The 72,089-nt window shown below is 36.7% G+C and overlaps 1 pseudogene; it reads right to left on the bottom strand.

Moving 5' to 3' along the window:
- Window positions 1–20,947: 20,947 nt before the first annotated feature.
- LOC118535988 (ATP synthase F(0) complex subunit C1, mitochondrial pseudogene) lies at window positions 20,948–51,181 on the bottom strand (annotated as a pseudogene).
- Window positions 51,182–72,089: the final 20,908 nt, after the last annotated feature.

The raw sequence follows: 72,089 nt of genomic DNA, 5'->3' as shown, positions 1-72,089 counted from the left end.
ATATGCCTAAGATATCCCTCCATGCTCCATGGTCTCCAGGCCACGTTCTTTGACCTGATAGAGACTCAGGGTGCCTATCTCACTGTGCACTTGCATGCTAAGTGAGGTGTGCATGGATGGAAAGCTTTGCCAGAGGAGAAATTATATGACCACATTTCCTATCAGATTTTTACGTGAAAATTGGAGACAGTGTTAGAAAAAAAATGATCATAAATGTTAGGTATGTGGTTCAAAAAGGAGAGATCACCCATCCATCTATCTCCTAGGCAATAACAGCGTCATGGAGAGAAGATAAAATTCAACAGTGGCTAAGCAATTGCATAATAGATCCCATACACCCACTGGACTCTTTTATACAACTACCTCAAAGCTATTCTATCAGATCTGATCCATTTGTCTTTTTAGAATAGAGATAGATAGGAGACAGAAGAAGGAAACTCTTAGATGAGTAGATAGATAATAGATGGGTATTTCCACGTTTAGAGAAAGGAGACTCAAAAGTCAAAGAATTGAATTATAGATGCCCTTGATTCACTAAGAATGTGATATGCTAAGAATATTCTTAATACCCAGGCTAAACAAAGCACTGATTAAAGCATTTAGACTAAAGTTTCGTTACTATACAAAATGGTTCTCAACCTTTAATTGGGAGAATGTGCTCAGTAATCTTTTTTTTCTTTCTTTCTTTAAGTAGGCTCCACACCCAGCATGGAACTTAATACAAGGCTTGAACTCAAGCCCCTGAGATCATGACCTGAGCTGAGATCAAGACCTGAGCTGAGATCAAGAGTAAGATACTTAACCAACTAGGCCACCCAGGTGCCCCTTGCTGAGTGATCTTTTAAAGTAGCTAGTGTTTGGAATGTTCTTACTGAATGCCTATAGTGTTGCCCTAAGACCCCCAAATAGTAATGCTACTTCACATGATGCCAAAGCCAGGGGGTTTTCATGGGTCACAGCCTACTTTTGCCACTTAGTCATAGACTGGGAAATTTTCAAGTCATTCCATAAGTTCTTGGGAATATGTGCAATCATCCTTGATGTGGATATATTTGAAAAGCCAGCTATCAAAAGGAAAGAATATTTAGGGACATAATGTTATTATGGATAGATAAGGAATAACTTCATTTACCAAGAGGAGTCATTATTTAAGAGAACCAGCCTATAAATGGAATTGATGGAGAATAATTTCCAATGGAGAGTGAACTTGTGAGTTAGGGAAAGTAAAAATGAAATTTTGGCCAATCAAGGTGACCATGCATATGTCTTGCAAACCTGGTGTTATGCTTTTAGGGTAAATGTTAACATCACTTTGATAAAAAATAATGATTAATAAGCATTATGTGCTTATGATATGCCAAGTCACTTTGCTAAATACTCCTGAGGATGATTCCATTTAATTCTTACCATGACCTTAGTATAGATTATTTCTATTATTTTTATTTTATAGATGAGAATACTGAGATGAGATAACTAGGTAAATTGCCCACAACACATGGGAAGGGATGGAGCTAGGACTTAAAATCAGATAGGCAGACTCTCAGTACCTATACTCTTAGCTACCATGCTATAGTTTGTACCCTGAGAGCATCAATTTAATAATCCAATTTTTATCAAGTTTAAATAATATACAAAAGCTTATTAGAGAAAAAAATTGTGTGAAACTCCTCATTTTGAAAAACAATGACTTCCAAACCTAAAGTCACATTCTATGAAGAAGATGTTAGGGACTGAATGTTTGTGTCATCCACCAAATTCATATACTGAAGCTCCAACCCCCAGTGTATTTGGAGATGGGGCCTCTAAGGAAATGAATAAGGCTAAATGTGGTCATAAGGGTGGGGCCCTCATCTGATAGGATTAATATCCTTTTTTTTTAAAGATTTTATTTATTTATTTGAGAGAGAGAACGAGAGAGAGAGAGAGCATGAGAGGGGGAGAGTCAAAGGGAGAAGCAGACTCCCCTCTGATCAGGGAGCCTGATGCGGGACTTAATCCCAGGACTCCAGGATCATGACCTGAGCCAAAGGCAGTCGCTTAACCAACTGAGCCACCCAGGCACCCTAGGATTAGTATCCTTAGAAGAAGAAACCAGAGAGCTCTCTCTCTGTGTATATGCGCCGAGAGAAGGCCATGGGAAGATGGGGAGAACGTGGTCATGTGCAAGTGAAGAAATCCAATAGGCCAGCATCTTACTCTTGGACCTCTAGCTTCCAGAACTGAGAAAATCAGTTTCTGTTGTTTAAGACACCAGGTTTATGGTATTTTGTTATGGCAGCTGAGCTGACTAAAACAGAAGCTTTAAATTGTAAACTCTTCCTTCAAAGGAGTTACATGTGTTTATAACCTATAAAATGATTTTGAAAGATAACTGTTGAGGGGCGCCTGGGTGGCTCAGTTGGTTAAGTGTCTGCCTTCAGCTCAGGTCATGATGTCTGGGTCCTGGGATTGAACCCCGTGTCTGGCTCGCTGCTCAGCAGAGAGTCTGCTTCTACCTCTCCCTTTGCCCCTCCCCCTGCTCGTGCTCTCTCTCTCTCTCAAATAGATAGATAAAATCTTAAAAAAGCCTTTGAAATGAAAATCTGAAATTAAAAACTTCATAATTTGGCTATTGTTGATAATGCTGCTATAAACATCAAGGCGCATGTGTCCCTTTGAATCAGTATTTTTGTATCCTTGGGTAAATACCTAGTAGTGCAATTGCTGGATCATAGGGTTAGTCCTATTTTTAACTTTTTGATGAAACTCCATACTGTTTTCCAGAATGAAAAGAGCTCAAATGTCCATTGACTGATGAATGGATAAAAAAGATGTGGTATATATGGTATAGATAGATGGATAGATAGATATAAAATGGGATATTACTCAGCCATAAAAAAAGAGTGAAATCTTGCCATTTGCAACGATGTGGATGGAGCTAGACAATATTATGCTAAGCAAAGTAAGTCTATCAAAGACAAATACCATATGATTTCACTCATCTGTGGAATTTAAGAAACCAAACAAATGAACATAGCGCGGGAAAAAGAGAGGCAAACCAAGAAACAGGCTCTTAACTATAGGGAACAAAGTGGGGGTTGCTGGAGTGGAGGTGGGCAGGGGGATGGGTTAAATGGGTGATGGGGATTAAGGAGGGCACTTGTGATGAGCACCGGGTGTTGTATGTTAAGTGATGAAGCACTAAATTCGACACCTGAAACTAATATTACACTGTATGTTAACTGAAATTTAAATAAAAATTTGGAAAACAAACAAACAAACACAGAACTCTACCCATCCCCTCCTCCCTTAGAAAATATGTCTTTGATTCCCAGTGTTTGTGATCTTCCATAGGAGAAAGCATGGGCTAACCATTACCAGAAATCTTATGAATAAGAGTTTCGTATTATTCTACCTGCATTCAAAAATTAATTTAGCCAATTATTTGCAAGTAATGAAGAAAAAAGTACACACATAGACTAACCCCACCATTTCTGAATGTTTGAGGTAGAGACCTCCTCTCTTAAAACAAAACATAGCAAACATATAGTTCTTGTGAAGAATGGAGTGTCACATTTAGTTAAAATAGAGGTGAATTCAGATAATAATTTTTAAAGTGTAAATTTCCCTTTCATTTTGCACAGATAAATTAGTGTATAGTTATGGCATAGTCCACTAGAATATTTGATTTCCTCTTTAAATGGAGATGATGTTGTATATATTATAAGTGGCCATTAGGAGCATCAGAGAAGGTAATCCACGTGAAGCCTTGAGAACGTTCAAGTTCTATTGAAATTCTAAGTTGATTATTATTATTGAGTTGTTTACCCTAAGTGGCCAACACCACATTTTGAATTTAAATCATGTGTACTTTATTGAAAGGAAGTAATAGCCATGTAAATTCAGGAAACAAATGCAACATTTCCTGAATAGTCACACCTGTATTTTTGACAAAGGAGAATACCATTAAGTATCCTTTAGTGACAAAAACATCCATAATAAATACAAGTTTTGTTAAGGGTCTAATAGAATGTTATAAACTAGGCTGACAAAGGATCTGTTCTACGGGTAGAGTGGATTGTAGATATTTTAATCATTTAATGTGGCAGATTTCTGCAGAAAGGAGATACTTAATTTCCCTTTAACCTGCATATGGCAAGCACCTGCCAATATGGAAGGCACTGTACTGGCTTTTGAGACATTAACAAAAAATGGTTGTATATCTGCTGTTGGGATGGTGACATTGGGTGGTAGTGGGGAGGGGCCTGTAGATAAAAGGTCCCAAGTGATCCACCTGAACTTTGGGATAAAGGGAATAAATTCAGAGAATGAGATGGAGAGCTTTAGTAAAAATAATAATGGACTATTATCCTTATATGATGACTTCAGGGCCATGTTGCCAGTTACAGGCCCACTCTGCAAATATATAGTTCATGCCGCAAGCAGTGATTTTTGCTTTTTGAGTCTCGATACCCAAAGTACCTGGTATCAACAGTGATGAACTAGTAACCTCACAGAAAACTCACATGACATAACTTTTCCGTTTCTTCCTTAATGCTGAGTCTTGGAGGTGCATTAAATCTGGCTCTTGTGAAATTAAAACTATTCCCGTTTTTATGCAAAAGAGGAAGGAAATTCCTTTCAATAGGAAGAAAAATAAAAGAAGAACAAATTCAAGCATGGTTTTTGCTTAGGTTGTATGAATTCTATATTGTCATCTTTAATTTGCATCCGGATGACATTCTTTGTTTTTAGGATCTCATTGTCAGCAGGTTTGTTTTTCAAGTCTCTTAAGCCTTCGAAGTTTTGACCACTGGCTTTTGTACATTTTTGCTTTTCAGCTTTGCAGGGAGCGAGCCTGGATGGGCTGTTCCTTTCACCCATGCCATGGTTTTCAACATCAGAGTTCAGTTTTCAGTCAAAATGCATTACTTTGCATCAATCCGATCTAAGTGGGAAAATTCACTCTCCAAATGTGGGTAAAATGGGGCACCTGGGTGGCTCAGTGGGTTAAGCCTCCAACTCTTGATTTCGGCTCAGGTCATGTCTCAGGGGTGTGAGATCGAGCCCCACGTGGGCTCTGTGCCCGGTGCAGAGTCTGCTCGAGATTTCTCCCTCTTCCTCTCCCTCTGCCTTTCCCCCCAGCTCACTCACTCTCTCCTCTAAAATAGATAAGTAAATCATCACATGTGGGTTAAAATAAGATGATAAACTCATGTAATATGTTGATTCCAAGATACAGAGTGCCCTAAATCCATATTTGTAATGGGAAAAATCAGTGTCGTTAAATGAAAGAGTTAATTACGTAGGGTTCCTATGCCAGAAAAGGGAGAAAAAAAGTTGTGTTTTTTTTTTTCATAGCTGTCAATTGAAAATGTGTGGTGTTGTAGCTGAAACATGAATATTTTAAAGTAACAGCAAATGCCTGTAATTCTTCTTGGCCAGAGGTTCCAGGCATGTCCTTTACTGGCAATGAACCACATGCAGGGAGAGTCTATCTCATGGTGCCAAGGAGTTAATTATGCTTCTCTTAGATTCTCAGGACGTGACTGCCTTTATTATATGTTCTCTTCCTTCCTTTCGCATAAAGTGGAAGAAACCTCTTTGCCTGCCTTATCAAATTGTTTTGTTTTCCCAGGTGCAATTTTTATTTTTTTCTTTGTATTCATGAGTAATGTTTGCAAAATCAAATCAAAGAATAACGATGCTCTAACTTATGCTTCCCTTGCACTTTCGTATTTTTTCCTAGGGTTCATAGTGTGAACATAGCCCTAAGCCCAGGGGGCACTATTCCTAGCAGTGCATTGGAGGAGGGCAGCAGGCTTTCCTTATCAACTATCTTTAGTTGATACAGCCTATACATTAAGGAAAATAAATGCCATTGAGGATGCCTAATGGAACTGTCTGGCACATGCTACTTAAATATAGTCTGATAAAAAATTAAAACCTATTTATCAAAATGGCAAAACATTTGGTAATTTGGAACACTCTTAATGTCCATTTAAAGTGCAATAGTCAGTAATTTATTCCATTTTGGAGATTTCAAGTTATCAGCATTTAGTACAATTTATAGCTCGTTCTTAATTTTGCTATTATTTACTTTAGCAAACAGGGGGAGTCTTACTCGGCAAAAAAAAAAGTGCTGATTCTCATCTTGTAAAGTACCTCAGTGTAAAGATTCAGTGTGGAAAACAAAGTGACAGCTTGCTCCCGTCAAAGCAGAGTTTTAAACTTGTTTTATGTAAGCTTTTAGATGAGTGGTTCTCATACTTTAGTATCTTGAAGAACCAACCAGGGAGCTTATTAAAAATGAAAATTCCTGGCTTCTAGCCCTAGGGATTCTGATTACAACGTCTGGAATGGGGCCAAGTAATCTGCACTGATTTTTAACCATCACCCCTAAATGATTCTCTTCCCAGGATATATTTTGAAAAGTACTCGTTGAGATAGAAGAATCTGTGCTTTTTGTACATGATGTTATTTTATGTATGAACTACTGATTAGTAGGGATAGTAATCTGAGAATTAATGAAGTTGATTATATCCAACTTTCGGGATATACATGATCTTCCAAAAATTCGGTTTGGGAAACTGTTCCATTTTGTATTAACATTCCAAGTTGTGTCACTAAGACCAAACCAAATTCATCAAATCAATAATTCATTTAAAAGGCCGTGGTATACACTCAAAGCTATAAATATTTAAATGTGTAAGGTGTATTTCCTTCCCTTAGATAACATAATTCATAGGGAAATACAGATAGTGAAACATATCATCAGAAAAATAAATATAAATATAACAAGCAGCTAATATTAATATACCTGGAAAGAATAGGCTGATTTATTGAAAGTAATATTCTGTTGTATTCCAAAGACTTTCTAAAGAATATGGCTTTAGGGAGTACACACAATGCTGAGGTTTTATTCTGGCCATGTATTGCAATAATGTTCATTATTATGGAACAGAAACCAAACCTCACTGTGAATATTTTTTTTTACTGGAAGTATAGTCAGCATGTAATATTATATTAGTTTCAGGTGTACAACATAGTGATTTGACAATTTTATTACAAAATGCTCATCACGGTAAGTGTGGTTACCATCTGCTTACTGTGAATATTTTGACTTCGGAACTGAACATATTCTGAATAACATCATTTTATTTTATTTATTTTAAAGATTTTATTTATTTATTTATTTGAGAGAGAGAAAGAGCACGAGCAAGGAGGAGGGACAGAAGGAGAAGCAGACTCTCCGCTGATCAGGGAACATGACATGGGGCTCGATCCCAGGACCCTAGGACCATGACCTGAGCCGAAGGAAGATGCTTAGCCAACTGAGCCACCCAAGCACCCCTTAATAATATCATTTTAAATAATCCCAGTATTTTCCATCAAGGAACTATAGCTATAACTATGAAAGAATAATTTGCACAGTGAAGGAGATAAGCCATGTTCTTCTCATGGGTAAGAGTGGAGGACCAATGAGCTTCCTAAAGACCCTTATTCAAGCTTCAATTGATCATAAAGGAATGCAAGGTGTAAACCAGTGGATATTATCATAGATTTGAAATGATGGTCTAAGTAGAAATTACAAGAAGACTTCTCTGTAGTCTAGTATATTCCAGAGGGCATAGGGGAGAATCAACATTGTTACAAGCAAAAACGAAATGTCACGTGTGGTCACACACAAATGACAATGGAAAAAGATTATCTACGTGGGAGCAAACAAAGGTTCTAGGAAAGGAAAAGCTAAAGAGGAAATAAATTCATGCACCATCAAGTTTTAATCATCTCCAGCTCTTGGCAGATTTTGGCAGAGAAAGGTAGTTCTGAGTGATGAGTGAGAAGTTGGAGGAAAGAAGTGACAGGCAGGGGCGCCTGGGTGGCTCAGTCATTAAGCGTATGCCTTTGGCTCAGGTCATGATCCCAGGGTCCTGGGATCTACCCCACATCGGGCTCCCTGCTCTGCGGGGAGCCTGCTTCTCCTTCTCCCCCGCCCCCCCCAACTTGTGTTCCCTCTCTCGCTGGTCTCTCTCTGTCAAATAAATAAAATCTTTAAAAAAAAAAAAAAAAAGAAGAAGTGACAGGCAGTTTCTAAGGAATTTTCAGCCCAAGGCATTCGTGGTCCTGAAAGATGATAAGACTATCATAGGGACCTTCCAAGTTTCATGTTTTCTGATGTGCTACCTGAATTTTAAGAACCTAGAGCAGAAGAACAAAGAAAATCAGTTAGGACCTAGTTCTCCATCCATTTTCCAGGTAACAAAACACAGAATCTACCTATTGGTGCTGTTTATGTTTGCCAGTGAACCATTTCAAATATTAAAATGACATCAATACAGGTTTCTGGAGAAGCTCACTGACATTAATCGCACTTCCAAAAGTGTAACACAAACTTCTGAACGTATGTCCTATTTGGGAAGTTCTATTTTTCAGTTCGTTTCCACAGAGCTGGAGAAAGGAAACGTAAATTACTGTGGTAGTAGGGGAAGGAAACCAAAATTTAACAAAGACTTATCATGGGCTTCACATTGTGCTACGGACTGTATCTATTATCTCATTTGGTAGGTTAATGATAATTGTGAAGTGTGCTAAAGACACAAGAGATAGTAATGCACGGTTTCCAGACGTTTCCAGGTGTCATAATGAGCGTGCCCTTTCAAGTTACTTTAACAGTTCAACTTACTAATTGTTGAAATTAAAAGTCATTTTCGTACCAACCGACCCCGAGACAAGTCTACAAATACATGCACGTATGCACCCTTGTCCCTTTTTATCTGCACACCTTTCTGGAGAACTATATGACTTTTGTTAAAAGCCTTGGAAAACACAGAAATGATTACTTGGAGTTTTTCTGTAACCATCCATGTGGCAAAGATGTGAGGAAGGTAAGGGCAAATGATACAACCACACACAATATGGGTTTACTTGGGAAACTTACAAGCCAAAGATTGACAAGGAGTGGTGTACATCTTCTCTCCCCATTCCACAGAGAAGCATGTGGTGACTCCCAGTAGCTCATGTCCTGTTACACCACTTCTCACAGTGTAAGCAGAGAATGGCCCCATCAGCCTGGGTTCCCCTGAAAGCATCAAATACTTATGTTTATTTTATTTTTTAACTTAAATTCAATTAATTATCATATAATGTACTATTGGTTTCAGAGGTACAGGCCTGTGATTCATCAGTTGCATGTAACACCCAGTGCTCATTACATCACGTGCCCTCCTTAATGTCCATCACCCAGTTACTTCATCCCTCCACCCCCCTCCCTTCCAGCAACCCTCAGTTTGTTTCCTGTGAGTAAGACTCTCTTATGGTTTGTCTCCCTCTCTGATTTCATCTTGTTTTATTTTTTCCTCTCTTCCCCTATGATCCTGTTTTGTTTCTTCAATTCCACGTATGAGTGAGATCCTATGATAATTGTCTTTCTCTGATTGACTTATTTCTCTCAGCATAATACCTTCTAGTTCCAACCACCAAATATTTATGTTTAAATAGCATATTTGAGAGTCTGAATCCATGGGGGCAGGAACAAGGGACAGGCAGAGAAATATATGGCAGGAAAAATGACCCAAGATGAGTTATCCCGTTAGCCAGGGCTATGACTGCTGAGTTGCTCAATACTATGGAATGGCCTGAGAATCCACATGACACATGTCTTGGGATCATCTGCTCAAAGGGGAAAAAAGGGAAATACTAACCCATCAGCTTCTGTCTCCCAGTGGCCAAGGACTGTCATGTACTCTGCAATTCTTGTCACTCAGCTTCTCTTTGTGACCGAGGAGCTCTAGAATAGGATCAAAGGACACCTATCCCGGCCTGATGGGAGGTATTGTGGGTTGTCTCTGTAGGAAATTCATCAAAGCCCATGGCTGGAATAATCAGTGATGTTTTGGCAAGTTTCTGATATATGCAGATTTCCCTTCAGGTGGAGGACTAAGCATTTCGGACTCAGCCACTAGCAGGGTAATTGCCGGCTGTTACAGCTTAGCTCCCGGAGACCTAAAAACTGATGGAAAGTTGTGACATCTGCTCAGTGGGGGGGATCCACTCACGGAAATTGGGGTTTAAAGTGCAGCCTTTCCTGCTGGAGTGAATGTGGAATCCCAAGGCAGTATATCCATTGTCAAGTAATGAAGAAAGGGTGCCCAGGAGTACCTTTGGAATTCCTGCTTGGCACTTCATGGTCAGATCTGGATATTTAGTATGTAAACGCATTCTAAAAATATATTTTTTTAAATGATGAGCATTTGTTAAAACATGTTTAGGCAAAAATTAGGAATAAAAGGCTGATCTGGTTTACCTGATAATATTTACATCGAACCTAATTCTACATTTTACGTTCATGAATGTAAAGGAAAGTTTAAATCAAGGGAAGATTCTCCATATCCTTCTTTGCAGATGGGCCAAAGGGGGCTGTTGGAAGTCTCCCTTCCTCTTAGACATTATGAAGGGTATAGCTGCTTTGAGTTTTTGATATCTCAAATGAGAAGATAATGTCAATTGTGAGCATTTTCTATTTTAGGAATTTTGTTTTGTAAAGAAGATTATCTGTTCCTAATTAATAACACCTTCGATGATTTCTAGGTTTTCCCTGGACTGTGACCATGTACCTGACTTATCTTAACACTGAGCAGTGTTTTGATGGCTTTGGTTTTGTTTTGCCTTTTTCAAAAGACCCCTATCATCCTTTCCCATTCTTGTACTTCGAATCACTTGGCTTATAGCCCTTTTTGGTATATTCTTGTGGTGTAAAGTCAGTCCAATTTTTCTTTGTTCAATATATCTTTGTTTAGAATACCTTGTTTCCCACTTATTTTGTTTCCCTTTATCCAATTCTTATGGATAACCAGACTTAATCTAGTCCCTTTTAAACCCCCTTCTGTTAAGCAGCAAATATATAAGGTGATGGAGTCCAAACATTTTATTTAATAGAGGCAGAGTCACTTCTGTTGAATGTCACGTATGGGAGTTACAAAAAGGAGGCATCCATCCTTCCATGTCTTCTTTCAACAAATTGTTGAATCATAATATGCATAGAATGCCATTATTCTGGGGCACCTGGGTGGCTCAGTTGGTTAAGCTTCTCGCTCCTGATTTGGGCTCCGGTCATGATCTCAGGGGCGTGAAGTGGAGCTCCGTAGCAGGCTCCACTCTCAGCAGGGAGTCTGCTTGAGATTCTCTCTCCCTCAACCCCTCCCCGCCTCAAAAATTAAATCAATCTTAAAAAAAGAGAATGCTATTATTCTCTGTGCTGTGGGATATTACTAAATGTAAAAGACGGGGGTCCAGGGAAGTATGCAAACTAACGTTGCTAACACCATTTTGTCGAGGATTTTGGTGTGGGAAATAACCAGTGGGAAAGCAAGTGAGGAAAGAAAAATAAGTAGGAAGACTCTGAACAGATGTTCAACACAGCAGGAGATAACATTTCAGACCTGGGATCCAACTTGTAAAAAGAAAGTGTGTAGTGGCTTGCATTTTGAAAAGACAGGAAAAGATTATACTTTGTGGCAAAGACACAACAGGGAGACCTAAATGAGATCATGACTATGTTCCTTGTGGAAGCACAGAGAAGAATTTGGGGTTCGGAAGCCCATTAGTGGACGACATGCCTGGGAGCGGTACTTAGCCCCTGCCTGAGCGTTTGTAGCGGGCTGTGTTTGCGTCAGGAGCTTATAAAGTTCTGAACTGCCTTTTTCATTTAGCATCTTTTATGTCGAAAATTATTTACACTGCGCTCTCATTTTCTCACATTTTAGAAACCAGCTACTTCTTAGGTTATAGTATTTGTATAAAAACATAAAATTAACTGGCACAACTCATTTTTTAGGATTTCTTCGCTTTTAATTAAACCTAGCATAACTATGTGAAAACCCACAAGAATAAAATAAAATTCATTTTGCTAGTAAAATGGATTTTCAAATGCTTTCAAGTCCCTTGAGGATTGGAAGTCCAAGAAGACTTGAAGTCCTATCACGCTGTATGCTAGAAAGGGCCGAATACCACATGGGAAGTTTGAGAGTATTCAGAGCCAGCAAAGGAAAGCAGTCAAAAACAAAACAAACAAACAACAACAACAACAACAACAACAAAGAAAAACCCTCCCATCCACTCTGCAGTGAGAAAACTATCAGCCCCCCATTCAGAGTGCAGTTGTTCGTAGCCATACAGAGATAGAATTCCAGCCCAAAAGGAACTGAGTTCCAAAAGGGATTTTGCAAGAATCCTATCTCTTGTGAGCTGGGTCAAGAATCAGGAGGTTGCCGTCTCGGTAAAGAATATGGAAAAATAAGGTCTAGATGAAAGCAAATGGAGAGTCAGCTGTTCACATTCTCAGAGGAGAAAGTCCAGAGAACAGGCCAAGAAATGCTTTGGATGTTGGACCATGGGAATAAGATGATAATTCGTCAAACTGCTTAGTAGGTGATTAGAAAAAAAAAAAAGGAAATTCTCTGGCCAAGGGCAAGGAACCTGTCGGACATGTTACCAGGCCAAGGGATGCTATGGGTTATCCACTGCTCCGAGTATATTCTTGACCCACTCCATTTAAATTAGCACCTTCATTCTCTGTGTTGTATTTTATTTATAGCAGTTATCTCTGTTTGAAGATTTTGAGGATATTCACTTACTAATTTGTGGATTCTTTATTTCTTCATCTTTGAATGTGAGTTTTGTACTGGTTACCATGTATCTCCAGCCTATGAACAGTGCCTGATACATTGTGGTAGTCCATAAGTGTTCAATAAATGAATAAAAAGTGAAATGAAAATTTTGCAGTAACAGTTTTGCCATACCATCATGGTTGCATTGTGTACACAAGTGAAAGGTAATGTAAGATGCTATTGTTGATTAAAGCTCAGATGCTTTCAGCAGATAGAGAACTTGGGAACAGAAGTACTCTGTTCATGGGTGTGCACAGTGAATTTCAATTCATTTTGTTAATATAATAGGATGCGGTATTAAATATAACTTTGGCATGGGTTTTGAAAAATAACAGCCTTCCTCAGTTGACACATTAGGACTTTTGGTGGTTCTCTCTTTTCTCCCAAAAGAGAATTCAATTACGGTTAGGGCTAAGGTTGAGGAAAAGTTGTCCCACAGTGTTTGACACAAAAGTGTTTGAACTTCACGTCCAATTTTTCAGAAACAGCATGCGTTCTTTCCTTCCCCAGTGCAGTTACCATGGAATTGATATGGTATATTTAAAAACATACAACTTTTCTCCAAAAACTTGGATATTTCTATATGACTCATTTTTAAAACATGTTCAACATGAAGGGATTATTTGGAACTTGAAAGTGTTTTGCATCCAAGCTCATTTGTTCCATCAGTCCCTTGGATTCCTTCAAGAACTCTCTCTCCCTTTCCCTCCTTGAATTAGAACTGATGTTTTATATCTAATCTCTTCTAGACGAGATATACACTGCATGAGGGCAAGGACATTTTCTAGTTCATTCCCTACCTCGCCTTCAGTGACATGGTGAATGCATAACAACAACGACAAATTCCAGATAAATGAAGGAGGCGCTAATGGGCTGTTTCAAGCTACACTTCTGTATTTTGGTGGGGCTCAGAGTCTGTGTCTTGACTGTGTGTTTCGAAATCAGTTTTTATTAGTTGGTTTTGCTGGGGCCATAACCTTTTTTTAAAAATGTAATTTTAATTTGATTCTATGTTTTCAAAGTAAACTATTGCTAAAAAGCTTATAGCAGCGCCTGTCCTTTCCCCTAACCGCGAGCTTATTCACCACAGAGATCTTCCTTTGGAGATAAGAAATGCCACCTTTCTTAGCTCTTTTGGTACTCAAATCTTTCTTTCTAAATAGTATACAATATTGCTTGATTTTGATTATTAACTTTATTTATTTTTTTTTAAAGATTTTATTTATTTATTTGACAGAGAGAGAGAGAGAGAGAGAGCAAGTGAGCAGAAGCAGGAGCAGCAGCAGAGGGAGAGGGAGAAGCAGAGGCAGGGGGAGAAGCAGGCTCCCAGCAGAGCAGGGAGCCCAACTCGGGCTTGATCCCAGGACCCTGGGATCATGACTGGAGTCGAAGGCAGATGCTTAACCAACCGAGCCACCTAGGTGCCCCTGATTATTAACTTTAAACATTATCCAACTCTCTCACAGTTTGGTGGTAAAGCCACATCATTAGCGTGACTAATGCAAACACTATTCATTGTTGAGCCAAGTGGCATGCTGTATTTATACTGCATTCCTATAGAATTTTTCCCCGGAATTAATAACTTTTTTTCTCCTGTTTTCTTAGTTTATCTTGAAATTATAGCTAAGTCATCATATACCTTCTAGTAGCTATGTAAAATATTGCCTCATTCAAATCCCCATGTAGCCAAATCTGTTAATCTATCAATTTCTTTTTCATCTTTATTTCCACTGGAAACTTCTCTCCTGGGTTCTTCTGTCCAGTCTGGAATGGCTCTACTCTGTGAGCAGGCTTCTGCCCAGCTGTCATCTTGGATACTCTGCTGTCTTTGGAGAATTCCTTTCACTCCTCTCCATTTTTGATCTCTCCATTCTGGACTGGTTTCCTGATTATGGGTCTTCCACCTTCTTTGTTTATCCCTGGTTATAGATGGACTCTACCATTAGCCTCTGGAGAAACAGAGTATGAAAGATGAATTTTTTTGAGACACAGTGTTTCTTAAAATCCTTATGTCATTTTTAATATTATATATGGGTGATAGTGTGTTTGGATGGAGACTACTACATTAGATATCATACACACTAAAAATTTGAGGGACGCCTGGGTGGCTCAGTGGGTTAAGCATCTGACTCTTGGTTTTGGCTCAGGTCATGATCTCAGGGTCATGAGATCAAGTCCCAAGTGGGGCTCTGTGCTCAGCAGGGAGTCTGCTTGAAAATTCTCACCCTCTGTCCCTCTCCCCACTTGAGTGTGTGATCTCTCTCTCTCTAAAATAAATAAATTAATCTTTAAAAAAATTTGAAATTCATCATGCTGCTATCCTCTAGCATTCTATGTTGCTTTTAGAAAGAAAAAGCAATTTTTATCTCTGGTATTTTGTGTGTACCCTCCTTTTACTCTAGAGGGTCTCTTCGTTATTCCTCCCCTTTTTCATGTATAGCTTCGGGCACTTGATGGTAGATCTTTTCAAAATGGAGACTTACATCCTTCAGAGGTGGGAATTTTCTGGTTTTCTCTATGGAGCTCCTGTTAGTCAGATGTTGGGCCTCTTCGCTTAATTATTTTTCTTTCATCTTTTCACTCCTACTGGTTATCTCTTTGTATTTTTGATCTTCCATTTTTTTGTTGTTGTTGAATTTTTATTCAGGCGATTATCTTTTTATGCTGTAATGTCTATTCCTTTTTCCATGAATGTTTCTTTTTATGCATGTTGGTTTTGTTCCACGGGTTCAATACTCCTCTTATCTCTCCAAGGATATTAACTACAGTGTTTTTTTGCTCCCTGAATTTGTTTTGATTCTTTTCTCATTTTAATTTTAGAAGCTTTCAGTTCTTTGGTTTTGTTTCTAATTAAGATCAAGGCCCTAAAAATTGAATAGGAAGTTCCATGGGTGTGGTCTGTTTCTGCACTGCTGAACCTTCTGTGTTTACCATGACTGACTGGCCAGCTTCTACGTTGTAAAACCCCCAATGCCTGTATTCCTACTGGGGTTTTCTGGGAAGCTGTACAGTACAGTATATTTTCTGTTACACCTACCAGCAGGAATTAACATGGCTACCAGCTTTCTGGAATTTGGTGAAAAGGGAAGCCTCAGATCCACAGTTTAGTAACCAAACTTTAGCTTAATTCCACTTTTCCCCCAGTATGGTACCTTGCTGTACCTTATTGTGCCCCAAGCTGCGGGTGTGTTGGAAGTGGGGTTAGTCATCTGAAGGTACTCAGAGGGAGTGGGGACCAGAGATGTGGGGCTAATTGCTCCCTAGGTGTTTTTTCAAATACTCTCCTCGATCGCTTCAAATTATTCTTGGTAATTCCAACTCCTAAGGCTTTCTGGGGTTGTTAGGGCCAAATGTGTTTGTAAATCCACATGCAAGATTTTACTCCTTCCACTCCTCTAAGATATTCCTCTATTTACTTCAGTCTTCAAGCATGATGGCTTGGGGTTACAGATATCTACTGATTTTTAAAAAAGATATTCAATTTGCTTGTTTAAATCTATTTAGTTTTTGTTTTGTTTTCATGGATTTTAGGGGGTTGGATTTTGAGAGGAGAGGGGATGAAAATGTCTTGATTCCGCCAACTCAAAATCACAAATTTTGAGGGATCCATTCTCTTTATTATAAAACTTATCAAAATCTATTTTTAAACAGACACAAGACAGAACCAGAGAGGGAGACAAACCATAAGAGACTCTTAATCATAGGAAATAAACTGAGGGCTGCTGGAGGGGAGGGGCGGTGGGGGGATGTGGTAACTGGGTGGTGGACACTGGGGAAGGTTTGTGTTGTAATGAGCACTGGGCATTATGTAACACTGATGAATCACAGACTGGTACCCCTGAAACAAATAATTCATTATATGTTAATTAAAAAAATGAACAGAATAACTATTATTTGGTACTTGGCAAAATTATCGTAAAGTAAATTAGAATATTTCTATTGTTTGCCAAAAGCAAACTTGTCCCTACTAGGAAAGTCAAGAAAAAACTAATGTCTAAACATTTCTGGTGGGTATTGAGTCAGTGTAGAGAAAGTTAAATAATCTTTCTGGTTAATGTTATCACATTATCCTGCACTAATGCCAGGTTCCCCTATAAGTAAGTGCCTGCCAAGATAAACAGTATGCTTACATAGGGCAGATAGGCAACTCTCACCATTGGATAGTTCTGGAAAGACACAGAAAGATTTCCTTTTTCTCTATTCTTCATGCAGACTACTGATATCTATCATCAAAACAATACATTTTATAATTATGTGGGTGAGAAAGGAACAAACATTCAGTGCCTACTCTGTATCATGTATAGTACTATGGCTTATTTATTATTATTATTATTATCTCATTATTCTTTGTCAGATATTTGTTACATTTTATTTTTAATTTTTAAAAATTTTTTTTAAAGATTTTATTTATTTATTTGACAGAGAGAGAGAGAGACAGCTAGAGAGGGAACACAAGCAGCGGGAGTGGGAGAGGGAGTAGCAGGCTTCCCGCCGAGTGGGGAGCCCGCCGTGGGGCTTGATCCCAGGACCCTGGGATCATGACCTGAGCCGAAGGCAGACGCTTAACCGACTGAGCCATCCAGGTGCCCCATATTTGTTACATTTTAAATTTATGTACTTTTAATGAGCTCTCAAGGAAGTACCTGGTTTCTGGATGAAATGAAAGAGATTCCCATTATTTATTTGACTTCTTTCTGGAAAGAGCTTCACCTGTGGCTGGCTACATTCATTTTATGATTTCTATAGTTTTTATTTTTATCGTTGATTTTTTCTGGATTTGTTCATAATTCTGCGCATGAGTCTTTTGTTTGCCCATATCATACAATAACTACATACTCAGCATTGTGCAAAATCCCCATTGCTTAAAAGAAAAGAAAAGAAAAGAAAACAAAACAAAAACAAGGAATCTTTGTATTTGAAGGGGTCTTATAAGAGGTGGTCAGAGTTCAAAACTAAGCACAAGCCCTCACTCAACTTTGATGAAAAGCCAAAAAACCCATTTTTTTTCTAAATTGCAACATGAAAACACACACATACAAATATACGACAACAAAGATACATGTTTCTAATCACTTCCCATTCTCCTACTTCCTGAACAGAGCTGCAGGGACAATGATGAGTTCTTCTGAGGCTGGATGCTGCTCTGTATTTTGCACCTGCTCCTGAGGTGAGCCAGCCTGGCAAGAAGAGAAAGTAGGACCGATTCCGAAGTGTTAGTCCTTAGCCAATCACTAAAGTCGCAGACCCTCAGGGTGAGCTGGAGCCCCAGATGCACGTTAGATGTTCATCTCTGCGTTAAAAAAAGATTTTGTGAAAATAGCGGCTGGTCCTGAGCCCAGCAAACATGGAGAGCAAGAATGATAAGTTATCCATTTCTAGCGACTTTATAAATATAGGACTTGCTTACCACAGACTGCTGACCTTGAATTCCCTTCTTATGAGTATGTTTGCAATTCTGAAAGTGGCCTCACAAGGCTGGAGGACTACTCACAGGGTGGCTATTAATAAACAGTGCTCTAAAAGTTACAGTAGTCCAAAGCGTGCAGACAGGTGTTTCATTTCAATACAGTCATGAACAGCCGAAGAGGTCAGGTGCTTAACATCCATGGCTTTGTCTGAACGTGGTGGGGTATGTGTGCATGTCCCTGTGAGCGCACATACTCGTGTCCACATGCACAACCCATGCACACATACTTTGAAAGTACTCATTTCGATGTGCATTTTGTAGTAAGCAACGCTCATTTAAGAGTATGGTACAACCGAAACCAAGACTTGGTTTCCAAAGTCATTCTCATTTTCCTATGTTTTCAGCAATGTCAATGATGATGCCGAATAAAATAATGTTAGACCAATGTATTTTTGTTTATGATGTTAAGGAGATCAAGACTGGTTGTCTTGTGGGAAACAACATTCAGATTGCCTATTTAGACTGAGTTTATCTCAAAATGTAGGAAAAATAATACAAACTCAGTTTACCTCCTAAAGAAAGTTGGTCAATAGCATCTTCATACATAGAGAGTGGTTTTTCAATATTTATAAAGCAGTTGCCTGAATCGTACATGTCTCATAATCAAATAGAGACAGAGGACCAAACACTTTGACATAATGCAAACAATAGCAGTAAGGATAAATTGATGAGTTTTGTTTTTCATCCCGAGTTCATGTCTGGATTTATAACATTGCCTTCCATTTTATTTTTCATTTCTTTTGTCTCTGTTTTTTCCTCTTCTTTCTCCTGCCCACCATTGCCTCTCAGTCCTATTATGTAATTAAATTATAACGTGAAGAGCATCTTCAAGAAATTATATCCTATGGCCTTTCTTAAGGTAATTCAAACTTTTCCTTGGCCAAAAAAGAATTATATGCTAAATTTATGTATGTTCCCAGAGACAGGGAGAAACTATTTTTTCTCTGTCCCCTTCATGAGACATTTAAACGAGTGGGTAACAGGTGCTACATGCCAGGAACACACTGTACCCTGAATATTTTTGTAAGAAGCTGTTCACTCTGGGGAAAGCATTTCATTTCTAAGTCCTAGCGAACACCACCTGTGCTTGGTCAGTCACTGGCGGGATGGATACACCCTTGGTGATGAATAGGGATTTTATTGGACTGTGGATAGAATTGTTTTTTCAAATACTTGGTGGAGGGGGGGCTGATAAATTACACCTACCACGTTGGATAACCACTGCATGTCCTTTGGGACACGATATCACACATGCACTTTGAACAGCAGGAACAATGCAAGATTGAACAGTGTGCTAAACTAGTGTCTTATTCTCATCTGAAAAAAACAGTCTTCTTTTACTCTTATGAAATATAAAAGTGGGCTGTGCCGAAATGATGATACTCATGTAGGAAAAGAAAATAAAATTTGAGATAGAAAGAAGGAAATATTGTTTAACAGGATCAAGGGGGCAAACCTACATGTTTCTTGCATTAACCTCAGAATTAGAAGATAACATCTCATGGACTTGGCTTAATAAAGGCAATTTACACAGCACTATGGATAAGAAAAGAGCCCCAGAGACAATATTTGTAAGCCATAAATTACTAATACATATGTACTTATGATGAATAAGTTATTTTGCAATATGATGAGCATGATCTTGCTTTAAAAAGAAAAATAAAATCCAGGTTTCTGAAGGAGGATTAACTCCATCAGCCCCTTCGGATATATACTTTTTCTTAAGTCATTTTCATTGTCTTAGGTTTTAAGTATGCTAATGGTTAAAACTAATATGCTCATCCATAGACAGAATTATCGTAACTCCCCCAGGCCGAGGTGGACTGTGATTTATGCTGGTACTTGATGAATTTCCTAAGCCTGGCAAGGCCCTGTTCTCCTGCTCCACACTCTCATCCTCCCACCACCCTAGGTATGTGAATCGCTCTCCAGCTCCAAAAAGCATGATTCTGGGTTTATCAATTTTGAGATCAAATTATTTTGCAAGAATAACTCTACTGAACTCCACCTGTGATTTAGTGCTCTCTGTATCTACATGCTAGCTTTAAAAAAAAATTATTCCAGATGAGCACCGCACAAATTTTGACTTGGAAATTATTGGGGAAAACTTGATGGTATGGGGGAGTTTCTTTTAGTGACAGCGGGTTCATACGTAATACCAGTGGTTGCTGAGATCTAAAACCAGAACACCCCAGGCCTGACCGCAATATTATTTCAGCTTATATTTTAAGATGTGTATTTCCAGTAGCCTAGAGTATATTTCTACTTAAATGTTTCATCGTATCTAACATTACATCCTTCTCCCTCTTTACTTAGACCTGTTTTCTTGCTTACGTATTCCACTTTGTCAAGGATGTTTTTATCCTTCTAGTTTTCAGGGCAAGAGGCCAGGAATATGGATATCATCTTTGCTGCTTCTCGCCAACATTCTCTATGTCTCACCTTCTATTAAGCCTCACATTCTCATCTTTTTCAAAGATTAACTTGGATGTACTCCCCGTGTGCGTGCAGTTAGCTTCTAAGCTCCACTGGGCTTTCAAAGTCCACCAGCTGTCCACCTCCAATCCCCAGCACACATTCTCTGCTTTCAAGGGGCCTCTCTTCACTCTCATTACACTTTATGAAGGCTTATCCTGCTTCTGGAGCTTTCTTTATTCTTTTCTTCTTGCCTGAAATGTCCTCCTGGTTCCCAGATCTGACCATTTCGTTTTTTCTTCTTTTTTCTTCTTTTTAAGAGAAAGCTTGTGTTTAATGGGAAGTCTTAGTACACTCTAACACCAGGCACAGCCTGAAGTCGAGGCAGCGGGGATGGGTAAGTGACTACCCTGGAGCCTTACATGGCGAAGAGGATGAGGAAGGCCCCCATCAAACAGAAGGGCCCCATGGCCTCAGACAGGGCAAAGCCCAGGATGGCGTAGAAGAGCTGCTGCTTGAGAGATGGGTTCCAGGCAGAGCCAACGATCAAGCTGCCAAACACTGTTCCAATGCCAGGCCCTGAACCAGCCACACCAACTGTGGGAGCCCCAGCACCAATAAACTTGGCTGCTGTGTCAATGTCCCAGGAGACAACACTGGTCTGGGTTTTGGGCCCCCTGGAGTGGGGAGCACCTGTAGGGTGGCTGTTTAGGTGGGATCTCTGGTCTACTCAAGAGGGCGGCAGACACAGGCCTCATTAGATCCCTGGTACGATGGCGGATCAGAGCTGGAGGCGTGAGTGGAGCCCTGGTGACCTGCACCTTCTGGGTCTGCACTCCCACCACCCCACTGCCCCTGCTCCCACCCTGGAGCTTGCCTGGCTCAAGGTGACTCTGACAACTTCCTTTTGTTATCAATTCCTTTTCGACTCAACCTAAACACTGTGGTTTAATCACTTAAATGCCCTTTTACCAGCACCCTCAATTTCTTTCTTATTTTGTCTTTTTTTTAGGCATAATCCACCCCAACCACCCCCATGGCAATATGCAACCAAAGATTAATTTACCCATTCTTTTTCTTTATAATCATTCTTTCTCTTTACTAGTTGTCCTTGGTGCTGAACATTGACATTCATGGAAATGGGGCTGAAGAGTACAACCACACCTTTACTCTAAGCCGGCGGGCCCTCCAGACCACTGGGTAATTATTTCTCTTGTATCTGGTTACAGTTCTTTTATATTTCTTGTTGTTATTGTGCAGATTTTTTACATCCCTCTTCATACTGCTCATTCCATTTGCATCTCTCTGACCCCTAGCAGTTGACTCTGCTTGATTCTTCAAACAAAAGAGTGACTGTTACAAACAGCTCCCCTTTCTCCCTGGCACCCTGGCCTGACCATGGAATCCATCCTTATCCATCTTCCCTCCTGTCTCAGAGCAAGGTACCCCTTTGCCCTCTCTCTCTGACGTTCTTCCCCATACTCTAGGATCTTGGTCATCTTTTTGTAGACATTCTACATTTCTTTTTCTTTTTCTTTTTTTCCCTGAGTCCTTCCTCCAGAGTATATTGATGTGTTCAAGTCTCCCTCACCCTCAAAAATGTTTTATCTTATTTCTACAATCTGGCTTCCTCTCTCATTACCCTACTGAGATTGTTCTCTCTCTAGCCACAAATGACCTTCTAATGGCCAAATCACATTTTGTTCTCACATTACTGGATTTTTTTTCTGTAGAAGCTGATGCTTGATATTATGTCTCCCATGGATTCTAGGTACTATTGTCTCTTGGTTTCTATTGAGGTACTGGCCTTCTTCCTTTCCCTTTGCCCCACCCATTGCATTGTAGGGTTTGTTTCCTCAATGTAAGGGGTACTCTCCTTGACACCCATTTATTTTCTTTAGAATCCCATCTTTATCCCAAATTGTATCTTATATTCCAAACGGTGTTTCCATATGCAGCTGATTTCCCAATCTGTATATCCAGGCCTCTCCCCATGTCATTCCCTTCAGTCCATTAGAACTTTGTCTTAAAAAAAAATTTTTTTTTTGCCTCATATCATTACCCCATTTAAATATCCCTGGTGTCTACAGGATTAAGGTCAAACTCAAGTGGGGTGTAAAGCCCATCAGTATCTGGGCTCTCATCTTCTACTGTATACTATTCTCCAGCCATACGGAAATTCTTACCATAATCTTTCCTTCTGCTGTATTTGTGTAATTAGCTTCTTCCCTTCACCTTAGCTCAAACTCTGAAACAAGTTTCACGACCATGTATAAGACTGTATATCCCAGATCTTGAGAAATACTAAGAGCTGACTTTTTTGAGATTATTTTGTTGGTGTCCTGGGGCAAGGCCATGCCCTAACACTAGGCATCCTAGTGTGAGAGGATTTGGGTGAATGTGGTTTATTGGGGAGAAACTGGAAAGGACACAGGAAAAGCAGGATTTGTGAACAGGAAAAGCTGAGCAAAGAAAGGTATGATTTCAAGTGAAGTGCAAGCCTGGACTTGATCCTGTGGGTAAATGCACCTCAGACACTGTCCTTCCTGGAGGCAAGGGATCTGGAATTATGTCTACTTACAGCAGCAACCAGTCATTGGCTGCATGCTGGATGAAAGTGGTAGCACTGAGGACTTGTAAATTCCAGATACTTCCAGTTCTGCTGCCATAACCAAAGAACAGTTGTCTGAGAAAGCTGCAGGTGCAGGTGGTTAGGAGTAGAAAGCAGAGCTGTGGATGTACATATAGAACTGGCAACAGAAACATGGAGGAACACAAATAATCTCCAGTATACCTGGTTATAGAGAAGCAGAAAAGGAGCTAATAATCACAGAGCTCGTCCTTTCTGCTGTCGGCAGCAGGAGTAGCAGAAAGAGAAATGGCAGCTTTTGGAACAAGTATCTTTTAAGGTTCCTGGACTCCAGTATGTGTAAGGAGGTATGTGTGTGTTGGGGAGGGGGTGCTTCCCACACACAAGATACCAAGCAATTCTTGGACGCTAGAAATGATGTCCAAGAATTTAAGTCAATTCTGACACTATCTACTCAGACATAGCATCAGATTTCACAGGTTAAAAGTTCAGTCCTACAAGACCACCCTCTCTCCCCACATCAAATGCCAGTCACAAGCCCCAGGCTGTTACTTGTGCTTCTGACCAACTGGCTACAGATTGGATGTTCCAGTGACTTCCTCCTTAGGTTCCATTAATTTGCCAGAGTCGTTCACAGAACTCAGGGAAACAAGTTTACCAGTTTATTAAAAGATAGGATACAGAATACAAATCAACAGCCAGGTGAAAAAATACACAAGATGAGGTCCTGAACAAAGGGTCTTCTATCTTCTGGAGCTTGGGAACCCCAAGAGTGGAAGCTCTCCGAAAAAGAAAATGAAAAAAAAAAAAAGACCAAAAAACTGAACTCTTGGGTATTTATGGAGGCTTCATTATATAGTCAGGATTGACTAAGTCATTAGTCATTGACTGATTCAACTTCTAACTCTTCTTTCCTCCCGGGGGGTTGGGGGGTTGGGGATGATGGAAAGTTCCAACCCTCTAATCATATAGTTAGTACTCCTCACAACGAGCCCCCCACCTTGGGTGGGGTCTGAAAGTCACCTTCATTTGTAACAAGACCCCCATTTCACCTTTATGACTCTGAAATGTTTTCAGTAACTGTGGCTGAAGACCAAATATACCTGAGAAATATATTTTTTGGTCACCAGATTACCATTATAAATATAATGGTCATAAATCATTATATTGCAAACCATCTTCTGGAAGGTAGCAAAGTCTCCTGGCCACTTGTGGCCATGCTTAGTCCCCCTAACAAGTGAGGGGATGTATAGGACCTTGACTCCTTGGTCCCAAATAGAGGAAGTGCTGTGTTCACTGACAGGCCAGTGTGCTCAACAGAACAGAGACTTTCTGAATGTCATTAGCAGCAGAGCAAGAGCACTGGGACAAAATGAGCAGGTCTGAGATGAATGCCCCTGCAGAGTCATTTCAAAATGCATGCAGAACATTATCATGGGAAACTCAAAAATACTAAGATATGGGAAAGACACTTTGAGAGACATCAGTCAGTAGAATCTCTGAAACCAGTTAAAGTTTAGGCTACATTCTTTTAAAGTCCTGGTGACAGACTAGGATCACTGGGCTTTAAACCGCCAACAGCTGTGGGTAGTTAATCCACCAATGAGCCAGGAGATGGAGCAGTAATAACTCATCTTCTCCTTGGGCTTTAAGACCCAGGAACAATGTCCCAATTTGAATGAACTCTTTCCTATCTTCCCCTAGCCTCAGTTTCTCCCTCCCCCTTGCATAAAGAGCATTCAGCTACTTTTTTTTAAAAAAAGATTTATTTATTTATTTCAGTGAGAGAGAGAGAGAAAGAGAGAACATGAAGGGGGGAGGGGCAGAGGAAGAGGGAGAGAGAAACTCTAGCAGACTCTGAGCTGAGCAGGGAGCCAGATACGGGACTTGATCTCATGACCCTGAGATCAGACCTAAGCCCAAACCAAGAGTCAGATTCTTAACTGTACCACGCAGGCGCCCCTCAGCTACTTTTATCACAAAATTTGCTGCACCCTACTGTGGCGGTCTGTGTCTGTCTGACCCAATACATTCCTTCAGGAAAGGACCTATTACTCATTTCTGATCCCCAATATTTAGCAGAATATGTGGCAAATATTACAGTCTTAATAAATGTTAGTTGAGTGTGTAAAGTATCTAAACCCATGTTTTTCATCCTTTTGGGTGGCAAAAAAATCAATAAGGGCCTGATGCAAGCTATGAAACTTCTTCCCATAAAAATGCACACAAATAGAGAATTTTGTATACACTAACCTGGAAGAAATGTTTCAAACAGAAAAGAAAAATTAACAGGTACTAGGGGAACCCATGTCCTTCGAACTCAAGACCAATAGTAGAGATCCTCCACAATTTTTGAAATCCTGGTATGTTCTCTTACAGTAAACCAATGGAAAACTTAAAATCAGTGCAAGCATTAAAGATTTAGGAGCTCGCTCCTAGATTACATGCACAAGCTACTTTGAAGGAAGTTGATAGGAATTGCAATTAGTGTGAAGTGAAGCATTGATGGGAGCCAAGCAAGAAAACAGAAGAGAAGGAAATGAACAGAACTTTTAATGAACAGAGAAAACAGGCAGAACAGGCACACTTGACACTGAAAATGAATAGTAGGGGGTGACAGTATTTTCCCTCAGTTTTATGTCACACTCTAGGCCACCATTTGACTATTGAATGAGTCATATCTAAGATACATTAGCAGATGGAGGCAAAACCTCCTTCTTTATAGATTCAATCTTTTCCATGTGCCCCTGGGAGCCCCACATCCCCATTTCACTCCTCTAGGCTTAAAATGTTTTTACTTTCTAGATACTAGCTGCAGAGCCAATGAGATTGACATCATTTATCTAAGTAAGGAAATAACTTCCAATATTTGTGTTCAATGCATTCATATTGAATTTTTGAGTCATCGGGTGCTCTGTTGTGTTTCTATCTTTGATTAAAGTGTAATGAGATATTTTGCATATGTTAAGTTCTGGCAAATAATTATCGATTAGGTGATTGATTGAAAGCAGATTTAATGAAAGAGGTATCAATTTATATACTTTCTTTTTCTTTCTTTCTTTCTTTTTTTAAAGAATTTATTTATTTATTTGACAGAGCGAGAGAGCACAGCAGGGGGAGCAGGAGAAGGAAAGGGAGAAGCAGGCTCCCCACTGAGCAGGGAGCCTGATGCGGGGCTCGATCCTATGACTCTGGGATCATGACCTGAGCCAAAGGCAGACACTTAACCATCTGAGCCACCCAGGTGCCCCTATACTTTATTTCTACTTTTGAGGTATCTTAAGTCTTATTATCTCTTTTATTTTTCTCAACAGATCACCCTGTAGTTTCCCTCTGCAATCTGAGATTTTAACCTGCAGTTTAAGATGAACCCTCAGCTAAATGCTTGAGGGGTAATTAGATACCAGATAGAAGCAAATTTCAGTAAACAATTATTTAAAAGTAAATTGAAAATATAAGCTACCAAATAATAACCATACTTCTCCTGGCCACAGAAACTTATTCCTTCTGTTTCACCATGTCCCTAAAATTTCTAAATGTATGGAAAGAGTTGAAAGTAAAAAATATTCAGATGGGCAATAAAAATAGGTTTGGAAGTTTCATTAAACTCATCCATAAGGATGAATTGAATCAAAATCAATTTCTTACTAACAATTGTCATTTAATTGTTGTTAATGTGCTTTTTCATATATATTTGTTTGAAGTATAATAAAATTTTAAATTTCTGATTGTTTATGATAAAGTAGTACATTTCCTTGATTTAAGGACTCAAATGTTTCTGAAATTGGGATGCATTTCACCATCTATATGGATGCGTAAATGTGAAAGTTGTATTTAAATTGATGGTGTATTGTTGAGTTGATGAAATCTTAGAATGGAGGAGATGTGGTAAAATAAGACTGTTTAGTCTTCCAAAAACATTTCTCAGAGATGGGTACCTTTAACTGATAGTCCACGGCTTCTACGCTCTCGATCCACTTTCCTCTTTCATCTCCCATCAGAAGTAATTGGGGCACCTGGGTGGCTCTGTCAGTTAAGCATCTGTCTTCGGCTCAGGTCATGATCCTAGGGTCCTGGGATTGAGCCCCACATCAAGCTCTCTGCTCAGCAGGAATCCTGCTTCTCCCGCTCCCTCTGCCCCTCCCCACTGCTCATGCTCTCTCTCTCTCCATCAAATAAATAAATAAAATCTTAAAAAAAAAGAAAAGAAAAAGAACTAATTTATTCAGGAAACAATTAAGCAAGGCTTTCTGAGAATGGGTTAAGAATGAGATATATTTGGCTTTCTAATCCTGTAAGAAACACATGCATTATCAATGAATCAATGCTAGGAGATGTTCCTTTGTCACTGATTTATAAATTTGCTTTAGGAATCCACCTTCACACCTGGCAATGTTGCCAAATGGAGTCAGAAGGAAGCACTCAAATAAAACTGAAAACTTTCAAACAAGATCAAGACCAGAGAGCTTTGTTTTACCACCTGGTCACACTTTCCCCCCAAACATAAATCTATTTGTGTTAGAATTGGCCAAAGGGTTTGTCTCATTAAACTGTATTCAAGGGAAAGTATTTTATCAGTGATGAAAAATAAAATGTTATGTCAAAGTTACTTAAAAGGTGATGGGTGGATTGAAAGTCATTTCATGAAACAATGTGAAAAATGAAAAAGCTCTCTTTGATCCTAGTTCATAATTGAAGGTTATTTCCATTTCCTAGGTAGTTATTTTGGCAATTAAATCAACTCAAAAGTTTTATCTCTAAAAAAATTAATTGTATGTTGAAAAAGTGAATTGGGATAATGTACTCTGTAAAGGTTAAAAGAGGTTATTCCAAATGTTATTTCAGTAACATTAGATTTGTTATCATATGCAGAGAAGTTTAAGGTATTAAAAAAGTATAAGATGCTAAAAATGTTCTCTGTATGGAAAAAATACTTTTTAGTTTTATTAGTAACAATTGTTCTGAGTGAATAAATTTATTACTCCAAACTGCTAATTTAAATTGGTGTTTGTGAGGGTGATACTAGTCTATGCTGCTATGTATTACATTGCTTATAAATCTCTCTTGATTTATAAATTCCTCAGGGTACTGATATTTCATATTTTTAATGCTTTACTGAAGTATAGCTGACATAAAATAAATTGCATATATTTAAAATTCACCAATTGATAAATTGTGCCACAACGTGATGATGCTCTGTTCACTTTTTTCCCAGTCTTTTTTTGTCTCTCTCTGCTTCATTTTGAATAGTTTCTATTGCTGTGTCTCCAAGTTCACTAGTCTTTTCTTCTGTAGCATCTAATCTGCAGTAAAACCAACCAGTTTATTTTTCATCTCACACATTGTAGTTTTCTAGAGAACATCTCTAGACATTCACTTTGGGTCTTTTTAAAATATTTTTTTGCCCTCACTTAACGTTTTGAACTATGGAATACAATCCTAATTGTTTAAATACCTGTGTAAGTTAATTCTAACATCTTTATCAGTTCTGGGTCAGTTCAATTCAATTCATTATGGATTGTATTTTCCTGCTTCTTTCTGTGCTAATCATCTTTGATTGGTTGCAGACATTTTGGATTTTATCTTATATGATACTGGTTATTTTTGTATTCCTATAAATGTTCTTGAGTTTTGTGCTGGGGCATATTTCAGTTCCTTGGAAGTGGCTTGACTTTGTCAGGTCTTGCTTTTAAGAATTGTTAGGTGGAACCAGAATGATGTTTACTAGGACTAATTATTCCCCACTAGTGAGGAAAGTGTTCTATGAGCTACCCAGTACCCTGTGAATTATGAGGTTTCCCAGTATGGCTGATGGGGAGATGTGCCAATCCAGGCCCCATGTGAGCACCAGACGCCATTCTAGATGATTTTTCCCAGCCTCAGGTAGCTTCCTCGCATGCCTGTGCTGATCAATACTATGCTGAATGCAACTTTAGAGGAACCCTCTGCAGACTTCTGTTTTTTTTCTTGATACATCTCTATCCTCTCTGGTCCTATGGCTAGTGAACTTGGGCTGCCTTGGTCCCTCCAGACTTTATCCCTCTGCCAGGTTCCTCCTGGGTCCCCTCCCCTATTCTGCAGCCTGAGAACTCTCCCAAAGCAGCATGCTAGGGCCTATTGTGGGGCTCACCTCTCCAGGATCACTTCCTTTGTTTCCTGATGTCCAGGGTCTTAGAAACCATTGTCAATTCAAATATTTTGTCCCCTTCTTCTTCTCCTTTGGTTGTTTTGGGTAGGAGAGTGAATTCAGTCCTTGTTATTTCATCTTAGCCAGGGATAGACATCTACATGTCCATATCACACATACACATACATACACACACACACACACACACACGTATATATGAATTCATATATATATGAATGACTTACTATGTTTTAATCCAAGCAAATATCAACTATCTGGAATTTTTAGGGGAAAGTACTATTATAGACTTTCTAATCCTGTAGGAAATATTATCATGTATTATCTGGTCTTGATAATGTTCAAAAGTTTTGTTTGAATGTTTCAGTATGACTCCATGCAGCAATATTGCAAAGCATGAAGGTGGTTTACTATATTATGATATATAAAATCACTACTTTTTGTCTGTGCCAAGCCCCTATCCCAGTTTATGATGGGATAAAAATTGGTGTATTATTTTGACCAGAAGAACTGTAGTGATTTTGAAATTTTTTCAGAGTTTCTTTCCTATCCTCTCAATCACCTTTTTGTTCAATTCTCTTCTTCAAAGGTATTGAGTCTCCTTTATAATAATTTGTTATAGCTATAAAGGAGAATTTGTTAAACCTTGCCCATTTTAGGACACAGTTTCATGGGTCATCAACAGACTTTTTCTAAGAATGTAAGGACTACTGGAAGGGAAAAAAAAAACGTTATTGAAAATAAATTGGAAAACATTTCAGTTATTTTAGAAATGGGCTCTTTATGTAAATCATTTCCCTCTGCCACATACAAAAGATATCTTTAATAAGGTTCTTGTTCTTGAGAATCACTGTTAAAGAATACAAAAAGTATTCTTTCCCAAAAGTGGTTAAGTGTGGCTTCTAGGGTTTGATAATAAAAGCAGGACTATTCATGCATAATAGAATCAGACTTTTTTTTTTTTTTTTTTTAAGCATGCCTTCCTTTGCTATTCTGGACAGGTGTTTCCATAGTGCAATTTAAACTACAAAAATGGCTCATAATTGCCAACACCTAATTTAACATTCTGAAGCTAATCATAAAACAACCTCCCCTTTCACAGGAAAGACAAAGTCTCAGCTGGGCTTTAAATCCTGATTATATGACAAGGTTCCAATTGAAATTTTAGCTATCAACCAAGTGACCTTCAATGACCACAAGCTGGGAAGCTTGGTAACTAATCTAAACACATCTCTAGGCAAAACCCCCACCTCAGCGTTAGTTTCCAGACTCTTGCATTATTCACTTCATGAAAAAAGCAGAATATGAAAAGCAAATGATTGTGGCAACCTTCAACCCTCAATTCTTGAAAGGCCAACGGCAAGCTGTGAAAATATTCCCATAACCCTACTTCCTGTGTGGGAGCTTAGACCACTGATAAAATGTTTATATTGTCAGCCCACGTGTAGCAGTCAGTAATTCCTTCTGCTTTTAAGAAAGTGTTATTTGAAAAAAAAAAAATATTGCTCATATGAAAATAAAAGAAATCCTGCATTCATAGCTACTTGCAGATCATAAAGTCATGCTTAATTTTTTACTTCCCATGATCCTTTTCAGCAACTTTCAATTCAAGAGCAGCTTAACTATTAATCATTTTATGTAAAGTTTTCCTTCTCTTCATAACAAAGTTCTCCCATAATAAAATGTTATCTTTATAAGAATTTTTTTCCAACCACATTAAAAAAACAAAATCCTGGCATAGTGGCCTATGATGCTGCTGGACAAGAAATATTTCACTCCTATCTTTAAGTAAGATTGGTAAGCCCATTGGCTCTTAATTGTTAAACCATAAATTTCTTGAAGGTGATCCATTTTTTAAACCAAGTTTGTATTCTCCACAGTGACCAGTGGGCTGCTTTGAACAAAGCTAGCACCTATTAAACATTTGTTGAATGAATGCTGGGCTTTACCAAAATAATGAAAGAACGAATTGATTTTCTCTATGGCTACAGTGATTATGTCCCTGAGGGTTTTTTTCCCCCTGATTTATAACTTTATGTCTATAAAATTTTGCCAAAGGCATATGATTAAATCACACTTAATTATATATTTAACAAGGTGTCTATCCTTAAATTGAATTCGATTTTGAATTCAATTGCTTCTATATTGAACTCAATAGCACTTTGTAAAACAAAACAGGAAATACCTCAAAAAATCTGTATAAAGTAAAGCAGTACATCTATAAGTTTTATTTGGGTACATTCAACTTTTTCTAATATAGATTTCGGCTGACTCATGTAAAAAGACTTATACAATAGTTTTATTAGAAGAAAGAAGGTTAAGAATAAAAGAAGACACAGATATGCCAACCACAAAGGCCAACACAGTGGGTATGATCGTACGTAAAAGTTGTCTGTATGTTTCTTGGCAGCCAAGCCAAAAAAAAAGAAAGAAAGAGAGAGAGAGAGAGTGAAGAAGAAGAAGAAGAAGAAGAAGAAGAAGAAGAAGAAGAAGAAGAAGATACCCAATGGGTTACATAACTCACTAAGAGAAAAGAAGAAAATTTACTACTTTCTCAAAGAAGGTACATTTTTTTCATGGTACTAAACTCAGATCAAGTTCTCATGTGGGTCTTAGGTAGGGAACATTGAGTAATTTAATGGACAATGTCCTTATACCAATTTCACAGCAAATACAGAAATGGGCCTCATGTGGCTCTTTCTTGTAAAGGCCTTCAGTACAAGTCGAAGGCATAATATTAAAACACCAGGGAGGAAGACAGTTCTGGGAGGGACATAGCGAATGAGGTACCAGTGTGTATTCAATCCTGATCCAAAGGTAGAACTTAGAATGCTGGTAGTTGTAAAATACTTAAACTGGTTCTTGGCTGAACTTTCATATTTGTTAGGAGCTGGAAGCAGCAGATTCTTCAAGATAACCCTCAAGTGAGGGTTTTGAGGTTTTGATGTTTATGGTTAAGAATAGGCTAGTAAGATTTAGAATCTATACGAGGAAATGAAAGGTCAATATATAATAAAAAAATTCAAAACCTGAACCAGTGTTGTGGTCTGAATCTCCTCACTCCACAAGATGGTGGAATATGAAGGGGTTACCCAATATGACAAACTTCTTAGTCTTTTTCATCATTCTAATGGCAGGGTCAAGTTAAACTGTTTTCACTAGGATTTGGGATAAATTCCCAAAGATTTGTTCCGTAAGTCAACAATCTCTTTAAAATCTCAACTTGAGATTTCAAAACGCATACACATTATTATTCCATAAAGTAACTGTATTTGTTTTAATATGAAAATAATGACAGCATCAAATGCTGATGAAGATGTGGAGCAATGGGACTCTTGTTCATGGCTGGTGGGAACATAAAATGGTACAGCCATTTTGGAAGACAGTTTGGAATTTACTAATATAATTAAACATATTCTTACCATGTAAACCAGCAATCACACTTCTTGATATTTACCCCAAAGGAGTTGAAAAGTTGTGTCCACACAAAAAGTTCCACATGGATATTTACAGCAGCTTTATTCATAATTGCCAAAACTTGGAAACATCCAAGATGTTCTTCAGTAGGTGAAAAGGTAAATGAGCCATGGTACATCCAGACAATGGAATGTGATTTGGCATTAAAAACAAATGAGCAATCAAACCATGAAAAGACATGAAGGAATCCTAAATGCATATTACTATACGAAAGAAGCCAAGGACTGTATACTGTATGATTCCAACTACATGATTATTCTGGAAAAAAAACAACAACAACTATGGAAACAGTAATAAAATTAGTGGTTGCTAGGGGTTGAGGAGAGAGAGGGATGATTAGGATTTTTAGGGTACTAAAACCGCTCTTTATGATACTGTAATAGTGGATACATTTGCCCAAACTCGTAGAATGTGCAACACCAAGAGTGAACCCTAATATTAACTATGGACTTTGGGTGATAATGATGGGTTTATTTATTTACTTATTTATTCTTAAAGCTTTCATTAATTTATTTTAGAGAGAGAGAGAATTTGTGGTAGTGCGGGGGACCCTCCCTCACAGGGAGAGGGAAAGAATCTCAAGCTGACTCCCTGCAGAGCACAGACCCTGATGTGGGGCTCGATCCCACAACCCTGAGACCATGACCTGAGCCCAAATCAAGAGTCAGATGTTCAATCGACTGAGACACCCAGGTGCCCTGAGAATGATGTGTTTAAACGTAGATTCATCAGCTGTGACAAAAGTACCACCTTGGTGGGGGATGTTGATAATAGGGGAGGCTATGTTTGTGTGAAGACCAGGGATATATGGGAAATTTCTGTATTTTCCATTCGAATTTGCTGTGAACCTAAAGCTGTTCTAAAAAATAAAGTATATTTTAGGAACTGTGTTAAATAAACTGTAAGAAGATAAGCCTTGTTTATAGACTAGCTTCGAGCACTGCCTGGCCCACTTCTCCAAAGGTAAACCTAATCCAGTTTGAGTAGCACAGCCAGAGACCAACAGGTAAAGTTGTAGCCTGAAAAATTGTCAATGTATGCTTCCACCCATCCACTCCAGTCCTAAGTGAAACTGGTTAGTGTTATTGTAGAGAGCTGAATTCTGAGTATCACGGTCTCCCAGAGGGTTTGCAGGAAATATCAGTAGAGAATAACTTAAACAGTTGACCTTCTAAGGGGACTTGAATGAGTCCCATAGCTTGACTGTCCACAAAGAGAAGGAGATTCCCCTTTTTTCAGATACGATACTGAGTCCCTCTTCCTGATAATAGGTGAGTCACTCAGAGTTTCGCCTTTTGGGGTCAAAATATAGAAGAACTTCTGTGGTGAATTCTGCCATTTAAAACTAATAAAACAATAACAAACACTTATATAGCTCTGGGAATGTGTAGGTTTTATATGCATTAACTCATTTCATCCTCATGGTCACCTATGATGTGGGTACTCTCCGTTTCACAAAGGTAGAATTTAAGGCCCAGAAAATAAATAAATCGCCGATGGTCACACAGCTAGTAAGTGGATGAGCAGGGATCTGAACCAGTCAGCTTGATTTCAGAGTCTTTCTTTTAATGTATATGCTAAGCTGATTTGAGATTATTCTATTTAAAATCTTTTGGTTCTATAATCTTGAGTTACTTCAAGCCTCCATGTGGCCTAGAACTATCTCTGTAAATGTATCTGGGCCAAAGCTGTCTCAGGGTCAGACTGTGGAGATGCGGCCATTCTTGATCTCCTTCAGCACTCTATTTTACTCTCTCCATTACAGTGACTTTCTCCAGAGTTCATGGATTTTTTTTTTCCCCACGACAACTTTACCTCAGGCATATGGCATCATGTCCTCTGAGACATGTCTTGATAACTTTGTTCCTTTTACTCCTACTTCTAACCAGCTCAGTCACTCAGGGCTTTCCAGTATATATTCTGAGAGGAAATCTTGGACGAGCTCCTTTTTTATCTCAGGCCACGCCACAGTCTCTAGCCAGCCTAGTGGTCGATGCCCTGACCTGGTCTTGTGAGCAGTGGCTGGGAGAACCGGCAGTCAGTGTATGGAAAGCAGGACTATTCAAGGAGCAGTGATGCAGGAGAGGTGTTTCCCTCTAAGGGTAGTGTGTGAGACAGGCTTTCTCAGACTTGGCATGTCCACTACAGAGTTGAAGTAGATGTTCTAACATTCTTTTGCAATTCCTTGAAGAGCTTGGTTTGTTCCATTACCGTGTGTCCTTTCTTTATCAAATATATCTTGGCAAGTCACTATTAACTCATTTGTATGAGAGGTGACACTGCTTCAGTGGGCATCTTCAGTGGCTTGTCCAGACCCCAGAAGTTCTTAATCCATAACAGTTGCAATGAATGAACACTTGGAAGCATTTTCAACTGTCTAGAATGCTAGCATTAGTCAATATGAGTTTTCATGCCGGCTTACTCCTTATATACTCAGTTTCTAATTTACAAAAAACAAAAAACCCACTCTTTGTTGTGTGAATTTTCCCATTTTCCAGGCAACTATAATTTTGCATTCTTCCTCTCTGGTGATATTCTGAGTTCACAAGGACCATCCCTACACTATTATCTCAGATGGTCTTCGTTTCTGTTCTGTGTCACACCATCACCGTCTCCCCTTCCTCCCTCCTCTGCCGTCTCTACTGGTTTCAAATACCTGCTGTCCTGCTAGGGTTTTGGCATTTAAGTGTTTCACATCCACTGAGGTATGTGCTAATTTTGTATAGAAATAACATTGAATTTGCAGACAGACAGATCAGTCATAAGAATGAGATGAGTGGTTTTGTCTAATACCTATTAGAAATATCTTCCATGCTTTGGAAGCAATAGCTTTTTCACAGTTGCTTTGCTTATGTTTGTGCTGATGGAATTTTACTTTCAAACAGTGAAAAAAAAAGATTAAATGTGTGTGCTTAAATCTGAAACTTTTTTTCAGAGAATGATATACAATTACACTGTTTTTTTTTTTTTTTTTTTTTTTTTAAGATTTTATTTATTTGCGAGAGAGAGAATGAGAGACAGAGAGCATGAGAGGAAGGAGGGTCAGAGGGAGAAGCAGACTTCCCGCCGAGCAGGGAGCCCGATGTGGGACTCAATCCCGGGACTCCAGGATCATGACCTGAGCCGAAGGCAGTCGCTTAACCAACTGAGCCACCCAGGCGCCCCTGTTTTTTTTTTTTTTAAACCAAAACCTCATGGTAAGAGGATTATCTTTTATATATATGTATTAAAAAAGTCTTGTTGATAAAAGTTCTGGAAGCTACATACTTGGGAGGCAAATACTCCTTCTTTCATGGGAAGAACAATGTATAAACTGATGTCAGATTTCCAGTAAAAACAAGGGTTATCTTGTTGATATATTGGGTGTAAAAGACTATATGGAATACTATATTTCTTCTGGAAAGGTACTTATTTCCTTGCAAAGTTTCTTTAAAAGTGTTCTTCTCTGTTTTGTCACTTGAGACAACTTTTTATTATACTAAACATTTTAAGTTATGCAATTTTGAAACAGCAAACTGTAAGAACAATAACCAAAATGATGTCCTGTGATATTTATTCGATGAGCTGGTTATCTTGTATTCCTGCCTTGCTGGAACATTTACAAACTACTCTTTTACTCTCAAGACTTCAATGGCCATAGTGTTTTATAATGAATCTTCGACATGCATTTAAAATATATTTATATTACATATTTATTTAAACTAATTACTTACATAACTATATATACAATTATATATAACTATATTATAACCAAATATACATCTTTCCTCTTTTTTGTGATGTGGAATATTTTTTGTTGTTTTATTTGTATGTTTGTATCTTAGTACTTACTAGCTTGTATAACTTAATCATTATTTGCCAAAATATTGCAATTTCAAGGGCATTACTGATATTTCATGTGGTCAAGGAAATATTATATTTAAAATTAAAACCACTTTGGAAATTCTATCATATATAATGCATTTTAGCAGTGAATTAAAAATTAAGAGTTTAAAAAACACATTCCTTTTGAAGTGGGATGCTGTAAGTGAAATCACACACATCACAGCTCTAGTTTATAAGAGGGTGCCCTCATTTTAATTATTTTGAGAATATGAATTAAACCATTATAGGTGATCTTTTAAAAAGAGGGCCTAGGAAAGATGGAAAACATTTTTATAGCCTTAGAGAAAAGGGATGTGGTCATTTGGAAACACCCCATTAAAGACTTAATCCTAGTCACAATACGGAAAAGGCAATTGCACAGACCTTTCCAGAAGAAATACAGAGGATGTGAGGTCAGAAAGGAGCAGAGAAAGAGGTTTAAAGCAAGGCACATCTGGGATTGTTAAGAACAATCAGAAGCTATAACATAAAGAAGACAAAAGGTGAATGTGCCTCAGTCCGCCCCACAGCCATCTGGTTCAACGGACTTTAAATATTGAGCAAGCGTTGTTTCAAAGATTTCTTTTTTCTCTTTCTGACCTCAGCTACTAGAAAACTACAGTTTATACAAAGTCAACATTTTTGCGGAATCCCCATTAATTCAGGAGTAGTATATTTTTGAAACTTGTCCAGCCTGTGATATTCCTAACTTTCTACTTACTGGATTCTCAATGCCCAAGACATTTTATAGTTCCCTAAAGTTACACATAGATTGTTATCCTACTGTTTACTTAACTGAGAAAATTTAGTGATTTTTCCATAAACAAGCAGTAGGCATTTCAACCCCTGAGCAAATGGTTAAAACAAATACACACCTGAGGAGTTTTGGTTTGTTTTTTTTAATATTTAGGATGAAAACTGAAGTATGTTCTTTTTTTACATCTATGAAGAAAAATGGTCCATTTTCCTTGGAAGAAATGCAAATTCTTCTTTTAGTAAAAATATGAATCAAACATATGAGAATACCTGTTTAAAAATAATTAAATATTAAATTAATAATTTAATAATAATTAATATTTTTAGTGTCGTTTTAGATTTACAGAATAATTGAGCAGATAATATAAATAATTTGATACACCCTTCTGACCCCTCACGGTTTTCCCTATTCTTAATATCTTGCTTGCATTAATGTAGTTTACTTGTTACAGTTAATGAATGACTATTGATGCTTTATTATTAACTATGTATTATTTATATTAAGAGTCACACTTTGTGTTGTACAGTTCTATGGTTCTAACAAGTACATAATAACATGTATCCACCATTACAATTTTATAGAGAATAATTTCACCACCCTAAAAATTCCCTGTGTTTCACCTATTCATCCCCTTTCTCCATCCTCTTGAACCACTGACCTTTTGCTCTCTTTATAGTTTTACCTTTTCCAGAATATCATATAGTTGATATCATAGTTGTAGTCTTTTCAGACTGGATTCTTTCACTTAGCAATATGCATGTAAGGCTACTTCACGTCTTCGTGGTTGAACAGCTCATTTCTTTTTATCACTGAATAATTCTTTAAATAAGCAAAATTTCTGAGACCAAATATAGCACTGAAAAATAAGGGTACTTAAATATGTATCTTTAAGGAAAATTGAGTATCAAAAAGTTGTTTATTTCAGATGCACAAGTAATTTTCAAAGATCACTAGATTCAACAAAATTCTTTTTGTCTCAAAATGTATTAGCCTCATTTAGATTTTCCAGTACCACTAACATGCTTCTAAGTCATACTCAATTCCTTTCTTACCCATCTCTAATACTTGGACCATCTGGTAGTGTTCCATAGGCTGGTATACCCCATTAATCAGAAGGATTGGCCGGGAATCAATATTCCATGTATCCCCAAAGCCATGAGAATGGGTCTGCCTCTTCTCTGTCTTTCCATTTGCTTCCTTTCCTCTCCTTCACACCCCTGACTTAGATATTAATACTCTAATTTATCAGAGAATTTTTTTAGGAGGTTAGAGATGAATAACCATGGAACAGCAGGACATTTCTCTATGGCTGTTTTCCCTGCATCTCATCTGTGGTTGATGATTAGTTGTTTCTAGAGTTCTCCACAAATATAAATTTCCACTGAAATGAAAAACACAGGAAACTAAACAAACAAAAGGAATTAGAAAAACTGAATCTTTCACTGGATCTGATGTCTCCTATTTATATGTACTTGAGCATGATTACTTAAACAAGCATTTTTAAGGCCAGTGTACTTATCATAAAAATTCTCTGACTTGTAATAAAAAAAATGTTTTAAAAGTAGTCTGTTTTTTTAGAGGGGAGGGGGGAGGGGGGATTGGTTAGCCCGGTGATGGATATTAAGCAGGGCACGTACTGCATGGAGCACTGGGTGTTATATGAAGACAATGGATCGTGGATCACCACATCAAAAACCAATGATGTATTGTATGGTGACTAACATAACATAATAAAATTAAAAAAAAAAAAAAGAGGGCACGTATTGAATGGAGCACTGGGTGTTGTACGCAAACAATGAATCATGGAACACTACATCAAAAACTAATGATGCAATGTATGGTGATTAACATAACATAATAAAATTAAATTAAACTAAAAAAATTTAAAAAATAAAATAAAAGTAATCTGTTTTTCATGTGCTTATGATCTAAACTACATACAGTAGTAGTTTTTGTTTTCATTAATAAGAACCAGGTCATTATACAAGTGTTTCTTGAACATATGTTTGAGTAAGCCATTGGAATGATCTAGGCAAGACTGCTTTATAACCACAAAAGACTGGAATAAATTCAGTATACTAGAAAATATAATTGAATAGTGTACTTAAAAGTTCATCTTTCTTCTAAATAACTTGCTTAAACAGAAAGACATCTTGTAAAATGGCTTAGATCCAGTATTTTTGGTCTGCTTCCTTTTTCTAGGAACCATATTGATTGCAGTTTTAGAAATAAAGCTATTTAAACAAAATCAATTAAAACAATATTAAGAAGGTCATGCACATATTTATAAAAATCAAATGATCTGTTAATTAAAAAGCACAACCCATTAGTAACATTGAAGCTTGAAATTTCCATGGTAACGGTTAAAAAAAATTAACAGCACACATTTTATTTACTTTGCAAAAGAGATAGATCCAGTAAAACAGGCTGATGACCTAAAAGAGGGTGGATTCATAGTCGTATGTTTGAGCTACTAAATTAAGAAGTGACAGCAAGATTGGCAGGGAAAGTAGACTTGAAGTCACAGCATGTCCATGTAATAGTCATGGCTACTATTGGCAAAATATAAGTAACGTTAAATAATCTACTTATATTTGTTTTTACAGTTGTAAATTTCCACATTGCTACATAGGCAAACACTGATTATTTTTACAAATACAGAATTGCCTCCATAGTATCACACTTTTTGTGGGAGTTGATTGTTAGGAATGCCGCATTTTCTCTCATCTTTGCCATTATTTTTAAAAACATAATCCCCCTGGCCACCCTCTGGGCATTTTCAAATTTTCCTTGTCCCCTCCCTTTTTAATCCCTTTGTATGCATTATAAATAGTGAATAATAGTTTCATCTGTTTATCTATCCTTTTTTTCCTTATTTTCAATTACGCTGGATATTAAATTATTGTCCTCCTACCCCAGACACCTGCAAACTCTGCTTGTATTCAGGGTTCATCTGACCCAAACTCTTGACAGTCAAGTGTACAAATAATTCAATGTATGTATGTCTATCACATATATTCTCAATGTTGTTCGTTTATCAGTAATAAAAATGAATATCAACAAATCAATGATGCCTTATTGTAGAAAAATCATAAATGTAAAGATACATAGGTTGCTTGGTGGTCTGGGCTCTCAGGAAGCATATGAGTTATGGGGGAGATGTTATGAATGTAAATGAAATTATAGCAAACAACACGAGGCTCTGAATAATCAGTGCTTAGAAAGTGGTCCAGAGCAAAGAAAAGAAGCTGAGGAGGACAGAAGAGGGAGAGGCTGTTCAGCACTGGATGACCAGGGTAAGTCATGCCAAAGGAGGTGGGCTTTGCTCTGGGTCCTGGAGGATGGATGAGATTTAAATAGTGGGAGAGCAGGAGGAGAAGGAGCTCCCAGAATAAGAACAGAGGGAACTAAGGCAGAGAGAGTGTGGAAGTTCAAGATGTCTTGGGGACACTGAAGGGATGGGAACAGAAAGTTCATATCAGGCCCGGGTGAGAGAGGAGCTTGCGAAAACCAACTGAGACCAGATTCGGGCAGATTCAATATTTCTGGCTAGATAGTCCTAGTGATGAGCACCAGATGATCATTTTGTGGGTTCTTGGCAGGGGAACGGGGGCTCTTTGGACAGGTTAATCAGACAGTAGTATGAAGGCTGCTTTGCCAGGGGAAGACTGGGGGTAGGAAGAAGACAGTGGAACTATGAATAGGGAATTACTGAGAGGCAGTGAGGTGGGGATGGTCTAGCAATGATTAGTTTTAACGATGTTGAATTTGAGGTGAATGACAAAACAGTAAATTAAAGTGGAAATAGCCATTTGAAAATTGTTTTAGGAGAGAATTTAGATTTAGAATTCATTCCAATTAGGAAAGTTTGACTAAGTTCTTCTCCTGCCTTCGAGGTCTAAAATTAAGCCATTGAAGGTAATGACGAATTGAACAGATGACAGCTTTGAGGGAGAAAAATATAAAGAACAAAAATTGGAGAGAGGACTGAGTCCTGAATCTAATGTTCTGTTGGGAAGAGGAATCATAAAACGAAATAAAGAAGTTGTTAGAGAAATAGGTGGACCAGAAGAATGTAGCCTTATTGAAGTTACACAAAACAGGGATTGATCAACCCAGTTAATACTGATGTCCACCTGTCAGAGACTAAGGTAGAACATTTGTTTAGTCATGATTTTTCACTACATAGTTCACACATCGCTAGGAAATGCTTCATGTAACTGAATATACTTCTCCTCTGCCAACAAGTATCAACATACTCTGTGAACTGTTGCAGAGTGATTTATAATGTGAATAAGACCAGGAAAATGTGTTTTCCTTATGCTTTGGATACCCACATTCAAAAGCATAACCACGATGGCATGAAAAACTCTGAAGCCACATTTTCTTCTCTTTCCTATTTTGCTAATTTCATAAATCAGCTATTAATCACAGAGAATGTACCACAAAACATGATCAGATCTTTTTTAATCCCTAAGTCCAAAATGACTGAAAATTTGCTGAGGCAATGCTGTGTCCGTGCATGCCCAGATGTAGATGTTGCTCATGATAAGACAGTAAGTGTTCAGTTCTGTAGAGGAATTGCTCTTGGCACGCTAGACTGATACACCTGTGCATATTAGCACAGAGGAAAAAGGTAGGAAAAGTAAGTAGATTTGGATTCTGCTTACTGGAGATTGTGCAATATGATGAGTGTAGTTGGCTCCATTCATTGCCATGCATGTAAAAAAGTGCCCTTTGGGATAAATTCTGAAGAGCAGAAATCACTGTACAATAGAAACCACTGTAATAATCCATCAGCCTTTGGAGTGTAATGTACAATCCTAGCTAAGGGGTAGTGGTTTCTTGGAATAATATATTCATTCCTTGGGTTAAAGGTAAGAAGAAAAAATTGCTGAGGTTAAATTACCATCACCTTGCCCTGATGACTTAAAATACTAGATGAGGGCTTTTACTGGGCATCTCTCTTGCTAACGCTGCTGAATCTCAGATGAGAATTTGGGAGCCTTGTTACATAACTGAAGCTGTCAGTTCAGCTCAGCTGGGAGAATCCTGGACCAGTTCCAGTCTTCCTTCTGCCTCTGGCTTAGCTGCATGATTCTGAGCGAGTCACTGGACACCTATTTTGCCATTGATGTTCTCAGGAAAGAAAGAGATGTGTCTATTCCACAATAAAATACAGGAAGATTCTTTTAAAAAGTAGAAAACACAGTGGGACTGGGTCATTTTCAAAACTGTTCCTGGGTTTAGGAAATACATACTTATTTTCTTCTAGGTTTATTTCAGAATGGTAATTAAGAATATATATTTTTTAAATTTTGTAAGAGCTCTTCAAGGAGAATTTTGCCATTTCTGGAAAATGAACGTCGTTCCAAACTTGGAATCATATTTTTAGACACTGCAACCTGGTTTCTCACCAAATGTCCATAGTTTCCTACTGGACTTTTCATGCTTTTCACTTTTTGTTGTTGTTGTCTTTTTTCTTCCTTTTGGATTCTCTCTCTCCTTCCCTTCCTCCCTCCCTCTCTCTCTCACTCTCTCCCTTTCTCTCCCTCACCCCATTGCCTCTGCCTCCCCATCTCTGCTGTAGAATCGTTTTTATTTTCAAACTACAAAGGTTCTTTGTTTTATCTTAATAACATGTAAAAAAGTGCCCTTCGGGATAAATTCTGAAGAGCAGAAATCACTGTACAATTTTATGTAAGGCAGGTCCAGCAAAGATTAGTTCAAGTGAAGTGAATATCACACTGGAATTACCTAAAATTTAGTTTGGGACTGAAAACTAGTAGGAATAGCACCATCTTGTAGTACATTCAGACTTGGAAAGGACATTTTTTAAAAATCAGGTGATAGTTACTAATAACACTGGTAATAGAAGATGGAAATTTTAGCTTAGAATATAATAAATAGTAGAAAATGTCAAAGCTTCAAAAGATCTGCATCAATCTGCTAACTACAGAGAGTTCATCAGAGCTAACATATATTTGGAAACTTTGAAAAAAGTGTATTCTTTCCTAAGTAGTACAAGCTGCATTCTTGTGGAAGAATATTGGTTGGAGAGACTTAAAATTGCATGATTTACTGATTAAGCAAACTTGACTAGAAGGTGATCTCCTATTTTCCAAAGAGAAGATCCTAAAAAGAGTTTTTGATTTATTTGGTTGTGCTTGGTTTGGCAAATTGCATACATATTTTGAGGGATGTAGTTTAAAAAGCTATTTATAAAATTTAATTATTTTATTTGGACACACAATTTTAAAAGTGGATATTATTTAAATGATACAGTAATGAACAAATGCTGCTTTTTCCCATGTTCTCATTCCATGATGCAGCTATATTAAAACTTATCACTTGCATAAATGTTTTATAATACCTGAATATAATTAAAAGGGTTTTCTGAAAAGTATCCTTTAGACACCAGTGTCTTTGTTATAACTGAAACCACTTGTTGGGTCATCTAAACCAAAGAATTTATCACCTTTCTATCCAAGTTGTTGGAGATACATCTCTTTTATGGCTTATGCATAAGGTGACCATTGGAAATTTTACCCTAAGCACAAATATCTATTTGATAGTCATCATTTCAACAACTTAATCACTAATACTTTACTTTTAAGAGTGATATATAAAACCTGTGCTTATATCCAAAACTTGTGATTATTAGGTCACACTCTAAGGATAATTATTAAGTATGCATACATTTATTTGTCACCTTTTACGAAGTTAATTCTATCATTAATTGAGTTATTTTGGGTTAGTGGACCTTTCCGAAATAGAATTTTGTTGTTAAAATAAGAGAACTCCATTTAATATTAGAGAACCTATTAGATGACTTTCTTTGTTCCTGAGGAATAATTTTGAAAAAATAACTCACCTTATATTCAAGTATACGTGATACTTGTGCTTTTTAGTGATTGGGTCTATTGAGGGTAATATAATAAGGGTAATATATTTGAAATATCTTCTGAAGCATGTATTCTCTTCTTGTTAGGCACTTTCATTCCCTGTGGTTAACATTGCCATAGAGAAGGTGAGGGTGATTACTCAGGCCTGAATAAGAAGAAGCAGAGAGAAGCTCCTACCAACTGGAAGAGGAAGTGGACTGACCTTCTGATTCCACAGGAAGGTAAAGAACAAGATAAGAGTGAGAAGAGGAAGGTAACAGCTGGAGTAAGCAAGAAGAGCTCTCTTGCTCCCCTCATTTGCTTAAAACCCAAAGACAGAAGGGCATAGAAACACTCATATAAGTTTTGCAGAGTCCTAGACATATCCTGCGGGAGATAGCAAGTCTCTCAGAGAAGTTGTCTCTTGGGAGCCACATTCAACATGGCATCAGGCAATAGAATAGAAACAGCCAAGGAAGGTGATCTGAAGAAAAGCTTCACAGAGCTCTGTGTACTTCAGGTGAGGGTGATAGAAAGCAATTAAGAATTCCATATGGAAATGAAGAGCCAAGAGAACCCAAAAAACTGGGGTCAAATTTTACTGGCTAAAGCAAGTCATATGGTCATATCTAACATCAGGGGTACATAAGGGAGGAAAAAATGAAACAAGATGAAACCAGAGAGGGAGGCAAACCATAAGAGACTCTTAATCTCAAGAAACAAACTGAGGGTTGCTGGAGTGGAGGGGGAGGGATGGGGTGGCTGGGTGATGGCGCTGGGGAGGGTATGTGCTATGGTGAGCGCTGTGAATTGTGTAAGACTGATGAATCACAGACCTGTACCTCTGAAACAAATAATACATTATATATTAAAAAAAAAAAAAGAAGAAGAAGAAGAAGATAGTGGGAAGGGAAAAATGAAAGGGGGTAATCGGAGGGGGAGATGAACCATGAGAGACTATGGACTCTGAGAAACAAACTGAGGGTTCTAGAGGGGAGGAGGTGGGGGGATGGGTTAGCCCAGTGATGGGTATTAAGGAGGGCACGTATTGAATGGAGCACTGGGTGTTATACGCAAACAATGAATCACGGAACACTACATCAAAGACTAATGATGTAATGTATGGTGACTAACATAACATAATAAAATAAAATAAAATAAAATAAAATAAAATAAAATGAAAAAGAAGTGTACTTTTGCCATATGCCCACAAGAAGATGCAGGAATAGTTGGTGAACAGTGTTAATGGCCACCACAATTTATAAGCCCTCTGTAACTCTCTGCATGATGGTTTCAACATGGACCAGATGTGAAAAATAGAAAAGATACCAGTGGCTAAAACTTCAGTGTAATTAATGTTCACAATTTGTGCCACCATATTCTTACATTTTTTAATATAGTAGCTTTGATTATTCAGAGTTCAATTAAACCAAGAGAATTCACTTTAGATCAGGAGTTGGCAAACTTTTTGTGTGAAGGGCCAGACAATCAATTTTTTTTCAAGTTTTTATTTAAATTCCCATTAGTTAACACACAGTGTAATATTAGTTTCAGGTATAGAATTTAGTGATTCATCACTCACATACAACACCCAGTGCTCATCACAAGTGCCCTCCTTAAAACCCATCACCCATTTAACCCATTTCCCCCCAACCACCTCCCTTCCTTTCTTACATCCTACACAAAAATAAACAGATAATAAATATTTTAAACTTTGTGAACCATGTGGTCTCTGTTGCAACTACTTGATTCTGCCGTTGTAGTGCAGAATCCAGTACAGCTGATATGCAAATGTACGGGAGTGGTACGTTCCCATACAACCTTATTTAAGGACACTAAGTTTGAAACTCATAAAATTTTCACACATCACAGAATATTATTCTTCTTTTCATTTTTTTTTCCAACCAGGTAAAAATGTAAAAACCATTTTTAACTTGCAGGCTGTATCAAAGCAGATGGTGGGCTGGACTTGGCATCATAGGGATCTTATATAGAGAATTGAAAACGTACAAAATTATAGGAAGGAATGGAGGAACAGTCCTGGACTTAATGACCAGGAACAGCTAGTAGCTCCAGGAATTACTCTGCCTTCGCCTTAAGCAGGTAAACCATTATCACAAATGCAGGAAGCTGAAAAATCGCGAATCGGCTGCTAATTGTGCTGACTTGCCAGGCTGGAGTCCCGGGCTGCTGTGCCAGGATCCAGAAATCTGCCACTGCTGTTCTAGGAAGCTGCTGAATCAGGAATTCACCCACCATGTGGGGAAGTCTCGGCAATAGCTGCCACCTTGGCCTTAATCCTTGCCAGCAAAATGTATGCCTCACACTTGGCTTTTGCCTACATTTGATTCCATGTTTAAACATTCCCACATGTGTATGATGGAACCCAAATCAGATCCTAGTGCCCAAAGAGTCTGAGAAATGGTTTTTAACTTTCCAGCTACTGCATGCTAGCAGTGGGTTTAAACAGCTGTTTGACAAAGTAATTAAAGGTATGGAATATAGCCCAATGACAGGGAGACCGAGTCAATGGAGATGACTTCTTTGGCATTTCCAAAACCTTCTGTGAGCTCTCGGGAAGATACAGTCCTCGGTAGAACTCCCACGAAATAGTATCATGGTAAAAATGATTGTGTAGATGTCTTCTTCCCCCCCAGTACTACTGCCCCCGAACAGTCACTCATTCCATCCCACTGAACTGTGAATTTTCCACAGTTGCACAAAGAGATGTGTCATCATGCTCATGGCGGCCCTGTTTGAAATAGCAACAAAATGTGCTTGTTAATACAGAAAAGGGTAAAGATTTTGGCATAAACATGTTATAAAACAATTAAAAGAGGGGCGCCTGGGTGGTTCAGCTGGTTAAGTGTCTGCCTTAGGCTCAAGTCATGATCTCAGGGTCCTGGGATCGAGCCCCACGTTGGGCTCCAGCCCCACATCGGGCTCCCAGGAGCCTGCTTCTCCCTCTCCCTCTGCTGCTCCCCCCTGCTTGCGCTCTCTCACTCTCTCTTGCTCTCTCAAATAAATAAATAAAATCTTAAAAAAAAAAAACAATTAAAAGTATGGTTGAAGATACTGACATAGAAAGAGGTCCCAGTCACATTATAAACAAAAAGAGTTCAAAAATAGTTTGTAGAGTACGATCCTACTTTGGGAAAGATAATTTTTAAAATGCATTATTATCTTTATGGATTTGTTCTCATCTTAAATACAATCCAAAGGTGTAAATATAGTTGATAGAAGTATAGAAAATAGAAAGCCAATGTTCTCTATAATCCTCATCTCCTGAGATAACCTGGATCAGTTTTTTTTTTATGTATATTACTTTTTTTTTAGTACACATACAAAGTTTGGATTACATTTTTAAGCGAATTTAGTTTTGTTTGAGATGCACATTTTTATTTTTAGGAGTAAGATTTGTTGTGTCAGGGCTGTACTACTTAGGGACTTCTGTGGCACTCTGAATTTCATTTTTCTACCAAAAATAGCCATAGGAGGCCACTGATTCCTTCACAGATACCCTTTCTATGGGCTAACATACAGGACTGACTTGTTTCATAAATATGGGTTCAGTTTTACACAATTTTAAATTGTAACACATTTCAGAGGCTATTGTTTTCCACAAGTACTGCAAAGTGCTATTATTTGCAGTGCAAATATGACATTTAATCAATCCAAGACAGGCAAGATACTTGTAAACATTAAACAAAAAATTGATGATATAGCTCTGAGAAGCACTGCCTTCTGTTAGGCCCTCTTTGAACATTTGTGTAATTCTCAAATTGTAAGGCTTCTAGATAAAACACTTCATTTTCTTATTGTACAAAAAGAGAATCTACATAAAATAAGTGTAGGAGCTATTTCAATCAAGACTTAATATCTTCATGAGAATATCTCCATCATGATGGAGACCCGTATGGGTCCATCATTGCTTTTAGTGAAATAAACTATAAAACATATGATAAGTTTATCAGTTCTGCTTCTACAACACGTTTATTCTCTACTTGAGCAAAATATACATAGATGAATAACTCATCTGTAACTATCTATAAAAAACATAATGTCCAATAGCAATTAAGTCTAGAGTTAATAAGACACTTGAAGTAATTATAGTTAAACCTGACTAATTTTGAGTAAGTGGAAAGAAAAGAAAGCAAAATGGAAAAAGGATGAACTGTCAAATGCATTTAAGTAGTGGTTTTCAAACCATTGGGCCTTAGAACTTCTTTATACTAAAAAATCATTGAGAATGCCCAAGTAGACCTGCCAGATAAAATATAGGATGCCTAGTGAAATTTGAATTTCAGATAAATAATGAATAATTTATTAGCTTAAGTTTGTCTCAAATATTACATGGGACATACGTATATTAACAGTTATTGGTTGCTTATCTGAAATTCAAATTTACTGGGCATCCTGTAGCTTTATTTACTAAATCTGACAACCCTACCCCATTTTGTTATATCTGTCAGTACTTTCCATATTATAAATTAAAACTGAGAATTTTTTCTAAAGTCTGTATTCATTAATTCATTTTAAGATAACAAAAATAGACCTATTATAGAAGCCACAATATTATGAAAAATAGTTACACTTCCCTTAAAAAACAGTGAGAGGGTTGGAATAGTTCTACATTTTTGCCAATCTCTTTAACATCTAGCTTAATAGAAGACAGCTAGATTCTCATATTAATTCTCTATTGAATCTATTGCACTATATTTTTCCATTTAAAGTATGTGTAGTTTAGAAAAAGGAACATTTTAATGCCTCTTTAGATAATTGTGGATATTCTTCTTTGATCTATACCCCAAACCCACAACTGATAGTTTCTTAAAGGTTGGTTGCAATAAGGAATCAGAAACTACAAGTTACTTTTTCATACTGTCACAGTAAAATCCATTCGTCTGTCTCGCTCTTTGAATGGATATTCTATCCTTGCCGTTTGACATCATGGGGCATTAGCCATTTGGGAAATAATTGGCTTACTGATGTATGTAGTTATTTCAAATGATCTTTATACAGTATCAAGAGACCACATTTGTTAATATCACCACCAATCGCCTCAGAAGAATCTTTAGTATTGAGAAGGTGTCAAGCTCAAGGTGGTAGATTTTATGTTTTCCCAAATACTAATTTTTGCTTGAAAATTCAAATTGTACCATTGGCAACAGATCCTAATAGTTTTTTTCCCTTGAAGTTAACAGGCTCATTTTGTTTCTTTTCAAGAAAATGTTTGCCCAGATACCTGAGTCTGAACAATCACAGTCATTTTCTCAAGTAGAGATGGTGTTCCTGTTTAAAAAGCATCTTGTTCAGTTCACAACACAGACATTTTCCTTAAGACCACTATCATACTTAGGCAGAAGTACTTTTATGTGTACTTCCAATTTTCATCACACACAATATAAAAAAATGTGTACTTAAGCATAGAGATTTAATTAAAGTAATGCTTAATCAAAGTGATTTTTAAGTGAAATTGGCTTTTTTTTCTTTCCTTCCCCGGGGGTGTGGTGGTGAGGACTACAATGATCACTTGTGCAGTTTCGTGCCTTGATTCATGCTAAGGTTCCAGGACCATCGCTTTCTCACCATGTGTTCCAATGTCCACACAGTGAAAAGGCAAATGGCTTCCTGGTATTATTATAAAGATAGTTTTGACTTTGTGAACTTCCTGAAAAAGTCTTGGGAACCTGTAGAGTTGTGCATACCAGGCTTTGAGAACCACTGCTTAAAACAACAGCAACAAAACTGTTCTGTTTTCAAGAGTACCTTAAAGAGCAGGTAGTTACAATTGAAAACACCAGTATTTCTATGTACAATAATTAATGGACCAAACCAACATATTTTCTTAAACATTCACCATCCAACCATTTTCTTCTTTTCTTAAGAAGATGCCCTTCTTCTCTTTTATTTTTTTAAAGATTTATTTATTTATTTGAGAGAGAGAGAGAGAGCACATGCACAGGCACATAGAATGCGGGGAGCGGCAGAAGGAGAGAGAGAGAAAGAGAATCCCAAGCAGACTCCTGCTGAGCCCCAAGCCGGAGGGATCTCATGACCCTGAGATCATGACCTGAGCTGAAACCAAGAGGCAGAGGCTCAACCAACTGCACCACCCAGGTGCCCCAAGGCACCCTTATTTTCTATGGCTCCAATTTACCATCTCTTTTGGTTGAAGTACCACCTTCTCATTTGGTCCTCTACTCTTACATATCAAAAATTCTGCTCATTGGCATCTATGTCCAAAATAAAATCATATATGAGTACAAGGAAAACCTACAACTATACAGGAAGGTCTTTGTTTGTTTGGGGTTGCATACAATTTAATGCTAGCCATGCCCCAAGGCCACAGCGACATTGCTGCAGCCAACCCACACCATGGTTAAGTCTCATCATCCCCTTGCTTCAAAGCTGGTCATGTAGCCTCATTGTCCTGATGAAGTTCAAATTCCTTAGCCTGGTGAATAGGTTTCTCACACCTTGGTCTCAATCTAGCCCCTCTTTTACTTGTCTTGTTAATTTTCAAAGTGCACGTGTGTGTGTGTGTGTGTGTGTGTGTGTGTGCGCGCACACACACACACATAATTCAGCCCCACAACTTGCTATTTCCTAAACATACATTTTACTTATAAGCCTCCATGTCTTTGCACATGTTCTCTTTTCTGTCTCAAATGTTCCCTCCAAACCCTCATTTACCTGGCAAATTTCTCCCCAAACAAGTATTTACTCATAACTCGTCTTCTCAAGGAGGCCATTCATGAACACCTTTTCAAAAATATCACCTCCTCCAACATTTCATTTTCTTCTTCTCTGTTTTATCTTTCATTCTCACTTTTGACACGCAATGTATAGTACTTACCTTGATTAATTGCTGCCTCACTCACTACAATGCATGTATCACGAAGGCAGAGATTTTTGCCTGTATTTTCCGCCATTATATTTTCTGCACCTACTGGTACTTTCTAAATATTGTAGGTGCACAATAAATATCGTTGAATGAAAGAATGATTTCAAACAGTACCTCCTCTGTTAGCTCCCTTCGCCTTAGTAAGGCACATTTAATCACATTTTTTCCTATTTTCATGCTACATACAGCATTCTACTATTCATCACTTTGTTTTGACCTTATTTATTTTTAAAATGTGGTGTTTCTACCAGACTGTGAAACCTGTGACATATATAACTTGATTTATTCATCCTCAGCTGTTGGCACATGCTGACACGTAGTAGGTGTTTTGGAAACATTTGTTGAATATAAAACTAAGTGAAGCTCCATGAGGCAGTTAAAATGAAAAATGTAGAATAAATTGGAGTTTGCGTAAAATGGCATGTTTGATACAAGCAACTATTTTAAGTAAAAAAAAAATACTGAATGGTTTTGAAAATGTGGTTCAGAACTGCTATTCCTACTGAAACTAATGGCATATGTAAATACTCCTTTCTGTGTTAAACATGGTTGATATTAAGCTGAGCTGTCATGAACCAAAAGTTTTCCAGAGATCCTGTTTTCGTGCCAGTGGTCTCCTCAGGTTTAGACACCCTTCTATTCCTCTTGCTCTCTTACTCCCTCCAGGAAAGAAATTCTGATCTGAATCAGTTGTCTTGTTGCTTCATAGTGCTATTTTTAGTCTTTAATCTCTAATTTCTTTAAGGGATAGCTTTCTCACCTTTAAAGAATTCAGATACCAGCCGCCTTGTGAAGGAAATATTTGTCAGGATCTTTCTTCTATTAACCAATGAACTCATACCACACAAATGTTCTTTTTAAGGATGAATCTGATTTATTCCATTGATTAGTCATGACAGAATGCTTATATCTTCTCATACCATTATCCACATTATAGTGAAAAAATAGAGTTGAGAATTTTACCCAAAGGATCAAAAAGCCCCCTCATGGTTCAGTTATGTGGTTAACACAAGCCCTTCATAAGGTAGAGAATCGATTGCAGGAGTGAGAGTAGGGGTAGGGAGAGGTTGGGGTGCAGAAGGAGGAGCTGAATGAGCCATTTGAGGACCCAGAGCGTTCCAGGAGTTTGAGAAGGGTCTGGGGAAGAGAAAGAGTAGGGGAAAGAGTTCAGAGCCCAGCAGCCTGGGGCCAAAGTTCAGACCCCTGACCTTTTATTTTAACATGTGTCTGTGGGAAAGGGTCTACAATGAAGATTGAACTAAATGGTTTGCTCCCCACCTTGATCCTGATTATGGAAACAGGAGAAATACGGTGGAAAAAAAAGAGGAAAGTGAAAATTTAAGGCTTGACTGTATAAAATTAATAGTCATTTATGTAAACTCTTGTGTAGTTTGTTGGCTTTTCATATGATAATAACAATGTGCCTATTGCTAAATGTGATTTATTAACCACTATAAACTTTAATTTGATTAGAATTGCTCATGCTTGCAGAGTCAACCATTTATAAACAACATCATAATCTGCCTACAACTTTAAAGAACAGGTGAATTGTCACAAAAGGACTCATACTTAATCACCTACTCCAGATAAAATTTTAATGTTTTATGGGAAATGTGACCAGTAAAAGAGAGCACGTAGGCTATAAATAGAACTTCTGTATGTTGTTTGCATTTTATGATGCCTGGTAAAGTATTCCTGGCTGACCTTTCTGATCTTGCTGATTACAGCTTTAGGTTTCTATGTCTAAAGTGATTTTCGAAGACATCCTTGGCAGAAACAAAATATGGTCCATAATATGACCTTTGTTATTCACTTTATAAATCTGAAAGTGAAGATGTGAGGCTTCAACTTCCAAATATTTCTCATGCATCTTTTGATAACTTTTACCATCAGAAATGTGTGACGTAAAATGTAAATTCTGCAGTCACTACTAATCTTGGCATGGTTTGTAACCGCACTATTTAAATTCCTTATCAAGAGAGTAAATGCAGCTTTTAGAGAACATTAAGAAGGTGTTCACATTTTCAGAGACCAGTTTTCAACTGTGAACATGCCTGCTGGTACAATAATGATCGAGTTCATTGGTCCATCAAGCTGTATCCTTCTGTCTGAGGCAGCTTTTCATTTGCATATTGACAGAAAGGATGACCTTCTCTCCTGACCTTTTAACCCCAAAGAAGCTAATCCTGCCTTTCCTCGGAAAAGGGGGTGGGAGGGGTCCTCCTGCTTCAGTTGTTTTCCAAATTTAAGAACAGGGCTCCTGTTTTCACAAAAATTAAGATAATTGGCACAATTAATAATCACCAATTTAGGATTCCACAAAATGTTTAACTGCTATGTTGTTCTGTATAAATGTTATTAAAATCAATTGTCATAGAAGTAAAAGAAATACATGAACAGAATTCACTGCCCATCAAATCAATAAACAATAAAATGAAATGGTTAGATAAAGCATTGCTTTTTACTAAGTCAAACTTGATTTTGCCCCAACAGCCTTGGAAGATTATTGAACCCAGACATAAACTTGCCAGAGAGCTTACTTGTGGTTTAGAATAAAAGGTAAAAATCCTTCCCATCTATCCTTGGTGGTCTAAACTTTGGAGCTCATAGTCTGAAAGAGGACAAAATGCCCCAGAAGAGACATATCTGGCTGTCATCTTTGGTGTATAGGCAAGCAGAATAAAGTAGATACAATGGAAAAACTTGGAATCTTTTTATCTATACTAAGAGAAATATAGCCACCGAATGTTACTGCTTCTCTGAGCATCATTGTGGAGTTTGGCAAATGCTCACAAAAGCTGAGTTTACTTAACATAACTCATAACAAATTTATGCATTGACAATGCATCGATTTATAAAATGGGAAAAGAGAGTTGTTTTATTATCTATCATTGGAAAAGATATGATTTTACAAAAATACTGTAAACTTCCTTCATTATTTTGATTAATTTGACTTTCTGATGGCTCTACCAAGACCAGTTATTTTATATTTAAGGAACTAGAGTGCTGTTACTAAATACATCATTCAGTATTTATCAGAGAGCATGGAAATAGGTAAAGTGATTTTAATTTATTCCATTCAACAATTTTATATTAGGAACAAAAATACATTTGCTTCAAAAAAAGTCTTACATTGTTTCTAGGTTTGGGTATTTGATAAATGCAAATCAGTCATTTACATGTGTTGACAATTTATAGATTTGATTAGAAATACTCGGTTTGGAAAAATTCAAAGAAAACTCTGAATAAAAGAGGGTTAAAATATTTGTTACATAGATCACTCATATAAACACACTCAATAGATAACCATATTTTCTTTTTTCTTCTCAGTCAGATAAATATTTGAAAAATTTTTTTCATGTTATGTAGGCTGCCTCTAAATTTGTAGTCATACACATCATTATAAAACAAACAAAAATTTAAATTAAATTCTATCTCAACTTTCCCAAACATCCTCCTTTCTTCTGCCAAAACCTCACTCAAAATTAAGTTTCTGGAAAGGCTTTAATGGCAAATATTGATTGATTAAGCCCCCTCTTAATCCCCAATTTTCACAGTGCTAATTTATATTTATTAACATAAATTAATTGTAGTCTCTTCTTGCCCTCCCTGAGATGGCTCATATCTTCCCTTCCTTCTTTTTTTTCACTGAGACATCTACTTAAATAAGTCTTGGGAGCACTTTAGTTATTACTAGATATTTTTGGAGACCACATTAACAAATTAAGGCTAATAAAGTGACATTTACTAAATTATGCCTCAAGGCCCTGAACCAATTCCATCTGAAAGAGAATAAAATCATTTTTGCATTATAACATTGAGAACTGATTTTGACTGCTACTGCCAATTTAAAATTGATGATTAACTAGTTCATTTTTTTCCTGCAACTTTCTGGAAAGTAGATGAATCATGGACTTTTAAGTGTTCTTTACCCTTTATTTGGAAGTTACCACTTAGTACAATCATAGAAAGAGAACATTTTCATGTTGGTAATTATGCTCATATACCACTGAATCTAATCTCTGGGAATTGAAAAGTAATTTTTTTAATGTATATTATATTTGTTCAAGATATTAGAATTTGAGAAGAGCAAAATGCTGTGAAATATTGTAATTTATATGTATAACATATTCATTATTCTGCTGATAATGGAAGAATAGATGTGTTTGCACTTCTTGCTAAAATTTTGAGAATTCTAATCATATACCCTGCTTGTTATGTACCTTCATTATTAAACTGTGGTCACTGAAGAACTTGAACTTGAAACAAGGCACTTACGAAGTGAAGAGCAATTGGTATTATGCGTATCCTGTCTTTGATTTAGATCCTAATCACTCTGAGCTTTGGGTTGCGTTATGAACAAGTAGGCTCAGAATTCAACATCCTAATGCAGTAAAAACTAAAATCCCATTCATGTAAAATGGAGATGTTCCAAGAACTTTATGACCAGATGTGTGGAAGTTTGAGCTCTTGGCTCTGATATGCAAGGCTCTCTGTAGAACAGAACAGCAGACTGATGATCTCTCTGTAGAATTCATTGTCAGGAACTGGAAAATTATTAGTTGCATGGTGATACCTGGTCCCAATCTTACACAAAACTGAAGCAATTTCCTCAGTGCAATGTGGCATTTTCATGAGTCTGCTTTAAGATGCATTCTGCAGCATCCAGGGGAGACCTTATGAGGTATTTCATGTAAATCAAGAAAACTTTGTGTTTTACTCTATTTCAATACATATCAATAGTTGGTATAGGAATATAGCTCTTGGAATAATAGTTCCATTTATTTAATATAATGTTTAAAAATCAACTGAAGGAAATCCCTTTAGTCACGTCTTGCAAACTGTGTTAAAATTTATTGATTTATTTCTTAATAAAAAAGCAATGAGGTTCTCATTGTTAAAAGTTTAGAAAACACAGTAAAGAACCAAGATAATAAAATTCAACCATAATCTGTCACTTAAAGATCACTACTATTAATATTATGTTGCTATCTTGTAGTATTTTTCTCTATATGCACAGCCCATATACCCTCGTGCATACATATTTGGAGAGAAACTGTAAATAATGGATATTTGTGATTATTTGGATTCATTTAACATTTATTCCCCTTTCTAATAACTCCTGATTTCCAATTTCAATATCACCTCACCATCGTGTATGGTCCTGGTGGGATCATAAATCAAGAAACCTTTTCCTTCTCCAACCAAGGACTGACAGTTGACCCAAAAGAGAACAATTAGTCTCTTTCTTCCAGGACTTTGGATCTTAAGTGAAGTGACAGAAAGATGGGTGGGATGGAGTTGGGGATAGAAAACATTTGGAGCTCATTTGTCTTGATAGACAAGTTGGGAAAGATAACTAAGCAGCTCCCTGCCCTATTTCCAGTCCTATGTCTTACCCTGCTTCCTGGACTCCTCTGTCTGGTTGCTTTTACCTGCGCCATCTGGAAGTGCCTGAGCCAAAGCTGGTTTTTGTGCTTACAGCCAAAGAACCTGATACACTGAAGACACAATTTTATAAACTGTTAATTTCACGTCCATATATTGTGACTAGAACAGGTACATATATATTTGCCATAGTAAACGATGCTGCAGTAGACATATTTAGACATAAATATTTATGTGCATCCTTGATTATTTCCTTACATTCAATTTCTAGAAGTAGAAACTAATCACTTTTAAGTCTTTTTATTTCTATTGATCAATAATCCCAAAGAATGGTTATGTCAGGAGTGCCTGTGTGGCTCAGTCGGTTAAGCATCTGCCTTCGGCTCAGGTTATGATCCTGGGGTCCTGGGATCAAGCCCTGCATTGGGCTCACTGCTCAGCCGAGAGCCTCCTTCTCCCTCTCCCATTCCCCGTGCTTGTGTTTCCTCTCTCGCTGTCTCTCTGTCAAATAAATAAATAAAATCTTAAAAAAAAAAGAAGGGTTATGCCAGTTATGAGAATGCCACTTCCTTATACTCCTTCCAAAATTATCCTTATTTATTATTGCCAGTCTGATAAGAAAAATATTTTATATTTTAAAATTGCACTTCTTAATTACCTGTAAATTGAGATTTTTCATCTGTTGTTTGGCCATTAAGGTGTCTTTGTTGAATCATTACTTGCACAGATTCTTATGTTTTTTCTACTACTAAATATGTTTGTACCTTATTTATTTGTAAGAGCTTTTTATATATTAAATACATGAACCTTTAGATTAAGTATGCTGCAGTTGTTTTCATAATTTGTCATTTGACTTATACTAAAACTTTTTTGTTTCAACCAGGAATAGATCTAAACTTACTGAGAACCATTTCAAGATCCATTGAAATGATTACATAATTTTTCTTTGACTCTGATGGGACGTATTACACTAAGAGATGGGACATATCACACTAATATAATAAACCACCAATGCATTCCTAAGATAAAATCTATTTGATCATAGTTTTTTAAAAATAAGCTTTTATAATCTCAGGAAACAAACTGAGGGTTGCTGGAGTGGTGGGGGGTGGGAGGGATAGGGCGGCTGGGTGATAGAAATTGGGGAGGGTATGTGCTATGGTGAGCTCTGTGAATTGTGTAAGACTGTTGAATCACAGACTTGTACCTCTGAAACAAATAATACACTATATGTTAAAAAAAAAAAAAAGAAAGAAGAAGATAGCAGGAGGGGAAGAATGAAGGGGGGAAATCGGAGGGGGAGACGATGGACTCTGAAAAACAAACTGAGGGTTCTAGAGGGGAGGAGGGTGGGGGGATGGGTTAGTCTGGTGATGGGTATTAAAGAGGGCACGTTCTGCATGGAGCACTGGGTGTTATACACAAACAATGAATCATGGAACATTACATCAAAAACTAATGATGTAATGTATGGGGATTAACCTAACATAATAAAAAAAAAGCTACAGCAATGAAAAAAATAAGCGTTTATAGTTTCTAGTTTTTTCTTTAAGATTAAAAGAATTACAGACAAGTAAGACTGATTTGTAGAACTTTTGTGGTGTGTGTGTGTGTACACGCGTGTATGTGCATTCATGTATATGCCATTACTGCCAGATTTCATTGTCAGAGTTATGGCTTGGTAACACAAAATTGTGACATTTTTCATCTTTTAATATGCTTTTTCCAGCATTTTATTATGAAAAAATTCTAACATACACAAAAGTATAGAAAAATTGTATTTGAACACTTGTATAGTTACCACCTAGATCCTACAATTAACATTTTTTATAGTTGCTTTATCCTCTGTCCATTCATGTTCCTATCCTTCTATCTATATTTTAATCTATGTTAATTTTGTGCTTTTTGAAATAAATTTCACATATCAGTACACTTCCCACTAGCCATGCCAACATGCATTTTACTAAATAAAGTTCAATATTTGTCTACTATTTTTCCCTCCTTACGTAAAATTACATACAATAAGATGCATAAATCTTTTTTCTTTTTTTTTTAAGTAGGCTCCATGTGGAGCCCAACAAGGGGCTTGAACTCATGACCCTGAGATCAAGACCTGAGCTGAAATCAAGAGTTGGACACTAAACTGGCTGAGTCACCCAGGTGCCCTAAGATGCAAAATCTTTCTCGTTCCATTCAATGGGTTTTGACAAATCCATACAACTGTGTAACCAAATCATTCCCTATCAAGACACAGAAGATTACCATCACCCCAGAAAGTTCACTAGTGTCTCTTTTCAGTCATTCCCTGCCTGCCCTCAAGAGGCAACTGCTATTCTAATTTTCTTTCCACCACAGATTTGTTTTGCCTGTTTTAGAATGTCATATAAATGCAGTCATTTAATATGCACTCTTTTTTGTAAGTCTCTCACGCTCAGCAAACATTTTTGAGATGCATTCTTGTTGTATGTATAAGTAGTTTATTTTGTACAATTCCTAGCTAATATTTCATTTTTTTGGATATGGTACAGTCTGTCCATTCTTCTGTTGAGAAACACATGGTCTATTTCTATGTTTTGGCTAATATGAATAAAGCTTCTATAAAGATTCTTGCAAAGTTTTTTTGCGAACCTGTGTTTCCAATTTCTCTTGCAAAATATCTGAGTGGAACAACTGGGTGATAATGTTTAATTTTATAAGAAACTGCCAGGGTTTTTTTTCCCCAAAGTAGTTGTTTTATATTTTATGTTAGTAGTTGTTTTAATATTGATGGTCCTGTTAGCAATGTATGAGAGTTCTAGTAACAAACCCTCACCAACACTTGGTGTTGCCAGTCTTTTTAATTTAGACATTCTGGTTAATCTATAGTAACTAAACTATTTAAGCAGTTAGTATTGGGTATGAATTATATGTCCCTTGGAAGTTTGAGGAATAAATTTCCCCAGAAATGACTAGATGTAACAACATTTTTGGAGTCCATTTTAAAGACAATTTGGACATTCTTGCTTAAGTGTTGTTTTTTTCTTAACTCTTGTTGGGATATATTTTAGTAATTTTTCTTTTCATGGAAAATTATACTTCTAGTCAATTTTTTAGTTTATTGATTTAGATTTGTACATTTTATACTCTCACAGTTTAATCTTCACTGTATTTACTGAATGTAAATTTTTAATTCTTCCTTTCCATAGCCAGACCCAACTAGATTTTTTATCTTTTTAAATATTATTTTAAAATACTCAGTTTTAAAACTTATTTATCAATTACACACTATAAATTAGTGGCTATGGGACCTCTTGTTTCCCCGTTAGGAGAGACCAAGTTTGCATCTATATTAATTCTTAAATATATAACCTAGAATAATTTACTTAAACTTTATAAATCTGTTTTGTCATCTATGATGAGAACACAGCTCTTATGTAAAAGGACTATTGTATCACGTGAGACCAATCTCATAAAATAGAGTGCTTTGCAGTGTTCAGTAAATGTTAATTTCATTCTAATATGATTATTTTTGCTTTCCTGTTCATATGTTATTTATTTTGCCTTTAGCTTCGTATAGTTTCTCCTGGTTTATTTTTTCTAGAATTTTGAACTGGGTGCTTTGTACATTTATTTTTTGTTTGTGACTGAAAGTATTTAAGTCTACAATTTGATCTCATTTTATATATTCTGATTGTCACTTATTTTTTAACTACAATACCTATTTTAATAATCTCTTTAAGAAAGACTGGGGAAGAGGTAGTATGGATTATAACCTTTATTAAAGTAAAATACTCTCTTTGTTTTTTAAAATTGATTTGAATATTAACATTGTAAATTTAATGCACTTCCTTTATTGTTTACCCAATATTACTTCATATATTTTCCTTTCAACTTTTTACTATTGTTTTTGTAGGTATATTTTTGAAAACATCTTATATTTGGACACTATTAATCCTTTTACTTAAAACTTCTAAACTAAACATTTATCTTTTAATGGTTGAGTTGAATTCATTTATATTTTTGCCATAATGGCATATTTATTCTTTCTGCTGTTCTTTATGCTTCTTAGTGATTCCCTTAATTTTCTTTTTTTTTAAAGATTTTTTATTTATTTTATTTATTTATTTTTTTTTTTAAAAGATTTTATTTATTTATTTGACAGAGAGAGAGAGCACATGAGAGGGGGGAGGGTCAGAGGGAGAAGCAGACTCCCTGCTGAGCAGGGAGCCCGATGCGGGACTCGATCCCGGGACTCCAGGATCATGACCTGAGCCGAAGGCAGTCGCTTAACCAACTGAGCCACCCAGGCGCCCTTTTATTTATTTTAGAGAGAGAGAGAGAGCACACAAGTGGGGGGAGGGGCAGAGGGAGAAAATCCTCAAGCAGAGTCCCCACTGAGTGCAGAGCCTGATGTGGGGCTTGATCTCACGACCCATGAGATCACGATCTGAGCCAAAACCAAGAGTCAGAAGCTTAACCAACCAAGACACCCAGGTCCCCAATCAATTTGCATTTTTGTGAAGACTAAAAAGTTTGAGAATTTCTTCAAATATTTGTTAGATATTTAAGTTTATCCTTTTGTGCATATTCTATATTTTTTGCCCATTAAAAAAAAAAAAAGGTTTCCTATCATTTTCTTGTTAATTTGTAGAAACTTTTTCTATATTTTAGATTTGATAATAATCAGTAGTTTAGGATTCTAAGTATGTCTTCTCCCCAGCTATCACCAGTATGCTAACTTCCTCTTCCATCTCTTTCATTGCACAGAATTCATCAGTTTGGGGCATCGTGATTTTGTGGTTTGTGGTTTTTGGCTCTAGTTTAAGAAACTTTCCTCCACCCACAGGTCACAATCATAATTTCTTAATCTATTATTGCATTCTGGCTGACCTATTACATGTAAGTTTTTATTTCTATGAAGTTTGTTTTTCTCTATAAAATGAGTCAGTCTTCCCAAAGCAATTACTAAATAAGCCACACCTTCTTTACTGGTTGACAATGCCACATTTTCTGGGCCTGTTTCTGCTCTCTATTCTGTTCCACTGGTTCTCTGTTCTGGGCCAGTATTTCAGTAGTCTTATCACTATGGCTTACTATCTGGTAGGGCAATAAATCCTAGTTTGCTGCTTTTTCCCCCCAATATTGCATGAGCTCCTAATTTGCATTTAGAATTACATATGCATTTAGAATAAGTTTGTTTAATTTCTCAAAAAATTTTGGTCAAGTTTTGAGAATTTTTGGGGACTTGAAATTAATTTGGGGAGAACTCACACCTTTAAAATATTAAGTCATTCTAGGGGCACCTGGGTGGCTCAATCGTTAGGCGTCTGCCTTCAGCTCAGGGATTGAGCCCCGCATCGGGCTCCCTGCTCAGCAGGAAGCCTGCTTCTCGCTCTCCCACTCCCCCTGCTTGTGATCCCTCTCTCACTATGTCTCTCTCTGTCAAATAAATAAATAAAATCTTAAAAAAAAATAAATTAAATAAAACAAAATAAAATATTAAGTCATTCTATATAGATACATGGTCATTCTCTTCATATAATCGTCTTCTTTATGTTCTTCTATAGTTTAACTCATTTCTTCTTTAAAAGTGTATGGACCCTTTTTGATTTAATTCCTAGATAGATCTTGTTAATATTATGAATTGTATCTTATTTATTTATTTATTTAGTTAGTTTCCTATTTATTTTTAGTTTAGAATAATGTTACTGAATTTTGAAAACTCATTCATCTGGCTCTTTACTTAATTTTATCACTAGATTTTATAGTTTATTGATTCTTATGGGTTTTCCATGTATTATCATATATCATTTGAAAATAATAACATTGTTGGGGCGCCTGGGTGGCTCAGTCGTTAAGCGTCTGCCTTCAGCTCAGGTCATGATCCCGGAGTCCTGGGATCGAGCCCCGCATCGGGCTCCCTGCTCGGCGGGGAGCCTGCTTCTCCCTCTTTCACTCCCCTTGCTTGTGTTCCCTCTCTCACTGTGTCTCTCTCTATCAAATAAATAAAATCTTTAAAAAAAAAAAAAAAAAAGAAAATAATAACATTGTTGCCTTTTCCCTACCAATACTTACAGTCTCTATTCTGTGTGTATATGACTTAATGCAGTGGGGAAAATATCTCGTCCTATATGGAACAATAGAGATGTAATGATCATCCTTCTCTTATTTTGGTCTTCCAGAGACTGCATCTAAAGTTTCTGTTTTAATGTGATGTTCTCTCTTGGATTTGTTATGTTGTCTGTATCATATTAAGAATGCTTCATTTTATACTTGATTTTCTGAGTCTATATCAGTGAAATTTCTCTAATAATCTTTCTGCATCTATGAAATAATCACGTGAATATTCCGTCTTTAACATATTAATGGGCTGAATTAGACTGACAGATTTTTTTCTGAGGTTAAAATAGTCCTGACTTCGTAGGGTAAGCCCCTTTTATTATGATATGTTAATATTACTATTATTTAACTCTAGATTATATTTAGCTATTATTTTAATTAGAACTTTGTATCTTTGTTTATAAGAGTTATGGGCTCATATCTTTCTTCTTTTATGTACTATCATTATCTGCTTTTGAAATCAAGGTTACAGTAGTCTGTCAAAATGACTTGGTCAGTGTTTCCTTCTTCCCTATTTTCTGAAAGAATTTGTAATAAAATATGGATTACATGTGCATTAGAAATTTGATCAAATTCACCTGTAGAATTTTCTTGGCCAGAGTTTCTTTATTTTAGTGGGAAGAGAGGGAAAATGATTATTGTTCAATTTAATTGTTATTAATTTGTTCAAGATTGTATTACTTTTCTGCTAGTTTTTACATCTTATAATATGCAAAAGTTTATCTATCATGTGATTCCAAATGTATTAGCTTATAGTTCTTTGTGGCATTTTATTATATTTTAAATTTCTTTTTTTATTTGTTGTTATTTCTCCTTTTTCATTCTTTTTTTCTTTAACATACAGTATAATTTTAGTTTCAGGTATATCTTATTTTGATTTTTAACCTCTCCATCTTGCCATTGTCTATAGTGTAAATTCAAGTAAAAAAATCACTTCTGGCTTTATTTTCCTCTTTCTTTCTCCCTCTTTGTTTTGGTTTGTTTCAATGTCATAGTTTTCTGTCCCTTTCTTCCTATTTTATGGGTATGGTCTGTTGCTCTTTTTTTTCCAAATTGTTCAGCTAACCATTTGCCTAATCTGTTTTTAGTGATTATTGTTTTATGATAGCTTACTTAGTATTACATTTTCCTCTAATTACTGCTTTGTCTTTGTTCTGTATTTTTATTGACAATTTTCTTCTTTGCATTAAAAAAATTCCTTATAAGTTATTCTTTAACCTGTGGATTATTTATTGGTGACTTTTAGCTTTAGAGATACGGGATTTTTAAAGATATTCTTCTATTATACATTTTTAATTTATTACACTGTGATCAGGGAATATAACATCCAAAGTGTTGGTTAATCAGAACTAGATGATATCTTTTACATGGAAAATAATGCATGGACTATTTTTATATTTGAAAAGAACTGTATATTTTTCATTTGGTCAACTTTTTATATATTTTGCATCATATATATTAGTTCAAGCTCATAGATTATTTAATTTAAATCCTTTATAACTTGTTTATTTTTACCTATAGATCTATCAGTTTCTGAGTGAGACATTGATTTCTAACTACAATTGTTCATTTATCTACTTCAGTATATCAGACTTCAGTCACTGTATATATATAAACTCATATAAATCATACTATGTATATAGGAAGGGGGGAGTATGTTTATGTTGTTAGGTACATATATTTTGATGATCATTATATGTTCTTAATCTACTTTTCCTTTGCCATCATCCTACTTTGTGACTTCGTTGAAATTTTTTTATTGAATCATATATATCTTTATATACAACTTTTCTAATTAAAATTTGTTATCTTTACTTTCTGTTCATATTTGATCATTATATCTGTTCCCACCCCTTTATTTTCAGTCTTTTTGTATATTTGTTCCAAGTATGTCTCTTACTGATAACATATTACTGTATATATTTTTTAAAAATCCAATCTGAGAATCTGCCTTTTGATTTGAGAATTTAAACTCCTTACATATCTTTTTTACTCTGTTAATATCTTTTTATCCTATCTCTCTCAATATCTATTAAAATCTTTCATTTGATTGCACCTGTCTCTCTTCACCACCATCAGCCTGGACCAAGCCCCCATCCTCCCTCATTGGGCTCTTGTTAATAACGTCTTACCACCCTTGTCACTTCCACACTTGCTCCACCAATGTCTGTCTCAACTTGGAAGCCAACATCCTGTTAAATGTAAGTCAGATCACACAAAGCCACTCATTGCAAACCAAACCCAACCAGCACCCCTCAGCCCCTTCCCTGGTTTAATTTTTTTCTATAACATTTATCATTCTTAATATTCCATACTCTTGTCTTATCTACTTCATTTATTGCATGTTCCTCTCAATTGGAAGTTAGTATACACACCATAAGGATTTGTTTAAAGTAATGAAAAATTATAATTACTGACTTATTAGGACTATTTCTGCCATCTTATTTCATATTATCTCCTTACCATACTTTCTTTTTTACCCTTTACTTTTTGCTGAACAGATTTTTTTTTCTATTGGATTGAAAGTTATATATCCTATTTTTATTCTTCTGTTGTTTTCCCTCTAATACGTTTGCCTATGAATTTCTTAAGCTTATAAATCTCTATCATTTCCCCAATATTAGAGAAAAACCTTAGCATGATCTTCTACCTCTCTGGTCTCCTTTTTTTCCTCACTGGTCTTATTTTTACCATGTTAGAATTATCTAGAATTTTAGCCAAGAGTATATTGTATCGATAAAAGTAAAACTTACTTAGCCTTTTATTTACTTAATTCTCTATATGGTTTTCAGTGTCTTCTTGATTTATTTTCTCTTTCACTGGAATACTGCCTCCAAGATTGTTTTCATAAAAGGTTTTGTGAGCCTGACATTACACTTATACATGTTCACATCTCAATAATACTTGAGCTGGGTAAAACATTGTAGGTTCAAGTTTCTCTTCATTTAACACATTGTAGTGATAATCCAATATCTTCTTGGATTACTGTTACTATTGAACAAACTGATGGTATTGTTTCTTGTCCATTTGTAGGTGAATTGCTCTTTTTGTATCTGAAAATTTTCTCTTGGTCTTTAGTGTTCACTTCAATATGTCTAATTGTAAGTTGTATATGCCCTTTCCTGTACCTTGTCTCTGGACCCCTCTAAGAGCAAACTCAGAGGCCATATACATACTACTATAATTATCCAATTATTTCTGGGATCCAGAGCCACTGTGATGTCCTCCCATGTCCAAGCTAGAGCGGAGCTAGCACTACTGGGTTGTGTAATATTCTGCCATGGGAAATGTGAGAAAACAAAAAGAGCAGAACTAAAATGTCATCCCTTATTGATCACTTGTTATGATGGTCAGCCCCTTTACATTCTAGTAAAAACCTTGTCCAGGACCAAACACTTCTCACTCCAGAAGTTTCTTCCAATTTTTATATTAATTGCTCTAGCCCTTCAACTTCCTTTCATCTTTGTGGCATTCCCAGGATTGGGTTTAGTTAAAGAGGCAGAAAACCTCTTCCATCTTCTGAAGACAAACCTGGAAATTTTCTAAGTTTTTATAAATTATCTAACAAATTAGAAGGTATATTCTTATAGGATCTGCTAGTTTCCTGCCATCATAACCAGGAAATCAGAGATTGTGTTAATCTCCATCATGCTCTAACAATCAGTGTCTCCATTAATCTTGCCTTACCAAGGGTATCTTTCAATTCAGGAAAGCCCTCTCTCCTGAACCTCAGTAAGTCTCCTTTGGACATCGTGATATCAGGGCTATTAGATACATATTAAGAGGTGTGCTTTCAGGTATTGCAGCCAATGACCCTCTCACGGGTCATGGTCTCCTTGCTTTAAGAGATGGATTCTCTAGGGAGTTCAAACAATATTGACATAAATTCTTGTTAAGTATAGTTACTTCTTAATTTTAGATTGTGTGAGTTCAATGTAATTGACTGTAATGACTGGTAAGTCCTCTGTTGATATAACTTATTCTCTTCTACTTTCTTTTAAACACCTGTAGTAGCTTCAACATGGGAAGATTTTTAAAGATAAAGTATTTTATCATGTTTTTCAGCTAAGGGGAAAATGCTGAAAAATCAAGTGTCTCAGTAAAAGGACAACTCACTTTAGGGTACTGCTATAGAACAGTTTGAATAGTAAAAACTAAATTGATAAAAAAAAGGATCAAGAGTGAGAAAGCGAACTATTTTTCTGCTTCTCCAAATTCAAGACTTCACTATGTAGTTTCTAAATATTTTACTCAAGTACTGCAACTCCCCAAATAAGGCACACCAGCGCTCAAATGGAAGTGTAAAAATAAAAGCTAATCTAAATGTTATTTATTAAGATGGAAAGTTTCTCCCCAAGATCAGGAACAACACAAGAATGGCTGCTTTTCTGACTTCTATTCAATGCTGTACTTCTATTCAACACCTAGTCAGGGCAATTAGGCAACACAAATAAATAAAAGTGAAGTTAGGCAGATTGGAAAGAAAGAAGTAAACCATCTCTATTTGCAAGTGACATGACCTATAGAGAAAAACCCTAAAAAATCCACACACAAAATATAGCTAATAAATCAGTTCAGCAAAGTTGCAAGATATGAGATCAATATACAAACATCAGTTGCATTCTATACACTAGAAATGAACAATCTGTAAGTGAAATTAAGACAACAATTCCACTTGCAATAGCATAAAAAAGAATAAAACAAATGGGAATAAATTGAAACAAAAGTGTAAAAGTTGTACTTGAAAACTACAAAACATTCTTGAAAGAAATTAAAGATCTGAATAAATATACATCCTGTGGGGGTGCCCGGGTAGCTCAGTCAGTTAAGCGGTTAAGCGTGTGACTCTTGATCTCAGCTCAGGTCTTGATCTCAGGGTCATGAGTTCAAGCCCAGCACTGAGCTCCACGCTGGGTGTGGACCTTATTTAAAAAAAAAAAAAAAAGGTCAAAAAAAGAAAAAAAAAGAAAAATACAACCTGTGTTCATGGGTCAGAAGACTTAATGTTGTTAATGTGGCCATCTTTCCCCACATTGATCTAAAGGTTCAGCACAATTCCCATCAATATTCTACTGTACTTTTTGGAGAACTGGACAAATGATTCTAAAATCCATATGGAAATTGAAGAAACCCAGAATATTCAAAATGATTGTAAATAAAAAGTTTGGAGGAATCACAATCTAACCTTCAAAACTTACTAGAAAGTTACAGTAATCAGAACTTCTAGTGTGGTAGTGGTGTAAGAATAGACATATAGACTCATGGAATAGAATTGAGAGCCAAAAATAAATCCAGGTGTTCATGGTCAATTGGTTTTCCACAGTGTGCCAAGACCATGCATTAGGAAAAGATAGTGTTTTTGACATGTGTGCTTGGGACAACTGGACATTCACATGCAAAAGAATGAAATTGGACCTCCACCTCACCCTACGTATAAGAAGTAATTCCAAATGGATCTAAGATCTAAATGTAAGAGCTAAAAGTATAAAAGTGTTAGAAGTAAAAATGGGTATAAATTTACATCACCTTGGATTAGGCTATGGTTTCTTACATATGACACCAAAAGTGTGAGCAACAAAAACAACAAAATAGATAAATTGGACTTCATTAAATTAAATACTTTGTGTCTCAAATGACACTACCAAGAAAGTAAAAAGACAATCCACAGTTTGGGAGAAAATATCTGCAAATCATATAACTGATAAAGGTCTAGTATTCAGAATATATAAAGAATGCTTACAACTTAACAATAAAAAGACTAATAATTCAACCAAAAATGGGCAAAGAATCTGCACAGACATTTGTAGAAAGAAGATATAAAAGAAATGAATAAGCACATGAAAAGATAATCAATATCATTCATCATTAATCAAAACCACAATGAGATACTACTTCATACACACTAGGATTGATAATGATAATTTTTTTAAAAAGAAAAAAATACAAGTGTTGATGAGAATTTGGAGAAAGTCAAATGCTAATACACTGCTGGTAGGAATGTAAAATAACTCAGTCATTGCAGAAAACAATTTTGTAGTTCCTCAAAAAGTTAAACACAGAATTACTAGATGCTCCAACAATTCTACTCCTAAGTATATACTCAAGAGAAGTGAAAACATATGTTCACCCAAAAACTTGTGACAAATGTTTGTAGCAGCATTATTCACAATAACCACAAGGTAGAAATAGCCTAAGTGTTTATTGACCGATGAACAAATCAACAAATATAGTGTGTGTATACAATGGAATATTATTCAACCACAAAAAAAATAAGTTACATTAAATGATACAACATGGATGAACCTTGAAAACTTTATGCTAAGCAAAATCAGCTAGATGCAAAAGGCCACATGTGAGAAAACAAACAAATCCTCACACACAGAAAATAGATTAGTGGTTGTCAGAGGATTGTTTATGTGTGGGTAAGGTGTGATTGGGATGGAAGGCTAATGGATAGGGGTTTTGAGGGGGTTGATAAAAATGTTCTGGAATTAGGTAATGGTGATGATTATATAATGTAGAGACTGGGCTAAAAAATACTAAAATTGTACAGTTTAAAACTGAATTTTATGTTATGTGAATTATATAAATTAAAAAAAACTTTTTAAATATGATTAATTTTGTTTTGTACAATTATTTACAGTCATCTTTTCCATCACTACACCTATTACTATTTTAAATTACTTAAGAGCTGGAGTACCTGTTTATTTTTAAGAATGTCCCTATCTCAAAGCACACTACTTAAAACCAACTCCCCGCAGTCTCATTTTTCATTTTCAGAGAATAGCTTTTCAATTCTGCCTGAACAATGTGTATACAGACTCCAAGTTCTTTAAAGATGCCACAAATATATGTGCACTTCTTATTAAAAATTCGATGATTCTAAGTATCTAAGTATTTATTTTCTGAATGGTTATTGGTAAGTATCTAAATAACTTGCAGTAAAATGTTTCTTATCTAGTTTATTACCAAAGGCACTATTAAAATAAGATTCCTACATGGTGATGGAATGAGAGGAGTCATGTCACTTTCTCCCATTTGATTAAGAAACAGATTCACATTCTGAACCACTAAAGATTTATAAAAAGAAAAGAAAAAAGTTTTAAACAATTAAGTTGAAAAAGATAAATGATTTATTAGTAATAGTAACTCAACTTTGCTCATTTTAACTAAGGTAGAGTTTCTTACTTAGGGACACCAATAGTTAAATATATTGGGGTAAAAGCAGGAAGATGGTAAAATTTCGCTCAAATTTTGACCCAAAAGTATCTACCTACCTGTCCAAGAACAAATTTTTGTTCTTCCCTTTACCCAGAAAAAACCTAAAGCCAGATGAAATACATCACTTTTCCAGGGTTTCCCATCTTAGGAAGTAGCATGACACAGTCCCCGCCCATGTCTTGCTCTCTTCTACCAACTCTATTCAGTCCAGCAGTGTAGGGTGCATTCATTGCAATTTGACTGTTAAGCATGATGTGAACACCCTTGCAGTGAGGAGAATTTCTCATTGCTTGGGTCATTGTGGGAAACAGCCCATCATCTGAGGATAGAAGCTAAAAGAGGGTAAATACTCTCTTTCCATGTTCCCAAAGCCATCAGGGCACTGGCCCATAAATCAGACTCAGGTAAGTGGATGCTGCTGCAGGGTCTTTGATTCTTGATATGTAAAGATGTAAAGATGCAAAAGCAGTTTGAGATTGTCCACAATAGCCATGGTTGAATTGACAGTCCAATGTGCTGTCCTTACCAGCCTATTCCTGTGAAGTGACTTTGGCTGTGTTCTTGGCCATCTATTCTTTTGTTCTCACATGTTTCTCAAGCTCAGTTTTCAATTTTTCCTTCAATTCTGCCAGCTTCTTGATATCTTTCCAATAAATTCCTTCTGGAGTTGGTTTCTGTTATTCTCAACCAAGAACCTTAATCATTACAATTCTGGAGTTGGTTTCTTCTTCTGGAGTTGGTTTCTGTTGTTCTCAACCAAGAACCTTAATCATTACAATTGCTAAATACTGGTGTTTTTTTTTTTTTAAATACTATCAGTTTTACTTCCTAATTAATTTTGAAACCATCCCCTTGACTCAATCTCCATACTCACTACCAGCCAACTCCAAGATACAGAACCTTCCTTTACCAACTCAGGTTCCTAACTTTTTTAGCCATAGCCAAGCCTTTTGGAATCAGTTTTCCACATTGTGGCTGGAGGGAACTCTTGAAATCATAAACTGATTATTTCACTCTGCTTACATCCTTCAATGGCTTCTTCTTCTTGAATTAAAGACCAAATCCCAGCATGGTTTGGTCTCTACCTACTTCTCCTGCACCAACTTAACCCTTTACTCTCTTGCTCCAACCTCACTGACTTTCAATTTTTAGGTGAATCATGCTGCCTCCTGCCCAGGACAATTACTTGGAATTTATTTTCATTCACTCAATAAATATTTGAGAGTGCCCTTTCCACCTAGCTAATTTCTACTCAACTTAAAATCAAACTCAAACATTCTTTTACTCCTCAGTGCAAGCCCGTTTTCTTTCTCATAAACCCCTGTTCTTTTTCTTGAGAGCCTATGGGCAACATTTGTAATTGTATAGTCTCCAGTGTGATTTTATGATTGTCTGTCACCGTCACTGGGCTGTAAAGCTATGGATGATCAGGAATCATGTCTATCTATTTTTACTCCCTCTGCATGTCCAGTATCCAGTACAGTACCTGGAAACTAATTAATATTCTATTAATACAGCTTACATAAAATGTTCATCAAACAATACACTGAATATGATTTAGATTTTAAAGGGTATTAATATATTTCTAAAGTTGAATATATATAGTGTAATTCCTTTTTTGGGGGGATCCTCCTTTGCTAAATTTTGTGGCTTATTGTTAGATTTCTAGAAATAAATGTTTCCCTGTCATCTGTGCTCTCATTCATGCTTCTTTTGCTACATTAATTCTTGCACCACTTCTCACAGAAAGCATGTTTGAGATCATGTATTTTGACTTTATTAAAGTTTCTCAATTTAAAGCCAATCATCTTAAATTCCTTCTAAAGATTTCTAACCTGACCTTTCACTAAGAAAAAAAAAGTGCATATCTGAAGAAAAAAAAAATGGCAGTCTTCTTCCTATTGAAGATTCTTTGTCCAAGCTTGACATATAGAAATATTCTTCCTCCCTCTGAATTTTACTTAGTCATAAGTTTTTAGCTTGACTTTCAATAATAAGAGCTGACAGACATTTAATGCCGAGAAAAATATGAATGGTTGTTTCCAAATAGCGCACCGTTCTTTGGGAAAGATCACTTAAAATATCAAATTTATCTCAGCTCCATTATCAGTTGTTCTGAAAGTCTCCTTTGGGTCATTCATCTTTGGGATCATTGTTTGGATCCATATATTGGCACTTAGACAGGTGGGACAGATGGACGATATCTAAAAAAAAAAAAAGCACATGTA

Source organism: Halichoerus grypus, chromosome 1 (genome assembly GCF_964656455.1).
Source record: "Halichoerus grypus chromosome 1, mHalGry1.hap1.1, whole genome shotgun sequence".
Classification (NCBI taxonomy): domain Eukaryota; kingdom Metazoa; phylum Chordata; class Mammalia; order Carnivora; family Phocidae; genus Halichoerus; species Halichoerus grypus.
Note: the sequence above shows the minus strand (reverse complement) of the source record. Positions and strands in the feature narration are given on the sequence as shown.